The sequence below is a fragment of the Eucalyptus grandis genome, chromosome 11, assembly GCF_016545825.1.
Source record: "Eucalyptus grandis isolate ANBG69807.140 chromosome 11, ASM1654582v1, whole genome shotgun sequence".
Lineage (NCBI taxonomy): Eukaryota > Viridiplantae > Streptophyta > Magnoliopsida > Myrtales > Myrtaceae > Eucalyptus > Eucalyptus grandis.
Window position 1 is genome coordinate 30132012 of NC_052622.1, and position 72089 is coordinate 30204100.

At 40.0% G+C, this 72089-nt stretch overlaps 2 protein-coding genes across 3 annotated transcripts; one reads left to right on the plus strand and one right to left on the minus strand.

The window, feature by feature from the left end:
- Positions 1 to 41370: 41370 nt before the first annotated feature.
- On the plus strand, positions 41371 to 46580 carry LOC120289572 (kinetochore protein SPC24 homolog). Its single transcript, XM_039304668.1, has 4 exons — positions 41371 to 41670; positions 43462 to 43603; positions 43707 to 43808; positions 45953 to 46580. The coding sequence occupies exons 1-4, from the start codon at positions 41493 to 41495 to the stop codon at positions 46047 to 46049; spliced, it is 519 nt and encodes a 172-aa protein (XP_039160602.1). The 5' UTR covers positions 41371 to 41492; the 3' UTR covers positions 46050 to 46580.
- A 10554-nt stretch (positions 46581 to 57134) lies between these two features.
- Positions 57135 to 60227, minus strand: LOC120289569. 2 transcript variants are annotated; one of them, XM_039304659.1, is made up of 4 exons: positions 59724 to 60227; positions 58869 to 59105; positions 58146 to 58239; positions 57135 to 57648 (listed from the first exon to the last, which is right to left on the minus strand). In XM_039304659.1, exons 2-4 carry the CDS (start codon positions 59007 to 59009, stop codon positions 57515 to 57517), a joined length of 369 nt encoding a protein of 122 aa, XP_039160593.1. In that variant the 5' UTR covers positions 59010 to 59105; positions 59724 to 60227; the 3' UTR covers positions 57135 to 57514. The 2 variants fall into 2 exon arrangements, with proteins under 2 accessions (XP_039160593.1, XP_039160592.1); XM_039304658.1 differs by lacking the exon at positions 59724 to 60227 and having other exon boundaries at positions 58869 to 59318.
- Positions 60228 to 72089: the final 11862 nt, after the last annotated feature.

The window sequence follows — 72089 nt, forward strand, 5'->3', positions numbered from 1 at the left end:
TGGAATTTCAATTCTGTTTTTAATTATATAAATCAGGCATTTCATTGATGCGCCTATAGTGCTATTCTTAGAGTTGATCGCTCTTGGGATAACTAGACTATCTTGGATATCCATTAAGGATTTTTATGCAATAGGCTTGGGAATTCGACCAAGAATCAACTATGCAACCGTGCTCATCTGCAGAGATCATTACGGCATAGTTAAAAGGCAATTAGAGATCAGAGATAGGTCAGTTCGACAGAGATGTGTGACTAAACGTGGGTGATTCCATCAAATTACAAAATTCTCATCAACCGATACTAGACTGATTTTTCTGTCGTTTTAGTACCCTGTGTCTGTATTTAAAATATCGAGATTTTCACGACAATTGAAAGTCGCCAATGTGCGAAGAGGTTCATTGTGGCTCAAAAAAAAAATCGACCACGAGTCATTTGCAGTAAAAAATTTTGAAAGCTACCCGGTAAACTAAGTCACGCTAAAATCGCACCAGATTGAAATTAACCAAGAATTTGAATCCGATTTCAGAAATTGAAAGTTTTGTCATATCACGAGTCATTTTAGGAACGTCGACTCATCTTCCGAAGATTTTTCTGCAAACCGAGATTTTTGGCGAAAAGTCAATATAGGGTCGTTTTCAATCGGAAATTTTAAAGGACCGTTTTTTGTTGCACAATTGGGATGTGAGTTGGTTCTATTGGCATGGAAAAATGTCAATTTGATCGTGAGTACCTTGGTTGAATTTGTGGAAGCCAAATTGAGTTAATTCAAGTAAGGATTGAATCTAATTTGAGGGAAATACCTTCAAATTCGTAGCCCCCTCTTGCCTTCAACTTTAGACCATCTCAATGGCTTCCTAGGGAAGCTTTGTGGGCTGCAAGTGTGCTGAGGAAGCCAGGACCAAGTGGGACCTCTTCTAGGGGACAAAAGGATGAGGATGAGGCTTGGAATGACCCTTCAAAGGCAGCCGGTCCCCTTCTTCCTTCCCCTTGGTTGACTCCCCCATTTCCAGAGCGAAGGAAGCTTCAAAATTTGCAGAGAAAGCCTCAGCATCCTCCCCCTGGCCGTTGAGCAGCCCACCAAGTCGCCTGGAGCCACCGCATCGGAAATTTATCTAGACAAGCTGTAGTGCTGTAGTATTTATCTAGACAGGTTCGGAAATTTTACAAGCCCGTTTCGGTATTTAATTAGGCTTTTCCAGCCTAAGTTGCATTTTTGGTATTTATTTAATTAATTTTTCGTAATTATTTAATTAATTATTATTTTCCGAAAATTAGACCGGGATAGCTAATGACCGAAATTTTGTGCTAATCGCAATGGTATGATTGGTTTATTTAATTGAGTGCTAATTTGTGCTGATTGAGTGAGATTTGTAATTTTGGGAATTTATCCCAAAATTGAGTATTCTTTGTTTTCAATTAGAAAATACCAAGCGTCGGTTCACAACGCCAAAAATATGTTTGTGGAGTATTGAAATTAGTGGGATCTTCAAAAGGGAAAATATTGTATTTTAGCTAAGACCGACTGTGTACCCACACACGATTATTTATATCGGGTATGATAAAAATGGTGAAATTATTGATTAGTTAGGATGGTATACTATATCAGCCTGCGGGCTTTGATATATCAGCTTAGAGTGAGCAGTATACCGATATACTATATCAACTTGCGGGTTTTAATATATCAGCTTAGCTGGAGCAATATATCTTAGCAACTTCTGGTGAGCATTGTCAGTATACTATATCAATCTGAGGGCCTTGATATATCAGCTTAGCGCAAGCAGTATACTATTTATCAGCTTAGAGTGAGCTATACTATTTATATTCAGCTTAGGGTGAGCAGTCCTTGATGTAATCGAACTTTATAAATAGTATTGAATGGATTGACCGAGAAATGATCTTAATGACATGGAATCGACTAGGTCGATTGATCAATGACTCGATCTGATTGATGAATTGATTTGTTGAAATGATTGATTGAGTGATTGAATCGTGCTGACTTGCAGGAAGGGACTGAGGCAAAGATAAGTTCTCTGACTTGTGCTTGTGCTTAGGCAGCCCTTGGGGCATAGTTTCTTCCTAGGTCGATTGATCAATGACTCGATCTGATTGATGAATTGATTTGTTGAAATGATTGATTGAGTGATTGAATCGTGCTGACTTGCAGGAAGGGACTGAGGCAAAGATAAGTTCTCTGACTTGTGCTTGTGCTTAGGCAGCCCTTGGGGCATAGTTTCTTCCTAGTCGGGACTTAGGGGGTGAACTTGCTGAAACGTCGTCTCACCCCGTTGTGGGATAACAATTTCAGGTCCTTAGATGGCCGCTCCTCCCGAACATTTTAGACAGCCGAAGAAGGTCACCAAGCAGAAGTGCTTTATTCCGCTTCATGGAAACTCAAGGGGATGGGTCTATGAACTCGTGAAGTCCGTGGTTTGGGTTGACGCGGGTCTACCCCATAAGGTACCCTATCAATACCGATCATGGTATCGTCGGGAGCGGAATGGACAGAGAAAGGGTCCCATACCGGAGTCTGAGGTCCCTATGTATGTGCTGGAGGTTGCTTTTGGGAAAGGCACGGCCAACCCACCAAGTGGTTCAATGGTGGACCCGTGTTTGTCGGAGCCAGGGACCCCAAAGTATTTAGTCGAAGACTCGACTGATTAAAGGATCTGTAGCCTCTACCCCCCCCCCTTTTGCAGACCATGTATATAGTCTGCTAGTATTGTATATGACATAGTTTGTTATGTGTATAAATGTGTGATGTGGTTTGGTTTTCAAAAGGAAAAATTGTGGCCCTGCTTTTCTATCTCATCTCTATGTTGTCTGGGAATTTATTTATTTACTTCCGCATTCGCATTAAAATGAATGGGTCGGCGATGCATCCTGGGACATCGCTATTTAATGGACCGCCGAGGGATGGGCACGTGCTTGGAGGATCGGGGCATGACAGCCGATCAGGCCATGTCAGCCTGCCGGCGTCCAGTCAGCGAAATTGGCCGAAAATGACTGAATTGGCACAACGTAAAAATGTTTAAGACTAAATTAACACCAAAAAAAGATTTATGACTAAATTGGTACAAATACAAAATGTTTAAATCTTTTTTTTAACACTTTTCCCCTTGTTTGCTAGTTTTATATAAATGAAAGAATGGTGTGAGAAAAAGAAAAAGAAATTCCCAGCATCGCAATATGTTTATGACATTCTCTCATAGCCCAACTTGCAATTCGACTATAACGAGCTTAGTTGAGCCCAACATCATCTTCGTCCGTCAAACTATTAATCAAAGTTAGCAAAACGCCCTCTCGACTCCGCATCGTTGGGCTTTTGGTGGACTTGGATTTATCGAACCGAAAACATATACACCACATTCACATGTATCATTATGAGCTAGAGCGTATAAGTTAATGTCGATAACACTTGACACGTAATCGAGAGTGACCCTCACACCTTACATGATTCACCCAGCTCGATCCTCATTTGTTTTTTATTAGCGTTAGTCGTAACCCAAATCCATCTTTGTCCCCCTCTAAGTGGGTTTCATTTGAATTGGTCAAGGGAATTTGTTTTTTTTAATATATTTTATCTTTTTCAGCCTTCCTGACACTTTCTTTTTAAAATGAAATGCTATACAATTCACATTTCTTACCTACATACATTTGATGCTAATACTAAAGTTATTTGCACAGGTGTAAAAGCATTTGGAATTTGTTAGAAAGATTTTTTTAAATATAATTTACATTTTAAAGTTGGACAAGACAATTATTTTCGGGGACAATGTTGTTTTCCGCTCTGCCAAGTCATTTACCCTTTTAACCACTGAGGTTTGCCCCAATGACCACCCTTCCAACATGGAAGGGAGAGGTAGGGAGTTCAAATCTCGACCTTCTCAGGAAGGTTGGGGTGGGGACGATTTAATTTCAGGAGTGGGTTTTGACTCCCAAGCCCTGCAATGAGGCAAGACAAAAGTCTGAGAGTAAGAATAGAGTAGGAATAGTATAGGACCAACAAAAAAAAAAAGTCATTTACCCTTTCGTCTTCTCCTTAAGTTTCCATTTCACATGTAATTTAAGAAAAAGTTGATAAATTTAACTACATTAATACCCATGGTTATACAAAGCCATACCTTTTAAGATCTCTTAAAATAATCTTGCCAACATAGACGCTTGTGCATATAAACATAGATTTAGATTAATGTGTTGAGAGAGATAAAATTCAAGGAAGTGAATAAATTTACGAAAGAATCAAACTAATTGTCAGATGAGGGAGATTTGAATTCAATTTTGCAAAATAAAACATTGATGGGATAAGTCGGTAAGGTTCGATCAATTTGGTTACAACACATTATCATAAAATTAAAAAAAAAATGCTAACAACAATAATGCGCTTTTCAAAGAATTCTACGGAAGTTTGTTGAAACAAAACATGCTACAGGATCGATTTATCATCATTCTCATATATATTTTAAAATATTATAATCCTTAATATTCTTACATGAATTATCAATTATCTCATATTATGATGAGAATGCTGTATTTTAATATTTATAAGTGAAATATCTTGTTTCCATGATCACCCAAGGAAAAGCCCCAAACCACCCCTAGTTGACACTGATTGTGGGGTTATGAGATTGCCTCGATTAGCCTTTACTTCTTTCTTAATTCATCAAAAAGCTACTGAAAATGATCAGTCCAACCAAATCTTTTAGCCTATTGGGATTTCCAAACATTTGCAGAGAAGGCTAATGATTCGACATATTTCGATGTCACATGGAATTGCACTTTGTCTTGTTAAATTTTTCAACCTTTCACTGTTGGGAGAACATCTCACGATACTTGTTTGTTCTGATATAGTTGGCTGACTTCATTCCACATTTACAGGTTTTAAAATATAATTTTTAATTATTATTTTTCCTTTTTCTCTTTTCTCTCTTCTTCTTCGACTGGTTGCCGGCCGTCGTCACCTTCCACAAGCGAGACTCGAGCTCGCCGGCGTCGAGTGAGGCTCGACCTCGCCGATCTGGTGAGGCCAAGGCCTCACCCGACGTCGGCGAGATCGAGCCTCGTCGGATCCGGGAGGCCGAGGCCTCACCCGACATCGGCGAGCTCAAGTCTTGCCAGATCTGGTGAGGCTCGAGCCTCACCAGTCGTCCGCGAGGCTCGATCTCGCCTATCTGGCGAGGCCGAGGCCCTGCCTGATGCCGGCGAGCTCGAGTCTTGCCAGTCATCGGTGAGGCCAAGCCTCGTCGGATTTGCGGTCTCGCTAGATCTAGCAAGACGCAAGGGATCCAGCGAGACTCGGCCTCGCCGACGTCAAGCGGGGCTCAATCTTGCCTATCTAGCGAGGCCGAGGCCCTGCCCAACGTCGGCGAGCTCTAGTCTCACCAAATCCGGCAAGGCTTGAGCCTCGCCAATTGTCAGCGAGGCAGAGCCTCGCCGAATCTAGCAAGACTAGAGGGTCCAACTAGGCTCAGCCTCATCGACGTCTGGCGAGGCTCAATATCACAGATCTAGGGAGGCCGAGGCCCCGCCCAACGTCGGCGAGGTTGAGCCTTGCCAGTCGTTGGCGACCATGAGCTCGCTTCCTGGCGAGCTGTCGCCATGCCGGCCACCGACAAAGGAAGGAGGAAAAATAAAGAAAAAATAAAAATAAAACAAGAAAAATAAAAGAAAATTGAAATATGAAACATAATTATAATTTCGATTTTTTATTAAAAATTGTTAAAGAGGGAAAGATTGTGTGGAGCTTGGGTTGGAAATTTAGAAATGAGTCTTGAGGTTCCAACCCACTTGATATTTTAAATGGGTCGAAAATGGATCACAAGTTCTGACCCATTTAAACCCATTTAAATCAAACTCATTTTTTTGACCCATTTTTAGTTGAGTTGTTAAAAGCTACTGACCCATATACAACCCATATAAATAAAATATGAGTCCAAAAATGAGTCAACGACCCATTTTGACACCTCTACACGAGAGTTGAGAAGACTACATTGTATTATCAGGGTAGTTTGACTCTTGAAATCTATTCATACTGGAGGCAGTGGCGAAAAGTGAAGAGACCTCATCAAAGCCAAATAATGATTTCGTCCATGACTATCGTTCTTACAATTACCTTTCAAGTCCTTACTCTTAAAGAATTAAAGTAGATACATAGTACTTCTTTTCTGAATTAATTTCCTGTTGCATCCTCGAAAGTGTACTAGAAAAACATACTTCAGTACTAGAAAAACATACTTCATCTCACAAGGTTGGAAATCAGTTCCCTTATATTGATATCATATTTTGCCAAAAATATAAATCTCCAACCCCTTTAATTATGGAGCTTAGAAAGGATTGTTGTTCAATCACAATTGAGATTTTGAATAATGAGAGATCATTGAGCAACACATAAATGTCAATTCAAGAGAATTCTTGTTACCAATGACATTTTCTCTAAGTGACACTAAATGTAATTGCGTCATCTTTCTTCTTCTTTTTTCAATAATTTTGAAAGTGTTGCCTCTAGTAATATTATTGAAGAGATCCAGCACTTCAATATTAGACAAAGCATTGGGTTGTCAATTGCGAATTTCATCTGTAATACTTGCATATGACATGTCTAATGTTGAAATAGTTCTCTACGTTTGGAACCAGTTTGGAAATTCTAGTCCCACTTTACAACTGGACATGAGACTCTCTCGAACGTGGAAAGGAGAAGCGCAAGACGCACTAACATTTACAACAACTTCATTCAGGAACTGATAGCTTTGGTCAAAATCTTGAGATTTGTAAATTGGACTTCGATTTCAACGCCATTCAAAACTCAATGTCCATCGCCTCCGGATTGGGTAGTCGGCCAATATTTTTTTAAAACGTTCCTACTTAATTCATTACCTTCAAGATGCCACTCTCTCAGAGATGTAGCTCCCCCACTGTAGCGGGAATAGGACTAGAAATTGAGTCCCATGACAGATCAAAAGATCATTTTGAAATTTCCAAATTGAATCGGTAGGTGACCACCGCAATTGTTATTAGAAACATCTGCATTCTTCAAGTTACTTCATCCACAAACCAACGCACCGTCTTGGCGTCGGAAATCCACCTACTTGAATAACAAAAAGTAACATAAGAGCATAAGATCTTAGAATCTCAAAGCCAGTTTAGGACGACCTAGCTCTTCGCAATTTCCCAACTTGGCTTAGATGAACATTTTCCCCACTTGATGGCGCGATTACTAGTCACGAACTAACATCGATGAAGGGTTCTGGATGTGTCTCTGGTGAGTATTGACGCTGGCAAAGGAGCTTCCACCAATTACTCGACTAAAAGTAAAACAAGTGTATAGCAGAGCACAACCGGTCCAACTTTGAAAACAGAGACCGGTGGCGATGAGTGGTGCCGGACGACTTTTGGAGGCAGCGGCGAGGACTTGAAGACCAGAAAATTCTTAAATTTAGAGGAACTTTCAACCATCGTGTGAGTGGTGACGAGTGCTCTGCTCTCTGTTCTCTGATTCTGTTGTGGCCTAGCGTATGGTGGCCGGCGATGGAGGCTCGACAGAGGCTTTTGTCTGGACTGGAGTTGACTTGAGGCCAGCTATGGTGATACAAGAGAGGTACTGAGAATCAGCGCTATTGATTGAATCGTAGTCTGGCACCAGAGAAAGACAGAGAACTTTCACTTTCATTTTTGTCCATCAAAGAAATGAAGGATCGATCTCCATCGAGCTTCAATCATGGCCGTTCTTCTCGAATCAATTCTTGAGGCTAAAGTCTGCACTCTTGAGGATGTTCGTGCCAGTGAAATTATCCAAACTAGGGCTTAGATCGTGATTTTCAATTAATAAATAGATTATTAGTTGTACGTTGTGCACATAAGTTTAATGAAAGGGAGCCGAGAACGTCATGTGAAAGTGCGATGTGTGTCAGGGATTTCATTAAACAACCGGAAATGTTAACGTGATAATCAATTTTTTGAAAACGTAGGATTTCATTCAAGTAGGTAAAATAGGACGACCCTTAGTCAGGGCTTCAGTACATAGAAGATCCAAGAGAAGTTGGGGAGGTGAAAAAGCCCAGTTCGGGGAGAGGGTTCCACGGCCATGGGCCTTGGCGGCCCAATCAGCAATAGAATTGGCTTCCCGTTTGCAATGCCATATGCGGAGATTGGAAAAGCAGGGGATCAGCGACGCGCTTTCCTCAAACAACACCCGACACTCCCATGGCGGCAAACGGAGATGGTTCATAGTCTCCACAAGGACCAGACAGTCAGATTCCACCAGCAGGTGATCTTTCGCCTTTCCTTTCTGCATCAAATATTTGAGGGTGAGTATTAGGGCTTGAATCTCTGTTTGTAGCGCAGAGGATGCTTGGACACTGCTGGTAAAACCATCGATCAAGGTGCCGGAGTGATCACGGCAAACACACGCTATGGCGCCCTTGTTACACTCGGTTGGAAAAACCCAGTCAATATTGATTTTGACGATGCCAGGCTTTGGAGGAATCCACAACCGATTAGGGTTTAGCAAGGGTGTCCATGTTTCCGCGGCTGACTGCAGAGTGTTAAGGGTAATCTTCGCGTTTGTGAGGGCCACTTCCACGAGCTGTTCTAGGTGTGTGCGTTGTTGTCGAAAGACGAAGTGGTTGCGCGCCTTCCAGATCTGCCAAAGAAGGGATGCGATAGTCTCTAGATCAGGTAAATTGGCCCTATTCTCAAGTAGATCTGCTAGCCAAGCATCCATTCGATGTGTTATGTGTGCTGAGATGTCGATATGGACTCGGGGATGTGACCACATACGCTGTGTCCATGGGCATAATAGAAATAGATGTTCTATTGTTTCTGGGATTTGAGATTGGCATAACTGACATATCGGATCTAGGATAATGCGTCGTCGGAATAGGTTGTCCTTTGTCGATAGCTCGTTGTGGCATAAGGACCACATAAAGATGCGAATTTTAGGGGCAGTCTTCACTTTCCAAATCTGTCTCCATAATTTTCGTGGGGTTTGGTAGGATGAGGATGCGCGAGTGCTAGCTTTGCTGTGATCTATATGTCTAAGATAATTGTAGCCACTCTTCACGATATATAGACCTGTTTGCATCCCTATCTAGAGGAGTTGGTCTGTAGTGGAGGTTGGGTGTAACTGTAGGGCGAGAATGTCCTCTACAGTCTAGCATCAAAGCTATTGTGGATTAGGGGAACATTCCAAGTGTTATGTTCAGGAATTATGAAACTAGCCACCTTCTCAGGTTCTCCTCTAGGTGTTGTCCCGCCGAGGATTCCTTTTGATAGCCATTTATCCTCTCGGACTCGTATCCTTTGCCCATTGCCAACTGACCACTGAAGCTGATTCAAAATGGATTCTCTGCCTAACAGTAGACTTTGCCAACCTAGGAGGGTCTAGGTCCTTTTTTTGCATGCTAGAATTCCTTAGCGTGAAAATACAGTCCTTTGAAAACTCTGCACCACAAGGATGATGGATTTTGGAGAAGTTGCCATGCTTGTTTGCCCAATAGCGCTTTGTTGAAGGTGAGTAAATCTCGAAAGCCAAGCCCCCTATTATCCTTTTGATCTTTAAGTAGGTCCCAATGCTTCCAATGTATTCCCGACCTGCTACAATTATTTTGCCACAAGAACCTGGCTATTTTCTGCTCAATGGATTTATATATAGAGACAAGAAATTCAAATATCGACATAGCATACTGCGGGAGCGCCTGTACCACTGCCTTTATAAGGATTTCCTTCCCCCCTTTAGAAATAAGGTTCTCTTTCCACCCTTCCAACTTTGCGTTAACTCAACCCAAAATCCAGGCAAACATCTCCTTTTTGGAACCCCCCAATCAGACGGTATACCCAGGTATTTGCCAGTCTTTTCAAGCACAGGTACTCTCAGTTCTCTAGCCAGGTTTTGCTTTAAGCTAATAAGGCAAGCATAATTAGGAAGATTCTTGATTTATTTCTATTCACAGCTTGTTCCGTTGCTAAACAGTATTGATTCAATATATTTGCTAAATTTTGGCATTCTTGGAGCCATCCATCTAAGAAAAATATAGGATCATCCGCTAAAAATAGATAAGATAGGGTAGGACACCACCTATTTAATTTGATCCCCTTGAGATTTTCCATGTCGACGGCTTGCTTGATAAGGATGGATAAGACATTGATCAAAAGGATGAACAGGTACGGAGAGAGGGGATCTCCCTGTCTGAGCCCCCTTGTTGGATGGAAATAGCATAAGGGTTCGCCATTGAATTTAACGTTGAGGTAACCATAATGCATTGCATCACCCACTGTACCCATTTACCATGGAATCCCATTTGGTGAAGATAGGCCTCCAGAAAATCCCACTCAACCCGATCATATGCTTTATGCATATCCAGCTTTAGGACTGCCTAAAAAATTTTCTTCCTTTCCCTAATCTTGAGCTGATGAAGTACCTTTTGAACAACCAAAATGTTATCTTGTATTTGTCTGCCAGTCACAAAAGCACTATGTTCCTTTGAAATCAACTCAGGTAACCGTGGTTTCAGATGATTCGTTAGCACTTTGGATATGATTTTATAGATAAAATTACAGAAACTAATTGGTCGATATTGATCCAACCTCTCTAGGTGCAGTATCTTTGGAATCAGGAAAATGAATGTTCTGTTTAAAGCTGGGGGCAGCACACCTGAGATGAACAAATATTGCACTAAGATAAATATATCTTCCTGTAGTATATCCTAGTTATTTTGGTAGAAAAGTCCATTTAAACCATCGGGCCTTGGGGCTTTAGTAGCCTCTAATTGGAAAGTTGCTTGTTTGATTTCCTCTCGAGTAACTGCAGCTGTTAAAATTGTATTCATTTCTGCTATAACAACCTGTGGACACTGTGTCAGAATAGGTCCATAATCACGGTATCCAATAGAGATATATAGGTTTTGAAAGAAATTCAGCGCCATATTCTTCAATTGATTGGAATCTCAAATCCACCCTTGATGTTCATCCTGCAACATACTGATTCGGTTTCTTTGCCTCCGTTGGATAGTGGTCGCATGGAAAATTTTGGTGTTCTTGTCCCCCTTTCTCAGCCAGTTGATCCGTGATCGCATCACCCAATATTGTTTTTCATGTTGCCATAAATGTTGTACTTTATCTTTCAAACGATTTACCTATGCTTTATCATAGTTTCCACTGGGTTGATTGATATAACTCTGAATTTGTTGTTTTAAAAGGCTAATTTGATGATGGCCTTTAGAGAACTTCGATTTACTCTATCTGGCGAGCGCCAAAGAGGCAACTTGTAGCTTGCGGGATAGAGTGGAGTCCTTTAGCGGTAAAGAGGCCCAAGAATCTGCAATAACCGTACGACAGTCCTTATCCTGCAACCAAAAGGCTTTGAAAGTGAAAGCCTTCCTCCTTTTTGCTGGAGTTACTTCAGTTGGGAGTAAAATCGGGCTATGATCAGAACCTAGAGCAGGTAAGGCAAAAACTTCAGTTTCCGGATAAGTCAGTCGCCATTCCATAGTACACAGCACTCGATCAAGTCTTTCTTTTACAACATCCTCTCCATCTCTATTATTCACCCATGTAAAGGCACAACCCCTGCTCCCTATATCCATCAGCGAACAATCATTTAAAAATTCCATGAGAGAGTGCAATCGATATGGCTCAGCTAATCTCTTGCCCACTTTCTCCTAGTGATATATGATCTCATTGAAATCGCCAATGCACACCCACGGTAAGGTATTTGAAGAACTGATTTGTCGCAAATATGCCCATAAGTGATGTCTTTGTTGATATACCACTGGCCCATGAAGACAGGTAAGACGCATTGGAGTTCCACTCGGTACATTGGTGCATGTCATATCATAAAATGTGTAGTATGTCTATCCATACACAAGGAGACCTGGTCATTCCAGAAAACCACCATCCCACCAACCAGACCAATAGGATTTACCACAAAACAACTTGGGTATTTCAACCTCCTCTGAATTCTCTGGATCACTAGTTCTTGATTTTTTGTTTCCATCAAAATGACTATGTCGGGTCATTCTTGGGCCACTAGGGCCCTTAGAGCTTGAACTGTCAAGGGATTTGCCTAGTCCCTGATAATTCTAGCTAATGAGTTTCACTTGTCACTTGGTGGCTTATTAGGGCTAGCCACCACAGCCCAACTACCGGCCCCTTCGGCCTCAAATATCGGGGTAGCTAGAAGATGAGTTTCATCAAGCCCTTCTTGCAGATAAGAACGCGACCCATAAGGGGCATACCTTTTAGCTTTCTTGAGGGGACTCACTTTGGTGTGCATTCTAGTGCACTTTAGTTTCTTAGCTTTGGATGAGCCTACAGCTGAATCTCTGATCACTTCATGTTGTTCCATTGCAAGGGACTATAACTTAGTCGCTGCAACTCCTACTGGTGATTCATCGTGTGTAGTATGCTGCAAGATGTTTGTTGTAGGATGATCAACAGGTTGTTCTATGATGACCTCCATAATTGCCGTTTGCTAGCTGGTGCTGTGAGGAGCGAGGTTGCAATAAAGTCGAAGGGTTGGGGGGTTTTTGGTATAGTCTCTTCTACTTCAGCTTGTTTAGCTTGTGTCTCATAGAAGGCTCGCCAAAACGGGCTATGTTCCCCGATTTCAGCCCGTAGCCATTGACCATAATACAACTTGTCTTTCCCTTCCATTTTTGCCTCATCAAAGAGGATATCTTTACAATACATCGCATAATGGCCTAGAATACCACATGAATAGCACTAGTGTGATGAGCGTTCGTATCGAAAGTCTAGCCATATGTTCTTCCCTTCCAATCTAATCAGTTTACCAAGCTTAAGTGATTCCTGCAAGTTGATTTCCATTCTAGCCCTCCCCACTCTTACTGTCGTGCCTTCTTTAGTTTTAATCTTAACATCCAGCACCTTTCCAACATGTCTCACAGCTTTACTAACCATACTCTATGTACATCTTTCCAAGGGAAGCCCAAAAACTTGAACCCAAAAGGCGCAAGTTGTAAAGTCATAGCAATGTAGAGGAGTGTTCGGTATCCAAGACTTTACAATAACAAGGTGGCTTGAGAATAGCCAAGGACCATTGTCTAATACCCTCTATTTTTCCCCTTCCGAGTTGAATTTAAACACATATAGCCTCGCTTCACATTGAGAAATTTCTACGTGGTCTGTGCACCATGCTCTTTTCAATGTATTCTGAAATGCTTGGAAGTTAATAGAAGGGTTAGAAAGAAGTTTACCCACCAATATTAGTTTACATTCCTCTAATTTCTCTGCTGGGGCCGCTTCATCCCACACGTCAACTTCATGTTCTGACCATAGACGACCTAATCTATGTTTTTGTAAAGATTCTTTTTTCTATATAACTATATAATGGTCAAAGAAGGGAAGTATGAGATATTTATGAAATGTTTGACAATTTCAAATTTAGAATGTAAGATATTTATTTGATAATTTTAAAGAAATCGATGGCCATTTTTAGACATGAGGGCACATCTGGAATTATAGTGAAAGTTGTGATTTTTTTTAGACAGAAAAAAGTTCAGGGTAAAATTGGAATTTGACTTAAATTTAAGGAGTTCTTTTTTAATAGAATTAAGCCAAGAAAAAGACAAGTATGATCAATTTGTTTTTGGAGTTTTTTTTTTTTTTAAAAACGAAGACCTATAAATAATAAGTTTTTTGGTTGACCAGATCTATACGAAATTTGAGTGGATTGGATTCACTTCACGATTGTTCATCTTCATAAATGAGAACAACAGATCTCGCTATCTACCACTACTAAGCTCAACTACCCCAATTTATGATGGAAATTGAATGGGAAGGTGCAAGGGCACAGACAAAGTCGATTGCCTTTGTTCTAGTTTGCGGATGGGAGAATCTTGCCAACTATGTCTACGGGAAAATGATGACGTGATAGGAGATAGTAGGATGAAGAAAAATCGGATTACGGGTTTGTATTTTTCACCATTCCCAGCTGGAAACGAATGAAGGTTTTCTATAGCCCGGCCCGTTGATTGGTAGGTTATGAATACGGATATTATTCGCTTTAAATTTTAGTCGAATTTGCATTTAGACGGTGTTTATAATTTATTGTTCATCAATTAGAGACATGTCGGCCACAACTTTTAGTATAGTGACAAGCTACAGAGTTGGTACAATGACTACAGTTAGTGGTTATGCATGATTGATTCAAAAGAAAAGGAGAGGTTGGAGGAAGGAGCTGAGATTTCTCTCAATTTGGTGATTATTAGGTGTGTGCTGCACTTCCATATAATCTAACCAAGTATCTACATACAATTTTTTATTAATTTTTTTAAGCATAAGCCTCAAAAATATCGATAAGACTAAGCTCACAAATTGAGGGACACATATGATGTGTATATAATGATCAAAGACACGTTCATTATCTAGGTATAATTTTATATGAAATAAGATATTTGCAAAATGCTTGAGTCTTCCATGTCTCTATCTCCCTCCGAACCCTAATATCAACCACTTGCCACTCAGGCAGGAAAATATACAGTTAGAAGTGGGTATAACCACGTAAAGGAGGATATAAAGCAATGTCAGATAAACCAAGCCACAACGTCGTTTCAGCCTCCCCCTCACTCTGGAAAGATATTTGGAAATTGCACACTCCACCCAAGGTTAAAATTTTTATGTGGAACTTATGCCAAAACGCTCTACCGACGAAGGATAATCTGTTTCGAAGGAAAATATTACCTGACCCCATATGTCCATTATGCAATCATGACGGGGAAACGATGGAACATCTCTTCTTGCTGTGTGTGTGGACAAGACAAATATGGGTCAATCCTGCAATGAACATTAAAATTTCAAGTCTAGGCTTGACGAGGATAGAAGAATGGTTCTGTAAGCTTAAAGAGAATGCAATTAACCCTCCAAACTTGCACTTAGTAGCTGTAACGTTATGGTCGATTTGGAAGGCCCGAAATCAGGCCATCTTTCGAGGTAGAGAACTAGAGGCGTCGGCCATCATAGATTCAGCACAAGTGGCTTTGAAGAGCTATAAAAGATGGAATCCAAGGGTGGGTGGATATAGAGATAGACAAGGCGCCGGATCTGAGAACAAAGCAGCCCAAACAGGGAGTAACGAGCAAATCAGAGAGTTGCGACAGGGAAATAGAGAGCCGGGTGGGGAGCTGCGACCTACTAACATAAAGCTGGGAGTTAGAACAGATAATGGGCCGGGAACCAGAGTAGATGAGTCGAGCGTAGACCTGCAAGTTGAGCTGAGCAGTGGACGGAGTCTGGGTAACAGAACGCCTGGAGCAGAGGAGGACGCCGGATCTTGTAATAGAGCAGGAACTGGTGAAAAGCCACCTCGGCTGAGAACCTCGAATAAGCTAAATACTGGGGGAGCTGAAAGCAGAGCAGGCGGATCTGGAACCAGGAGGCCGACTGGTGAACTGCAATCTCTTACCCGAGTGGAAGGAACCAACGAGGATGTTAGATCGGGAAGGAGACCAGGAGAGATGCGCCTAGGATTGAGCGGTGAGCGAAGACAGGGGTATTGTGCGCTGGATGGAGGAGGCTATGCCGGTTCAAGGAGCAGAGCAGGAAGAGGAAAGCTGCGATCTCGGCCCAGCGAAGTGAACCATCGAAGCAGTGCCGGAGGGAGGACCCACGAAAACACTAGATCTGAAACCCACGAAGCTGAACCACCTCAGACATGGATTCCACCACAGGAAGGAGCTTTGAAGATTAACATAGATGGGACGTACGAACCTGGTTTGTTGAGGAACTCCATAGCCTGTGTCTGCCGAGACTCAGGGGGAAGGATGGTGGGTGGTGTGGCTGAAGCGATTAGAGCCTCTTCTCCCTTGATGGCTGAAACCCTAGCTTTATGGGAAGCCCTTAACTTTTTCTTCTCCAAAAGACACGAAGTACTTATCTTTGAGTAAGACAGTTCGCAACTAATCCAAGCCATGAATAGTTCAGATAAGTTAAGTTGGGAAATCCAATCTATTGTCAGTAAGTGCAAGGAAAAACTACGGGCCTTCCCAAATGTTTGAATAATCCAGTGCTCTAGAGAGGCCAATCTTGTTGCAGACTTGATTGCTAAAACCCACAAGAAAAGTTACTTATCTCTGAATTGAGTCTTGTCCCATTCTCAAACTTTGTTGGACCTCCTATGTAATGATGCCCATTTACCGGGCCTCTCATCTTTGCTTACTTAATGAAATGTTTCCATTCCTGACCAAAAAAAAGGAAACGACTACACCAAAATCACTGCAATCAACCACCACGGCTATTTTCATCGTCTGCAAACGCACACTAGCCACCACGAGCACATCGGCCCTCGCTCATGGCCCATCGCTTTCATCCCCGTGTGGACCACCTGGGGCAACATGTTCAAGGGCAGAGCTCGGAGAGAGAATGGAGAGTCGTAGGACGTCTTGGCAATTCACGTCTCTCTTTTAATTTCAGTGTTTCACACAAAAGAAGAGTTAATTTACTTATTAAACTAAAGAAAGTAATACTTGCTATCGCCCTTTTGCATTGCAGTCGAACATCAATTACATCATAGTTTCATTCTTGTTGCTATAAACAGCTGGTAAGTACTGACTTTGTCAAAAGATGGACAAAAAGCTGGGAAATCTATTTTTTCACGCATTCATTTGTTTAAATAAAGGAAGCATCATCTTATTGCCTTGCTGGTATGAAAAGGATTTGTTTTTTGGTCAACCGTAATACATTAATTATTCCTTCATTTGCAGTTTCTGCATGATTTCCGATTTTACTATTATATCTCCGAAGAGATGATCCGTCAATCACTCCAGTTGAAGCTTCGAGCACTATAACTGTGGGACATGTGATCGTTGCCTATTCGAAATTGTTTAAGTAAAAATAAAGAACGTGGCCGTGGCAGGAAAGCCAGTCGAAGTTTTGAAGTTTTATATGCAGGTCAAGAAAACCTGAAATGGTAAATAAAGGGCCAAGAACTGAAAAGTCTTAGAAGTGACATTCAAATAACTCTGATATTAAATAGGGATGATCGGCTCTTGAATGGGTCAATTCCCAATTTAAAAAATGGAAACCGACCTGTGATTATTGGTTCCAAAAAATTGATAGCATGAACCGGTCCAATTTTTGTTTTGTCCAAAAAAATAGGTTTTATATAATCGTTGCACCATTTTATTATAAAAACATATATAGGTCAAGTGATTATATTGTTTGTTCATGTTGAAGGTCATGGGACGATTCTCCATATGTGCAAAGTATTTTCTTTATAATATGTTATCCATATTTAATACAAATAAAATCCTTTTACCATATTTGGGTCATTTATACCACAGAAATGAATTTTTTTAGCATAATCCAACACACATTTACTATGTGATTAGTCTTTTTTTATATATTTATCACGTGTTTTAACCGTGTGTGATGCATTTTTAAATCGGTGAATGTTGAGGCATCGATCCTCTGGGAGGTTCTAGATTTGTCGGTAGAATTGAACCCAATACTCACCTCTAATATTGGGTATGGACATGCGCATGAAATTGACTATTATGAATGGGTTTAGGAGCATATTTTGAAATTTCAAAGAACAAATGCATTCAGTCAAATATCAATATTTGTCGCATTTCACAGCTAATTGGATGCCACAAAAGAAAAAACCTAAAAAGAAATAGAAAAGGAAAAATTAGTTGGATGTCCACACATCATAAGGTGCACAACTATAATATTGCATTTGCGCGAAATTACTTTACATCTAGTTGGTTGCGTAATTAGTTTAGATATAGTTAGACACTTTGATTTTTAGTTGAGCCTAATGAGGAGGCAAAAAGATTGATCCTCCGTTTGGAGAAAACATTGAATCAACTATTCATACGTCATAACAAGCCCATAGGTATTCACCGAAAATGAAAAATTTAGAAAATATTTTTCAAAAAATGATCGTTTGTATCACTTACAAAAATTAATAAAAAATAAATTTTCATAATTTAGGAAAAAATTTAGATATAAATTGTTATTGATAATGAAAATATTTTTTAATAACTATTTATTTCGATGACATAAGAAATTATTCTTTAAAAAGTATTTTTCAAATTCTTCGTTTTCTGCTAAACAAACGCACCCTAAATAGTCATCAATTGACCCCAATATAAAATTGAAATTATATGAATAAGTTTGTTAATTTTGTGTTAAATTAACCCAATTGCTTTGTCAAGTTAAAAAGCTTAAGTAACACGAGAGAATTTGATGTTCTATTTGGCTTCCATTGATAGATGTTGAGGAGGTTTTCTTTCAAAAGTCCCCTAGCCCTGAATCAGTAGTGACATTAAAAGCAGGATGAAATTAAAAGGTTTTGAAAGGAGGAGTGAGCGATTCTTGTAAACTTGAATGCTAGGTGGCAGGCGAAAAATATCGAGTTGGAGTCACTAGAAATCATGAGAAATAAACAGTGATCAATTGTGAAGAATCATCTCCATTGTCATAAATTATTGAGTATATGCGTGCGTTTTTTTTTTTTTTTTTTTTAAATATGGCTGGAGGGACTATTGGATTTGCCTAACTAAAAGTATAGATGACTAATGTGCGGTGTCTGTATATCCCATATATTAAGGCTCTGTTCGTTTCGCGGAAAATAACTTCCAGGAAAATATTTTCCGAATTTTCCGGTGTTCGGGTGGGCGGAAAATCACGGTCAATGGAAAACATTTTCCATTGACCGGAAAATTCCTTCTTTGCAGCTTGGAAAATGTTTTCCTCTTTTCAAAAGAGGAAAACATTTTCCAAGCCTCGCCTCTTCTCTTCCTTCGGTTCTTGTTCTCTCTCTCTCTTGCTCTCCTTGCTGCGAAGTCGGCCGACGACGTCCTTCTCCGAGACCCGCCTCCGCCCTCCCCGGCCGCTCCGCCCACCTCCGCTCCGGCCGGGCGCCGCCGCCACCGCCGCGCTCCGCTTCCCCGGCGGCTCGAAGCCGCTGGAGGATCCGACTCAAGAGGGAGCTCCGCGGCGCGCCGGAGGCTCGCGGGGAGATTTGTCACTGATCCAGCGAGCTCGGGTGAGATCGGCCGAGCCTCGAGCTCACCGGATCTGGCGGCGGAGCTCGTGGCTCGCCGGATCTGGTGGCGGAGCTCGCGGCTCGCCGGATCCAGGCGAGCTCGAGCTCTGTCGCCCAGATCCGACGAGCTCGGGTGAGATCGGCCGAGCCTCGAGCTCGCCGGATCGCGGCGGAGCTCGCGGCTCGCCGGATCCGGGCGAGCTCGAGCTCTGTCGCCGATCCGACGAGCTCGGGTGAGATCGGCCAAGCCTCGAGCTCGCCGGAGTGGCCACCGGGTCTTGGTCGGTCACACGGGGCGCCGGCCATCGTCGGGCGGAAGGAGGCGGCGGCGGCGGCGGCGGGCGAGGAGGAAGAAGGAGGAGGAAGGAGGCGACGGCGGACGAAGCCGCTCGGGAGGAATCGGGAGGAAGAAGGAGGAGGAAGGAGGAAGGAAAAAAATAATAAAAATTTCTATTTTAAAAATATAAATAATTAAAAAAATCATTTTAAAAAATATAAATAAATAAAATAAATTTTTTGGTCAATTAAAAATATTAAAATTCAATTTTTGATAATTTTTTTCAGGAAAATGTTTGAGCTAACGAACAAAGTGGAAAATATTTTCCACTCAAATTTTAGATTTTGGCCGAACACCGAAAAATAGAGTCATTTTCCTGGAAAATAACTTCCAGGAAAATGTTTTCCGGAAACATGATATTTTCCGTGAAACGAACAGAGCCTAAATTCAAGTTCTTACTTTGGTGCGACATGTGTCAACTTCTTGTGCTCAGTGGGAAAAAGATATAGGGCTTGTTTCGCTTGCGACACTTGCCACACTTAGGTCAGGAAATTTTAAGAAAAGGACTGATCTTTAGGAAATTTGAGAGGACTGGATTCACTTGAACGACTGTTCCCCCTTTAAATGAAAAACGACAAGTTGCACTAGCCACCAAGCTCAACCACCCCAATTTATGATGAAATTGATGAAAGGTGCACGAGTACTGAGAAAGTCGATTGCCCTTATTTAGTCCACCCATGGAAAATCTTGGCAACCAAGTCTAGGGCCATATATATAACAGGAGATATTATTATAAAGAAAAATTATATTACGGATCATATTTTTTGCTGTCCCTACCTCGAAATGGAGGAAGTTTTCCATGACTAACCCACCGGGTTATAATTATGGACATTATTTGCTTTCAATTTTAGTTAGAGTTGCATTTGGATGATATCTATAATTTAAGAACCTATCAAGAGAGACACAAATGATGTCCACATCTTTTACTTTAGCTTGTCGACTGTCGCGACCAATTTTTCGGAGTGAGCCACCTAAAATTTGACTAATGGATTACTAAATTTTTAAACTTAGCTTAGGCTCTCCCAAGCCTATACCAATTCACGACTTAAATGTTAAAGTCCTTAACATGCAAAAGATTATTAATTAGGAGTCGCCACTAATCTATTTTTTGGTGGGTCAATTAGAAACCCAAGTAAAGTAACGGGAGTTTCACTTTACTCCTACGAACCAGAAACTATGGGCACAGGGACTTAGTTACACTAGATTTCTCTAATGCCCATTCGGTACAATTTCTTTTTAATTTTCAAAAATGTTTTTGCAGGCAGCTTAAATTAATTTTAAATCTAATTCCCTAACATGTGAAATGATCATGCGGATGCGCAATCCACCAATTTAACACCTAGATAAACAATAAATAAATTGCAAAAACTTACCTCAAAGCAACGAAAGCATCTGCAATGTTAAATTAAAATCAACATCAACAACCCTATATATGGTTTTTAATTAACACGCAATTTCTTTTTGTTTTTACTTAATTAATGAAAATCATGCAATATGCAATGCAATATTAACTAAATGACCTAATTCTAATGACATGTAATTTCTAATTAAATGGGCCTAGCAAAAATACTAAATGACATGCATTTTAATGAATCTAACCCTAATGACGTGCATATGACATTTTTTCTTTTCCTAAAAGAATGCATTTTATCCTAAATAATAAAACTAATTTAACCTATGACATTTTTTGTATTTTTTCATGAAATTCGAAATTTGGTGAAATGTGAAGATTACCTAATTAGATTAAGATCCTATTTAATTTATATTAGGAATTAGGTTGAGCCAAATCCTAATTTAAACTAAAACATTGTCTTAACCTAAATAATCCTAAAATGCAATATATCTAAAAAAATACCTAAACTTATAACAAATTAAGAAAAATTATTATATAAAATTAAACTAAGTGCAATTTAACCCTAATGTAATGACGTAAAATATGCCCTAATTATACATGACATATGCATGATGATTTTTTTGTTTTTGTTTACTTTCGAAATTAATAATTGCCAAATAATTAAACATGCAATCCAAATTAAAAATCTAGCAACCTAAATTGATTGATTTGATTTTTTTTTTATTTTTGATTTTAAAATTCGAAATAAAATTCCTATTCTAAATATGTAAACCCTAAAACATGCAATATTATAACTCAAACACATTTCAAGATAAATAAAGCAATCAAGACCATTCAAAATTACCAAAAAATATCACACATCGTATAGATCAAGAGATGGTATTTCGCTAGTAAAATCGATAAATTGATTTTAAGCCTTAAAGATCAAAATATCAATTTTATTCCCGCTTGATTAATTATTTCATCTAAAGTCTTATAGATGAAATAAAAAACCCAGATGCGATTACGACTCAAATGATATGTTGAATTTCCAATCATATACTAAAGACTAATTATACTAAAAACCAAGATAAAAGTAAAATAAAATAAATAAAATAAACTAAAGAAAACTAGCTAACATGTTTTCTTTCTTTTTTTTTCCTTTTTTCAAAATTGGGGTTGGCAGCCGTGGGGGCTGCTCCTGAGGGGGAGTCACCGACGAGGGGGTGTCGTCGGGGAAACAACGGCGTCGGAGCGAGGCGGAGCGGACGTCGAGCGCTAGTGCGCGCCGATGAGGGGGATTACGCGCGGTGGCGCAGCGTCGGGTGGAGCTCGCGCACGACGACGACAGGGCGCAGCAGGCGGGCGAGGGCGTCGGGGCGTCGGGCTAGTGGAGCGGCTTGGCAAGAACGACGGCCGCGAGCGGAGCGAGAGGTGTGGAGCGACGGTGCGAGATCTCGCAGGTTGCGGGCGGGTCGTCCGTCTCGGGTCAAGCGTCGTGGGAGCAGCTAGGGTTGCTGTGATGCGGTCGCTCGGAGGAGGCTGGTGCTCGGACAACGGGCGGAGGGGCAAGCCGCAGGTTGAGTAGGCGCTTCGCCGGCGAAGGGGAAGCTCCGGTGACAATGGGCGGCGGGCGTTCTAGCGTCGGGTTGCAGGTGGGGGCGCAGACGTGAAGCCGCAGACGTCGGCTCGGTGCAACGATGGGTGAGCGGGGCGCGGCGGGGGCTAGTGACGCGGTGGGCGCAACGAACGGCGTGCGGCTTCGCGGAGAAGGAACCCACGAAGAAGAAGCACGTGCACGTCCTTTTCTTTTCTCTTTTTTATCTATCCACTCTCTCACATCCCTCTCTCTCTCTCTTTGCTGTACTTTCTGCTGTGTTGACCTCCTGCTGACCTTTTTTGGCTTTTCTCTACGGCTTGCCACAGAGAGGAAGAGACAAGATTGCTCTCGGACGAAAAAGAGGGGAGGAGGCTTTCCTCTCGTTTTTTCTTTCACGAATTTTCTTTTCCGCACGAATTTTCTTTCTCAATTCGCCCCCAACCCTATGCAGGTCAACTCCTTTTTATAGTGGTTCCGATCAGCCGCTTTCTATGGAAAATTTTAAACTTCCATCTTCTGTTGCATTAAATCATGGATGCAAATCGAAGCATGATTTCGCAATCAGCTTGATTTTGCTCCGATTTAGTCCATTTTGTGAAAATTCTTACCCCTTATTCACTTAATTTTTAAATTGCTTCTGCATTTAACAAAATCTGAATATCCATCAGAATTCTAATTTTCCATGCATAATCAATCAAATCAATTTCCCCCATTTTTTTCATTTTTTTCTTTTTATTTGTTCGAATGCAATTTTTATTTTCTTTATTTTCCTAGACTTGCTAAAATTAGGTGTCAACAGCTGCCCCTCTTTGAAGGTGAACTCGTAGAGATTGCCTTCAAAGACAAGTTGAGACCTAAATGTTAATCATGCACATGTACTGAGTGACTTTTTTTTTTTTTTTTTTTGAAAAATGAATCCCATTTGGAAATGAAATATATATGATGCACGGAAATGTTAATGCAAATGATAAAGGAACTTACTTGGAATTATTTACCTGCGGGGATGGTAGAGTAACTCAAAATAGATTTGTGTTACATGTCCAGGACCCGTACCATTCTACGGTCGCCCAGAATAGTAACATGACTTCACAAAGTGACTGCTTTCTTAGGACTCGTACCATTCTACGATCGCCTAGTATGGCATTGTTTGGTTGTGTCTAGGACCCGTACCATTCTACGGTCGCCTGAATGAAAAAAAGATTTTCCATGACCCGTACCATTCTACAATCGCCTGAGTTGAGGTTGTCTAGGACTCGTACCATTCTACGGTTGCCTAAACGGGGATTTATTTTCCAGGACCCGTACCATTCTACGGTCGCCTAAACGATGATTTGTTTTCCAGGACCTATACCATTCTACGGTCGCCTGAACTGAGGTTGTCTAGGACTCGTACCATTCTACGGTCGCCTAAACTGTGATTCATTTTCAGGACCCGTACCATTCTACGGTCGCCTGATGTATATGGGAAAAATCTTTAGGGGGCAACTCCATCGAGCGCCAGTGCTTGAAAAGGAATACCTGTACAATGACAAGTATTTAAGGTATGGATAGAGATAGACTTACCTGGTGACATCTCTGTTCCTTGGGGATACGTTTCCTGCAAAACAAAGTTGTAGGAAAAGCAATATGCATTCACAGACATGCATTAATTCAAATAAGGCTCATGCGTGATGATTTATATCAATCTTGCATCACCTAATTTCCATTGGGAAATATCTCAAAAGAATATTCCAATCTGAACACATGAGTGTCATGGATGTGTTAAATGAGGGATCTTTTGGTCTGAAAGGACTTTTCTCTCATCCTTATCAAAAGGGTTGTTTCATCCTAACCTTTGACGCAGGATTTTGGCAATCACTCTATCTCACTGTCGTCATGTCAAATAAGGTTTTGTGCAATCTCGCAAGTGATACGACCTTACCAATCTGAGAGGTCTTTAACAAGGACCGTAATGTGGGCCTGGTCAACGGCTTAACAAAAGGGACTCTTTGAGTCAAGGCTTTTGAAAGAATGAGTGATATTCTATAATCATCTCTGGGTTTACAAGTCAAGAACCCTACAAAATGAGAAAGAAATAATCTTGCTCGCACTTCTTCGAGTGATGCTTAAAACATGTGAACCCCTAGGTTAATTCAAGTGCCCTAATCTAAAGAGACTTTGCAGGGGACATAACATAGGCTTGGTTCATGGGTTGAGAAATGAAAGGATTATTAGGCTCAAAAAAGTGTTTAAGGGGGTTAAAGTTGGTGATCATCTTGACATTTCCACCACTTTCCTTCTCCACCGTCGAAGATTTTTTTATCACAACTCCATTGATTGCAACAGCATTTAAGAGTTTTTTTTTTTTTTGGGTACCACCTTGTAGGGGATATGACACAAGTGTTTGATTTTTCTTTTTGGGCATTGGCCTTGCTTTTACCAGGCACACTGCTTTTTCATGCCTCTAATTTGCACTTCTTCTCTTTGGACTTACACAGTTTTCTTTTATGAGCATTTTAGACCATGCTACTTGAATGATTGTCTTTCATCTTGCCCCAGTGTGGGGGATGATCACCAACTGGTTTTGACATGAAATGAATTTATAGGCTCAAGTGGGCTATGCAATAGTCAAAAGTGTGTAGGATAAAGAAAGAAATGCTCTTCATCATCCTAAGGCACTTGAATTACCGCGTAAGTTGCACTGCAAAAGCGATGCTCGAAGATTGATGCAAGTGTGAGCAAAAAGATTCCTACCATTCATTTTAAATTTGCCCCAGTATGGGATAATCCTTGATAGGGGTAATTTTAAAAGAATCTCCATAAGTGTATGGGGCTCAAAGGAGTTGAGCAATGGATCACCTGTAGTGTTTGGAATAGAGAAAAGAATGTCTCTCATCACCTTAGTTGACGTATCCTTTACGAGATAGCCCTTTTCCTTGCGGGCATGGAATTTTTCACACGACTCACTGGGGGTTAGTGTATGAAACAGTGTATGGAACAAGGCTTGCCTTTCGTCATCCCAAAGTATCCCACTTGACACATTCAATTTATCTCACGCAATCCATCAGGGAAAACATGCAAGAATTGCAACCAATTTGAACAATTCAACTCATTGAGGCAATTATTCATCATAGAAATGCTTGCAGTTTGAAACATGACATGGCAAATTCTATCATGGATAATACTTCTTGATAGCATTAGAGTTAATAGAATTAGAAAACTCACGACCATCCATTTCCGCCAGAATCAAGACACCTCCAGGGAGCACTTTCTTCACCACATATGGGTCACTGTAATTTGGTGCGAACTTGCGCCCAGGATCTTTGGGGAGATTTGCCCCAATTTCAACTTGCCCCCAGGATCGTTGGGGAGATTTGCCCCAATTTTCATTTCCTTGGCTTCTTTAGTGTCACTTAAATTAATAGTGACGATCTGCTCGGATGTAAAAGCCTTGGCTTTTTATGTTGTTCCCAGCTATACCGCACCTCAATGGAGTCTTCGATCGAGTCTTCGGGATCATCATTATCATCACTTGTTGCATTGGATTGGATCATTTTCACACCTTTGCCTGTTACAAGATTGTCTCTGAAACATGAAATAGATGAATCAAAAAGACAAACAGGGTAAACCGTATTTTTTTTTTGAAAGACTTTTTAAAAAAAAAAAAAGATCTTTGAAAAGTCTTTGCAAAAGCATTTTTTAAACATTTGGACATAAGAAAACATGATGAAGCCCAGGCCTCAGAGTTCTCCTTGGATTTTTCTTTTGTTTTATCAGCTGGATATCATCATCGGGCTGGTTTGATGTACCTCATCATGCCCTCAAAATAAAATTTGTAATTTCATTGAAATTCATCAATCAATTACATTTATTGAATGGGAAAAAATGCAACACTCAATTACTAAAAGAAAGAAGAAACTGAAAACATCATTCAGAAAATAATAAAAATTCCCACGCAGGGGAAATGTGCAAAAGCTGTAAAAGAGTTACTCTTGTGGGCCAAGGCCCATCTCTTCAGGGGGTCCTTCATCAATGACTTCTATGATGAGGTCGTCGAATAAGCTTGCAACTCCTTACAACCCATCATCAGGGTTCTCTGTCTCCGGGGGTGTCTGATCATCCATGCCACCCCATCCATCTGGGACTATCTCGCGAGGATCAATAAAAAAGCTTGGAGGGGCCGAATACTTCACCAAGTAATCGAACTTCCCACTAGGCTGCCCCAAAGTGTCTATCACTTCCGCTTCATCCTGCATTATTCTTGGAGGACCGGGGAATATCTCATGAATGCTTGGGGGTAGTGGGTTTTGCCTCCCTCGCCCTTGGTCAGGTGACAAGTTCCGCATTTCCTGTCTTTGTCCTCCAGAATTTTCTTCACCTCTTCCATGATGTCTTGATCCAGCAGAATGGGACCTCTAAGGGGCTTCAGTGGGATTTTGAATGCCTTGACCCATTCTTCCGAGACCATATGGCATCATCTTAAACCTCAAAAGTGAACAGTACGCCAGTTTTCCCTAAGGAATAAAACAAGACTAATGCGAAACCTTGTTAGGGACTGACAAAAATTGCGATGAAGTAAGTAAATCGTGAAGTAAAAATTCGGACAACTTACTTTTACCGAGAAGGGATGACAATCACATAGACACACGCATGAAGTGTGAGGCTCGATTTCTATTTAGACGGCTTAGCAAAATGGAGTTAAAAGGGTGGGATGACTTAGTTGCAGCCTCGCATGCTAAGTCAAGTCCTCCTAACTCCGACTCAGTCAAGAATGATACCCCAATGCAACGCAGCCTCACGGGCAGAGGTAAAAATTCTTGACACCAAGAAAAAATTTCGGGATTGAGTTGGGCAACCTCTACTACGCGGCCTCGCGATCGAAGTGGTATCCAACTCAATACCATCCTAAGTGTCCTAGTGCGGCCCAAGTTCAGCGGCAGGTTGTGTGTGCAAAAGTGTAGTGCAAAATGCAAAGCATGCACAACAGTTTATATCAAGCAACACTTCAACATGAAAATAATCCATACATTCCTTCACCTCCCTACAAAACAGAGGTTAACAAACACTTCCCCTTATACCTCCCAATCTGCAAAAACATTTAACACCTTAAATGTTAGTTACGTACCTGGGATCCTCGCTGCCAAACAAAAACATTTTTCAAAAAATAAAATTGGCTTAAGTCCACTAAGAGTTTCAACTCAAGTCCCCAGTGGAGTCGCCAAGTTGTCGCGATCAATTTTTCGGGGTGAACAACCTAAAATTTGGCTAATGGATTACTAAATCTTTAAACTTAGCTTAGGCTCTCCCAAGCCTATACCAATTCGCGACTTAAATGTTAAAGTCCTTAACATGCAAAATATTATTAATTAGGAGTCGCCACTAATCTATTTTTTAGTGGGTCGATTAGAAACCCAAGTAAAGTAACGGGAGTTTCACTTTACTCCTACGAACTAGAGACTATGGGCACGGGGACTTAATTACACTAGATTTCTCTAATGCCCATTCGGTACCATTTTTTTTTAATTTTCAAAAATGTTTTTGCAGGCAGCTTAAATTGATTTTAAATCTAATTCCCTAACATGTGAAATGATCATGCGAATGCGCAATTCACCAATTTAACAACTAGATAAACAATAAATAAATTGCAAAAACTTACCTCAAAGCAACGAAAGCATCTGCAATGTTAAATTAAAATCAACATCAACAACCCTATATATGATTTCTAATTAACACGCAATTTCTTTTTGTTTTTACTTAATTAATGAAAATCATGCAATATACAATGCAATATTAACTAAATGACCTAATTCTAATGACATGTAATTTCTAATTAAATGGGCCTAGCAAAAATACTAAATGACATGCATTTTAATGAATCTAACCCTAATGACGTGCATATGACATTTTTTCTTTTTCCTAAAAGAATGCATTTTATCCTAAATAATAAAACTAATTTAACCTATGACATTTTTTGTATTTTTTCATGAAATTCGAAATTTGGTGAAATGTGAAGATTACCTAATTAGATTAAGATCCTATTTAATTTATATTAGGAATTAGGTTGAGCCAAATCCTAATTTAAACTAAAACATTGTCTTAACCTAAATAATCCTAAAATGCAATATATCTAAAAAAATACCTAAACTTATAACAAATTAAGAAAAATTATTATATAAAATTAAACTAAGTGCAATTTAACCCTAATGTAATGACGTAAAATATGCCCTAATTATACATGACATATGCATGATGATTTTTTTGTTTTTGTTTACTTTCGAAATTAATAATTGCCAAATAATAAAACATGTAATCCAAATTAAAAATCTAGCAACCTAAATTGATTGATTTGATTTTTTTTTATTTTTGATTTTAAAATTCGAAATAAAATTCCTATTCTAAATATGTAAACCCTAAAACATGCAATATTATAACTCAAACACATTTCAAGATAAATAAAGCAATCAAGACCATTCAAAATTACCAAAAATATCACACATCGTATAGATCAAGAGATGGTATTTCGCTAGTAAAATCGATAAATTGATTTTAAGCCTTAAAGATCAAAATATCAATTTTATTCTCGCTTGATTAATTATTTCATCTAAAGCCTTATAGATGAAATAAAAAATCCAGATGCGGTTGCGACTCAAGTGATATGTTGAATTTCCAATCATATACTAAAGACTAATTATACTAAAAAACAAGATAAAAGTAAAATAAAATAAATAAAATAAACTAAAGAAAACTACCTAATGTGTTTTCTTTCTTTTTTTTTCCTTTTTTCAAAATTGGGGTTGGCAGCCGTGGGGGGCTGCTCCGGTGAGGGGAGTCACCGGCGAGGGGGTGTCGCGGGGGAAACAGCGGCGTCAGAGCAGAGGCGGAGCGGACGTCGAGCGCTAGTGCAGTCGCCGGTGAGGGGGATTCCGGCGCGATGGCACAGCGTCGGGTGGAGCTCGCGGACGACGACGACAGGGCACAGCAGGCGGGCGAGGGCGTCGGGGCGTCGGGCTAGTGGAGCGGCTCGGCAGCAACGGCGGCTTCGCGAGCGGAGCAGAGGTGTGGAGCGACGGTGCGAGATCTCTCAGGTTGCAGGCGGGTCGTCCGTCGCGGGTCAGGCGTCGTGGGAGAAGCTAGGGTTGCTGTGATGCGGTCACTCGGAGGAGGCTGGTGCTCGGACAACGGGCGAAGGGGCAAGCCGCGGGTTGAGTGGGCGCTTCGCCAGCGAAGGGGAAGCTCCGGTGACAATGGGCGGCGGGCGTTCTGGCGTCGGGTTGCAGGTGGGGGCGCAGCCGTGAAGCTGCAGACGTCGGCTCGGTGCAACGATGGGTGAGCGGGGCGCGGCAGGGGCCGGTGACGCGGTGGGCAGCAGCAGAATGGCGTGCGGCTTCGCGGAGAAGGAACCCACGAAGAAGAAGCACAGTGCACGTCCTTTTCTTTTCTCTTTTTTTATCTGTCCACTCTCTCACATCCCTCTCTCTCTCTCTTTGCTGTACTTTTCTGCTGTGTTGACCTCCTGCTGACCTTTTTCGGCTTTTCTCTGCGGCTTTCCCAGAGAGGAAGAGACAAGATTGCTCTCGGACGAAAAAGAGGGGAGGAGGCTTTCCTCTCTTTTCTTCTTTCACGAATTTTCTTTTCCGCACGAATTTCTTTCTCAATTCGTCCCCGACCCTGTGTAGGTTAACTCCTTTTTATAGTGGTTCCGATCAGCCGCTTTCTATGGAAAATTTTAAACTTTCATCTTCTGTTACATTAAATCATGAATGCAAATCGAAGCATGATTTCGCAATCAGCTTGATTTTGCTCCGATTTATTTCATTTTGTGAAAATTCTTGCCTCTTATTCACTTGATTTTTAAATTATTTCTGCATTTAACAAAATCTGAATATCCATTAGAATTCTAATTTTCCATGCATAATCAATCTAATCAATCAAATCAATTTCCCCCATTTTTTTCATTTTTTTCCTTTTATTTGTTCCAATGCAATTTTTATTTTCTTTATTTTCCTAGACTTGCTTAAATTAGGTGTCAACATCGACCCATATATATCGCCATCTCTAGCTGAGCCAACCCTACCGCTAGCTTTCATCATGCCTATCACCTCTCTCCCTCTCTCATACACACTTGGATTGAGCCTCGCATTTTATGGATTGTCCCTAGCTTGTTGATAACCGACGAGCTTGTTGCGAAGATGAGAGAAGGATAGAGAGAAGCTTGTCACTAGGTTGTTAACAATGGTAGAGAAGAGAGAGAGAGGCTTGATGTCGCGAGGGGCCATCAAGCACGATGTTTGATGTTGGTATGACTTGGAACTTGATCCAATAACCAAGTATCTACATATTTTATTATCGACAAATTTCTAGGCAAAAATTCCATAGATATTGGAGAGAGCAAACTCACAAATTCGAGGGATGGAGGTGATGTATTTATAGAGATCCAAGGCATGTCAAGTATCTACGTGTCATTTTTAAATGAAATAGGACACTTGCAAAACGCTCGGCTCTTCTATCTCACCCAACAAGGGATGAGGTTGGCAATAGCAACAATCTGATGTTTGCCAAGATCCACCATCAACGACTGCACCATTAATCACTGCAATTAGCCACCACTGCCATTTCGTTGTTTGTAAAACCCTACACGCGACTACTAGCACATCGTCCCTCACTCGCGACCCATCGCTACTGGCCCCATGCGGACCACCGACGGCAAGGAGGGCGGCACCTGGAGAGAGAATACAGAGTGGCAAGGCATTGTGGCATCTTATGCCTATCTTTTGATTTTCAGTGTTAAACCATACAAAAGAAGAGTTAATCCTCGTGCTACACTACTGAAACTAACGATGCCGAACCCTAATTACATTATAATTTCATTTTGTTGCTAGACAACATAGATAATGATGAGACAAGATGGAGCCCGTGGTTGGAGAGAGAGGGGCGGGGCTTCACCACCTACAGGGGCTGTCCTCGGTAGTCTCTATTATGTGGAGCGTCAGCAGAACTGCGTTCCTTATTGTAACGTGATGGTGCTCATATGCCCTGCACCCCCTAATTGTATGTGTATATTTTTCTTCTCTATAATACATGGAATATCGACGATTTTACACTAAAGAAGGGCTTTATATTGGCAACCTTTCATTTCAAATTATTCTCCCACCAGAGTTTCCTGGAGGGTCATTGAATGTGTGACAATTGTTAAGTATGACTTTGTCAAAAGAAAGAAAGAAAGAAAGAAAGATCAAAAACTGTCAAATCTATTTCCTCACGCATTCATTTGTTTACATGAAGAAAGCATATATCATTGCCTTGCTGGTATGAAAAGGTCGCTTCAGTCAACCATAATCCATTTTTTTTCCAATTTGTAATTTCTGCATTATTTCAAATATTACTATTATATCACCGAAGAGATGACCAGACTCGTGGCTCTGAAGTTTTATATGCAGGTCAAGAAAATCATATATTATAAAATTAAGGCCAAGAACTTAAAAAGTCCGTAAAGTGACATCAAAATCGTCCTAGACACCATAATATTGACTATTATGTATGGATTTAGGAGCATGTTTTAAAATTTCAAAGAATAAATGTGATCGGTCAGATGTCAATATTTGTGGCATTTTCTTAACTAGCTGGATGCACGCACGCAGAAAAAACACTACAAAGAAACGAGAAGGCAAAAATAGTCAGAAGCCCAAGTGATGTGCACCATTATAATATTGTATGTGGGCGCAAAATTATTTCTATGTATAGTCGGTTGCCTAATTAGTTTGATGTAATTTCGGTTATCTAATCTAGACACTTCGATTCTTAGTTGAGCTGGATGAGGAGGCAGAAAGATTGATAACATCGAATCAATTATTCATGCTTAATGACACTGCCTTACGTTAAGTACATAAAGTTGAAATTACATGTAAAAGTTTCATAATTTTGTTTTAAATTAAACCTATTACTTTGTGGAGTTAAAGGCTTAAATAACGACAGGAGAATTGAATGCTTTGTATAGCTTTATTGATATCTGATGAGGAGGTTTCTTTCAAATTCTCCGAGCCTAGAAGAAGGGTCAGGTTCATGCAGCGGTAACACCGGAAAAAGGATGAAGTAGAGAGGACATGAAAGGAGGAGCAGACAATTCTAGTAAAATTGAATTCCAAGCGACAATTGAAAAATCTCAAGTTAAAGTCACTGAAAAATAAGAAAAATACGTAGTGATCAATTGTGGAGAATCATCTTGATTGTGGTAAATTATAACAGGTATTTTCATTATACAAGTGTTTTTTCATGGAATTTGTCTGTAAAAGATTGATGTTTGAATGGTCGTTTGGTTTATCTAATTGATAATACAAATAGATCAATTTAGTGAATTATTGTGTATAAGCACAGAAGAAAATATCATATGAGAATAAGGGAAAGAAAAAAACAAATACAATCAAGTTCTTACTTTTGTGTGACACATGTCAACTTCTTGTACTTAATGGAAAAAGACTGGGTGATGAGCTTTTCCGTTGACGGGATGTATGTGAAATTCGAATGGATTGGATTCACTAAAAACGATGGTTCACTCCTCAAAAATGAAAACGACAAGTTGCACTAGCTGCCAAGCTCAGCCGCCCCTAATTTATGATGTAATCGATCGAAGGTGTAAAAGGACTGAGAAAGTCGATTGCCTTTATTAGCATAAAGATGGAAAATCTTGGCAACTAAGTTTGGGGCCACGATGTGATAGAAGATAATGGTGGGAAATTGTCCAAATAAGTCTAAATTTATTATATGAATGAAAATTCAATTTTAAACTTTTCAATTTTATTAATTTTATCATTAACTTTAGAAAGAAATGTCAAAGTAATCTTTCAAACAAATTTTCGCCAAAGCTTGTTAACGTGGCAATGTGCCGCATAGGACGACTAGCGATTGCTAAACCACCATGTCAATGTTTTCTACCGAAATAATTTCATAGGAATATTGCTTAAAGTTTAGGACTACATTAATAAGATTGAAAAATTTAAACTGAATTGGTATTAGTACACAATGTTTAGGATTGATTTGATGCTTATTCTATGATATTAGCATAAGGGTAGAATGAATTATAGGTTATATTTTTCATGTCCCTAAATAAAAACGAAGATAGGTTTCTTCAACCAATCTATTGATTGGTGGGTCATACATACGAACACCATCCACTTTCAATTTTAGTAAAAATTCGCATTTGGATAATGTTTAAATTTATAGCTCGCCAATCAAAGACATGTTGCCCACAACTTTTAGTTATGTTCATCGCCCCATGCCACCATCTCTAGTCAAAAGCCAACACTACCCCTTAGCTTTCATCGTGCCCACCACCTCTCTCTCTCTCTCTCATTTGCAAAGCTTGCCATCACTAGTGGTCATCGAGCACGCATAGCAGCTAAGGTCGGTATGGCTGAAGGCTAGTAAAGCAATGATATGGCGACAAAGGTGGTGGAAATACTACGGCCGGCAGTTGTGGGGCATTGATGCATAGAAAAGGAGGTGAGATTTTTTTTCAATCTAGTGATTGTTAGGCATGGTGCACAACCAACCCTTCAACAGATGAAATGAGATGAGTTCGGAGGTGGTTGGTTCTGTTAATCAACATTACTTAGAACTTGATATAATACCCAAGGATCTACCATCTTTTATTTATTTATTATTATTAGTGATAAATCTTGTAAGGACAATTGTCACGGGTTAATAGTTTTCTTGGTCGCAGATTAACCTATGCAACGCCTGGTCAAGCCAGCCTTCCTTCTATAATTATTCCAATGAATAATACGGTAAATAGCTCTTTTATACGAGATCGTATCATGCCTAACTTTGCTTGGGCGTCTAATCCATCGAGTGAGACAACAGATCTCCTTAAGCTCAATAACTAATTTCAACCTGACGTGGCCTCATCAGGAGAGCAACATCACCCCTCGATCAGTTTGTATATGGGAGGCCAGCCCCACTTTTGAGAGCTCCTAAGTGATATAATCCTTCTATGATATAACTCCTAGCATCAATCATCCTAACGTTACTCCCACAGACCAATTATATTCATCATTTTTGCGTCTTTAATCTTCACTCGATAACCCCAAGCTTCACTCCTAAGGGTTCACGAGTATAGGAGAATTACGGACCATAACACAAAGCTCGTAAAACTTGGTAAGACTAAGCTCCCGAACTTGGGAGATAGAGGTGATGGCGTAAGGACAAAGATCATAGAACTTAGTAAGACTAAGCTCCCAGACTTGGGACATATGCGAAATACTCAACCCTTCACTTTGCTCTCTCTCTCTCTCTCTCTCTCTCTAGTAAGACTAAGCATTAGGGGTGAGCATGGTCTGGGTTGGGCCGGTCCACCCCCTAACCCTAGGACCAACTCACACAGTGCTGGTCCTCAATTTTTGGGACCAAGGACTGACCCTATTGAGCTTGGGACCAAGGACTGAACCGACCTAATGGGTTTGGTCCGGTTCTAAGGTCAACCTAGGACCAACCGATTATTTTTTATTTCATTTTTTGTACTCCTTAAAAAAGTAATTGATGACCGAACTAACCCAATGGATTTGGTCCGATTTCAAGGTTAACCCAAGACCAACCAATAACTTTTTATTTCATTTTTGTATTTCTTGAAAGGGCAATTGAGGACCTTACCGACCCAATGGGTTCGATAATAAGCGAGGTCAACTAAGAAAGGCAAGCGGTGAGGGTCAAGTGGAGTGAGTGTCGAACATAATGAGTATCAAATGTCGAGCGGGGAGCAATAAACCAAGCGAGCATCGAGTGGCGAGCGGCACAAGTGACCTAAAGCGAGCAAGGCGGGTGTCAAGTGGCAAGCAAAGAAGTTGTTTCTTTTGATTTTGGCAAATTGAAAACTAAGAGGACAAATAAAACATAATAGAACGAATACTAGAGGACAATGCCATAAGTAGCTGTTTATGCCTTTTTGGATATCGTGAGGACTCCTCACAAAAACATTTTCCTCATTCGTAAATTGTAACTATTGATGCCGTAAAAGATATTAAAAATCTAAGTTATTAAAGAGCAATGTAAAATTACTTGAACTCATCACTAAAGATCTATTTAATGTTATTGACGTTGTTTACTTTAATATTTTCTCTATATAAAAAAAATTATAAATAATATTATATATTGTCAGGGTTGGACCGACCCGAAATTTTTAGAACCGAGGACCAACCCACACAGTGCTGGTATACAAATTATAGGATTAAGGACCGACCTAGTCTTCTTAGGAACCGAACCAAGACCGACAGGGTTGGGCCGGTCTAGGGTCGGTCCAGGGTTGACCCTGGACCGATGCTCACCCCTACTAAGCATCACCCTAGTGTTGACTGTTTGCGAAAATCCCCACCATCAACGACTGCACCCCTTATTGCATAAATTGATCATCCCTGCTATTTCATGGTCTATGAAAACCCTACATGCGAAAATGAGCATGTCGTCCCTCACCCATGACCCAAGGTTATTGGCCCCGTGCGAACAATCGAATGAAGAGTTTAGATAGATAATAGAAAGTTGTAAGGCATTTTGGCATTGTACTTCTATCCTTTTCATTTCAACATTAAACCATATAAAAAGGGAATTAAATTCACTTAATGTTCACCCTTTCTACATAGAAAAGAGAAGTAGAGGGTTCAAATCCCTACATTCTTAGAATGAATTAAGGTATGGATGATTTAGTTTCAAGTGTGTAGGGGTAAGAATCTAAGAATGAGAATTAGAGTAGTGATAGAATATGATCAAAAAAAAAAAACTAAGCAATTAAATAATCATTCTCGCTCTATTGGATAATTGCCCCTAATGAAATTATAATTTCCTCTTGTCGCTATAGACAACACGCATACGTACCGTGCGAGCTGCATCGGCCACCAGTGGAGAAACAGAAAAAGACAATAGACAAGGACGAGACGTGACCCTTGGTAAGTACTGACTTTGTGAAAAAAATTGGACATAAAGAGCTGTCAAATCTATTTCCTCACGCATTCATTTGCTTACGTTGAGGAAGCATACATCGTAGCGCCTTGCTAGTATGAAGAGGAATTTTTGGTCAACCATATTCCATTAGATTTAGATTTTTTTCTATATGCGATCTCTGCATGATATAAAATGTTAATATTATATATCATTGAGGAGATCAAAGTCGTAGTTTTGAAGTTTAATGTGCATGCAAGTCAAGAAAACCCTAATTGATAAATTAAAGGGACGGGAACTTAAAAAGTCTGTAAAGTGACATTCAAATCATTTTCACGTTGGGCTTAAATATTAAGAAATTGACTATTAAAAATGTATTTAAGACCATGTTTTGGAATTTTTCAAAGGATCAATGCATTTGGTCAAATGTTATGTCATTACTAGGTGGATGCACACAACCAGAAAACACTAAAAAGAAACAAAAAGGATGAATCAAACCGATGTTCGCATGATGCATGCAATTATAACGTGCGCAAAATTATTTCTACACATAGTTCATTGCCTAATTGGATTTGATGTGTTTTTGGTCATATAATCTAGACATTTTGATTCTTAGTTGAGCCTCGGGATGAGGCCGGCCCTATAAAGTTGAAAAATATATGTATAAGTTCCTTCATTTGGTGTTAAATTAACCCAATTACTTTGTCAAGTTGAAAACTTAAGTTTCGACATGAGAATTCAATGCTCTATATGGCTTTTCACCATTATCTATTGAGGAGGTTTTCTCCCACGGTCCTTGAACCGTGAGGAAGGGTTAGTGTCGCGCGGCAGTAACACTAAAAGCGGGATGAAGAAGAAAGGACATGAGAGGAGGAATGAACGATCCTAGTAAACTCGAATGTCAGGTGGCAGGAGGAAAAAATCGAGTTGCTTTGAGTGGCTGGAAATCAAGAGAGGTAGTAGTAATCACCGTGGAGAGTTCCCATTCGTTTGACTGCCGGAATCCTAAGTCTTCAAATACCGAACTTGAGGAGCCCATATGTAATGATTACTAACGGCCAGAAGTCCAAAAATTTCTCCAAAATTAGGTGAAATGATGGGTTTTTGCAGCGAAAGGATAAAAAAAATTGGTTTACAAAATCATGCAAATCTAGGTATAGGAAATCTACGGTTTATCCAACAGGGGCTACTACAAATTCGGAGGACACAAGCTGGCACCAAAGCTACCTGAAAGGGTTAAGGATAGGGTGAGTCATCCCCAATGAATAATCTTGCTCTAAGCCCATCAAGCCAAAACTCTCCAATTAAGGATCTCGTTTTCTACCCAAGTCATCCTTTGCATTGAGCAATGCTCACAAAGTAAACATGCAACAAATCGCTGATGATGGCATTTGTTATTAAAGCCCAGGGAATTGTGCCTTTGAGGTTGGAGGTGCTAATGCAACTCAAATTGAATTCATTCACTAGCATGATTTGCGAGCTAATTGAACCACTCAATACTTTGTTAAATCTGAGTAGAGTAATAGGAGTCCGATGAGGACTTATTTTAGGAAAATTAAGACTATTTTTGTGAAGTCGCTTTGCAGAATAAACGTACCCCACTATAAGCGGATCTTAGGGAAAGTTCAATAAAGAATCTGTCCCCTCATTTGCTGAATGAACCTTATAAGTAACTGATAAACATAATATTATTCTTCAAAGAGTAGGTGGAAATTACTTAGGTCAAGAAAAAGAACGTGGCAATGGAAGTTACATGATTCTACCTTATCGAACTTCGATGTAGTTTTGAAGTTCTATATGTCGGTCAAGAAAACCCTAAATGATAAAATAAAGGGTGAAGAACTTTAAAAAATTTGTAAAGTGACGTTCAAATCGTTCTCATATTGGGCATGGACACCATGAAATTAACTATTATGAATGGTTTTAAGAACATGTTAGAAATTTTTCAAGGATATATGCATTCGGTCTATTGTCAATGTTTGCGGCATTTCATAATTAGGTGGATGCCCCCGAGCAAGCAGAAAAAAGTCAAAAGGAAACGAAAAGGAAAAACTAGGCAGATGCACTCGCAGTGTGTGCAATTTATCATAGTGTATATGCACCAAAATTAGTTACACATATAGTCGGTTGCCTAATTAGTTTTGATGTGGTTTTGGTTATGTAATATAGACACTTCGATTATTAGTTGAGAGGCAGGAGGAATGATAACATTGTGTCAAGTGTTCACGCTTAATGACAGTGCCATGCATTAAGTAGTGGGGTCAATTAACCAAATTATGAAGTTGACATTAGGAAAACATTTTCCAACATTTTGAATCACTTAGGAAAATGAGTTAATGGAAAATGTTTTCCTACTCAATAGAATACCTATACTTAAATCCAAGAAAATGATTTCCTCTTGAAAAAATTAGAAATCATTTTTAAAATATGGCTAGATATTAGCGATTGGACCAGAAACTCTAGCTTTGCACAGAAACTTTAACACTCATTTCTAGGTCCTCGCTGCCTAAGCTCGTGTACATCAATGCCTTCCTCGGGTCAAAGCAACTAGGGGTCCCAAGCGCGACCTTGATGAACCTAAACTCAATCACTAAGGTTCTTGGCTTGGTCGAGGACTTAGGCATAGGTACTAGTGTCCCTGGGCCATCCTCGATGGACCATGACTTGAGTGTTGGGGACCAAGCCCAAGCGCCAAGGACCTAGGTCACCAAGGTCCTACGCTCCGCCTTTATGGATGCCCATGTGCTAAGAATCCAAGCATCGGGACCTCAAGGCCCGACCTCTATGAAACCAACTCAAGGCGCCCAAAAATCTTGCACGTGTATTGAGTTCTCAATTTGGGTTTCTATGGACGTGGGATTGGTGCCTACTCTCTTGCTCAAGACTCAAGTGGCCTTGCCTAGGTCCTTGGTACCATGGTTGGGGTTCATCAAGGTTAGACCAGGGATCCTGGTGTCCATGCCTGGTTCCTTGATTACTTGTGCGCAAAATACTAGCGCCTGAATGGTGTGTATGTATTTAAGAAAATCAAATCAAAATTTTCTTTTCAAATTACAAATTTAGATTTCAGCTAAATATAAAAAATATTGCTATTTTCTTGGAAAATAGTTTCTCCAAAAATGTAACATTTTTTGTGAAACAAACAAAATCTATATTTACAAGTTTCTTAATTTTGTGTTAAATTGGCCCAATTACTTTTTCAAGTTTAGCTTAAGTTACAACACGAAAACTCATTGCCTTACAAGACTTTCATTCATATCTATCGAGGAGGTTTTCTTTTAAGGTCCCTAAGCCTTGAAGAAGGATTAATGCCGTACAACAGTTAACACTAAAAACGGGACGAATTAAAGAGGATAAGAGAGGAGAAGCGGGTTATTTCAATAGACTCGAATGCCAGGCAATAGGTGAAGAATGTCGAGTGCTTTAGAGTCGCTTGATTCAAGCGATGTCCATAGTGAACAGTTGTGGAGAGGCCCCATTAGTTTTACGGGCCATGGAATCATCATTCCTTTCCAAGGCTAGAGAGCCATTTGGGCCCATTAAAAGCAGATTAGACTGTAAGATAATTCTAGTTAATTAGTGATATTATTAGACATCTATAGCAAATTATTAATCAGTATCGGTAAATATATGTTAGATAGTGATGCCACGACTAGAATCAATGTGTATTATAAATTTTTTCACGGCAACTCCTTTAAGCAATATTTTAGGAATTATAACTTTGTTGCAATAATTTGTTTTAGCTACTCTGGTAAATTTAGAGAATGGCATTTTTACAAATATGTTCATAAATTTTTATAAATTTTAATTAAAACACGAGTGCACATAAATTAAATTGATTGTAACTCTCATTCCGTTTCTCATATTATTTTGCTCACCACCAAACAAAAGAAATCTCGTTCTACTCCCTTGGCCGACTAACCACAAAGAAAATGACATCTTTAATCATTGCCTTTTCATTTTTCATTCAATTTCTTCATTCATTCTATTCCGTTGTGCCAAACTGAATCTAAAGTGATTTGCAAGAACACAATAATTAAAGTAAATTACAATCGGTTCCTAAAGTTAAAATGTGGTGAATTAATTATCAAATATTAAAGACGGCGTACTTTTTTAAACGTCTGGGGTACATTTGTTTATACAAAGAATCAATTATTTGACACATATTTTCTTAAAAATGATTATTTATCCTATTTATAAAAATGTTAATCATCAATAATAATTTATGTCTAAACAATTTGATGGAGAGCCAAAAAATTTCGTCGGTTAATTTTGGAAAAATTTCAAATAAAAATTTGAAATGTTCTCGTTTTCTCAAATAATGGCTTGAAATAGTCATATTAGTTTCAAAAGTGGCTTGAAGTGGTTATGACTGTTTCAAATAGAGGCCTAGTTTGTCGACAAAAATTTTTAGGAGTACTTTCATCCAAATACAAATTAAATTTAAATTTAATTAGATTAAAAAAATTAAAAAAACAAAGGCAAGAGGGACACCTTCGCCTGTGGCCACTACCCCATCGCCAGTGGAGTAACGTCAATAGTCGACAAGGTCGCCAATGCCTAGGCAAGGACCAACAACCCTCTTTGGAGATGAGATAAGATGACAACATACGAAGGCGGGCAATCTTTGCCCAATGCCCTCCACCCATGTCAAGGGGCGCTAGGCAATGGCTGCCCGCCCTACACAAGGGCAAGCAACCCTTACCCAGATCTAGGAGAGGGCCGCCGCCCTCTCTCATCTTTGGCAAGGGCCTACTGGCCTTCGCGCAAGCGTCGACAACCCCACCAACCATCGCAACTGCCCCATTAGTGATGGGACAGCAGTCATAGATGGGAGAGAGCCCTTCCTCCTAAGTGTGTTTCTTTTCTAATTTAGAAAAGAAAGAAAGAAAGAAAGAAATTAAATAGACGAAATTACCCTTCACAAAATAATAAGATTAGGCCCTTTGAGCCAAGAAAATAAGAGTACTTCAGGCATTTATTCGAAATCATATCCTGTCCTTATTTGAGAAAATGAGTACTTCAAATTCTTATTTAGAATTTTCCCGTCGATTTTTGTAAACGATGAAATTGATTATTTTCTTTAAAATATTTTAAATTGTTATTTTTTTCGTGAAATTAGTGTGCTTATTTACATAATTTACTTCTCGAAGAAAAAGTGGGAGGGGGAAAGTGAGAAGGATTTTGAACGTGCTTTAGGGGCGCCCTTCTTCCAGTTTTCCCTCTCCAGTCCACATCGTCTTCTTCTTCGATCTTCCCTCTTCTCTGGCACGAACCCAAGCTCGAAGCTCTCGCCCATCGAGTGGAAGCGAAGGCGGGGGAAAGGGATGGGGGATTCCTCTCGGAGCATCGATCTGGAGAAGCTCGTCTCCTACAGCGACGACCTCGCCCAGGTCCTCAGGGACGACAAGGACGTCGCCGCCCTCGCCCAGTGCCTCCGCCACTCCGACGCCCTCCGCTACTCCTACGACGCCGACCTCGCCGGACTTCGGTCCTCGATCCTGGGTCAGGAATCTTTTCCCCTTTTCGCGGCTACCTTTTTGCTTAGGCGTTGCGATTTGGTGGTGGGTTGGTGGGTTCGGGTCGGAGATGCCGCGAGTCTGCGTTTCTGGGGAGGCCTCGACTCGTGATTGCGTTTGATGGGTGCGACCGTTTCTTGTCGATGGCTTGATTTGAGCTGAAAAGGATTCAATTTGAAGTTTTTGATGAGTTCCCAGTTCTTGTCTGAATTTGATTGACATGGTGTCGTTTGAACTGTGGTTGCTGTTCTGTTGTGGGTTTTCCGAGTATCTTTCAAAAATTTCTTCGTTTATCGAGAAGGATGACAGGATAGAAGTGCAGGTAGTTCAGGGGTCAGGGCCTTTTGAAATGCTATCTTGTGTGCGATTGATATATCTGGCCAAGTTTGCTTATGGGTTATTTGATAACGAAATGAAGATGCAGGCAATTTGTTTTGGCACATCCTTTTACTCTGTTTATCCACAGTACTTCTCTTCCCTACTAATTCTTTAGAATCTTCTATTACTGATGAAGAGATACCCAATTGTCTGTCTTTACCATCACAACGTGTAATGCAGTGTGTATAGTTCTGCTACAGTTTTCATTGCTCATATTCTTGGAGTCCCTATACTAAATATGGACATCCTAATACTAGGATGTTAGCCGTCCAATTTGTGCAACCCACAAGTTAAGTTATATACATGTAAGTTCTGAGTTTGATTTTGTCTTGCACGAGTAATTGCAGACCGGACACCAAACTGCTTAGAGATATTGGTACCCATGTTAAATTAGTTAAAGGATGCTTTATCTTGTCTGATATAAGGCTAAATGGGTTTCTTATTTCATGAGGTCATGAGATCTGATATGGAGACTCCTCAGGAACGTAAAGCCATTTTGCAGATGTGCTCGATCGATCTGTTTATCATGATGTTAGTACAAAAATATTTGAAAGCCCTTTGTGATGGCTGCACTTCATTCAAGTAAACTATATATTAAGAGTGTAGTTTCTAACCCATTGAATCACATAGCGGATGATAAAGGAATATGCTGGCTCCAAGCCTATTTGATTCTATTCTCTTGCTTTTTCCCTACTTAATTATGCAATTCCTTCATCTTAAACAGAATTTATTGTTTGATTCTTTCTTGCTGTCTTTGATTTGGTAGCCTACTCTGTTATGTAGATCAGAATATGGTTTTTTCCTCTCTTTGCTTTTTCATAGTTACAATTTCAAGGTAGGTTCTTTGTCTAGTAGAAATTACGATTACTTCTGTGTGTGACAATTCATCTCCTATCAACCTTATAGGTTGAATGGCTTTTGGGATTGGGGGTGTTTCTGAGACTAATTGAACATTGTGACTTGTGATTCTCTTTACCAGATGCAAGTATTTCACTGTGACAGCTTCATGGACTAACATTAGAGACATTTCTTGAATCGCTATACTAGTGATGATATCCACGAAACCCTCAAGTTCACATTGTGTCATTTTAATTAAAAAATATTTGAATAAATGCTATTGTGTCAAAATTAGATCTTGCCAGTTTGCTTTTTGGTTATTTGGTAATGAAATGAGAACATGCTCTATTTCCTTTGGACCCCCTTTCTCTTTTTATCTGCAGTACAGAGCTTTCCCACTAATTCTGTAGAATTTGATAATGGTCAGGAAGAAATGCAAAGTTATGTCTATTCACAATCACGATGACCTTAAAATCTAGACCAACTTATCAACAAGATGGTTTGCTTTGATCTTACACCTCTTTGATGCTCTCTCTTTATTCTAAATTTTGTGGTTGAGCAGAGTATGAGGAAAAGATTGATGCTTGCAAGAAGAAAACTGAAGCAGTGAGATCTGAAGTTGCTGGAGATGTTGATATTGACCAACTCCAGAAAGAACTGCAAGAGGAACTTGAGAAGGAACGACTGCTTATGGAGGATTTGAGATAAATATCTAAACAATCCTTTTCGTGATAGCGTTGATGATTCTTTTACACGTTCATTGACAAACAATTGATTTTCAATTTTGTCTTTTATGTGTACCAACACAATTGTTGCCAATGAAATTAATGAGCTAGATCTCCAAAGGATTTCCATTGAGGAGAGGAACCAAGTTTTGAAGAAACTTGAGCAAAATGAGCGGAAAGAACAGTAAGTTCATATGCAGAAGCTATTTTATTCTTCAAATTAATAACTCAACAGATTGGATATTTTGAATGTGCATATCTTTTCTGAATGTTGAAAAAAAATTGCATGAAATTGAAAATAACATAACATTAAATTGTGTCTGGTATTATAAGTTTGCATCTGCATTTCCTTATATTCTTGCTATTGCGAAAAAAAGCAAGGCTCTGTATGCCTCTCTAACTGTCCATAACAGTGTCTGTTGCTAGCTAATCATTTCTGAAGAACGATTAGTTTGCATCATCACTTTATTGGATGACTTATGTTGTTGAGTAGACATACATTGGAATGGTCACTGTAATCTCTTCTCCACCTATACAATTTGTGAAATTACATTTCATGTGATTAACACAAGAAGTTTAAAATGCTAGACGGCCCAATCATATTTGTGCTACTTAAGTTGATCTCTGGAGGATGAGGTTAGTAGCATCGGTTGAATCCTACATTTTTGTGCAATAGAAGGATCTAGTTGGCAGCTTGTGTGTGTTCTCTTGTTCATGATCTAATATTTGTGCTAACGGGATAATTGTCTCCTGTGTCCTTTTGCTATAACTCTATTACCACTGAAGAGGGATGTAAGGGGCTGCAGGTTCGTATACAATCGTCAATGAGAACTGTAACCTGGTCTTCAGCATTTATTCACACATAGAGAAGTCTAATTAAAATTCCACTCTTATAGTAAATCTCCTATTCCTTCCCCTCCATATAATCCCAATTTATAATCCATGATATTTATCTACTGGTGCTTTTTAGAATCAGATCATCTTCTGGTAACTACTGCTTCCCCAAGATCAGCAAACTAGCTGGCATTAGTTTTAAGTAGTCGAACTTGGGGGTATGTCCTCGCAGAGTAAGATTGCTTGTATGGATGTTGCAGCATGTTTTCTTATTTCGGAACAGCCCGCTCATTTGCTTTAGGAGTTGTGTACATCTGATCCTCCAAGCACTGGAGCCCAAATACTATCCTTTCAACGACCAACCTGGTCTTCAGCATTTATTCACACATAGAGAAGTCTAATTAAAATTCCACTCTTATAGTAAATCTCCTATTCCTTCCCCTCCATATAATCCCAATTTATAATCCATGATATTTATCTACTGGTGCTTTTTAGAATCAGATCATCTTCTGGTAACTACTGCTTCCCAAGATCAGCAAACTAGCTGGCATTAGTTTTAAGTAGTCGAACTTGGGGGTATGTCCTCGCAGAGTAAGATTGCTTGTATGGATGTTGCAGCATGTTTTCTTATTTCGGAACAGCCCGCTCATTTGCTTTAGGAGTTGTGTACATCTGATCCTCCAAGCACTGGAGCCCAAATACTATCCTTTCAACGACCAACCCCCTAAATGCACAAAAGAATGAAAAGCGTAGTGAATAGTAGCTAAGAAGTAAGAACATTGCCATCAAAGTCGTATAGGTCCAGAAATAATCTCTTTTTAAGCTGCTATTTTATCATAATGTGAAGGACACTGTCAAAGTTCTGCAATTGTTAGCCCAAATGTGTTTTATAACCCTAAAGTGTAGCTTAAGCACCAGCCAGAATGTATATGACCCACTTTTGTGGCCAATTCGTAGAGTTCATTTGATTTCTTGCTTCCTAGTATTTATGTATTATCTGATCATATCCTTAAATTCTTTGTTCTTATGCACTTTTTGGATGTGTGTGCTGTGTGCATGCTTGCTTAGGTTGATTTTTGCTTGTCTTTATGCATTTTTTTGCAGGAATAGGCAATGAAATTTGCATAACGTGATGCTCAAAGTTATTTTGTTTTCTTATCAATTGGTCTTATAGCATGACTGTTTCAATGTAGCCTTTTCCCCCTTTGTGCTCCTGTGGTCTCATGCACAATGTGCACACACAATAAGGTTCTCTCATGTTTTTTCACAATTAATATCCTTTTGTTCTGCCTAATTTCGCAGTATGAGTCTTTTGATGTATGCTTCTGTGACGAAGATCATCCCAAACTTGGATGATAGCTCCAAAATTGCAGGGTGTATCCTTTCAATTGTTCTTGTTCATGTACTCTAATGTGGTGGCCACTGACTAGAGTTCACCGTTCTCCCCAGATCAGTCGGTCCTTGAATCTCAATAACCAAAGATATTGTTGACAGGGAGAAAAGGGTGGTGGATGAGTTTGAGTTCGACTCAACAAAGATGACCACCTTTGACACGTGCACCAATATCTGGAGGATGATTAGTAACTCATAGATATTAGACGGCAATACAGCACGTCTACTCACTCTACATTTATCTGGCTGCCGGAGATTCTGCTTGAGCTCCCCTTCATGCATCGTCTCTTCTTTTCATTCACCATGTAAAGGGTAAGGTGAATGGGCTCCTTCAGAAGAACCCGATTGGATTGTCCCGATCTTGGGGGATCTGTTGATTCCTCTCTTTATCAGTGAAAGTACTCACAGGAATGAAGTGTGATCAGCGCGTTTTTCTGTATCATATGTGTTCTCGACCAATCAGTGGTTGAGGTGGGGGATGGGACTCCATTGACTGCTTCACCGTATTTCTGGGTATTCCATTCTAACAAAACTGTGTCAAGATTGGGGAAGAACTTGTACGTGCAATCATTCTTCTGTTTCATAAGTGATTCGTATCAGTAGCTTTAGAAATTTGTAGGCCTATAGAAATTTTGAACTGGTTGTAAATGCAGGTTTTGGTGTGTATTCTTGTAAATCATACCGTGCTACCATCTCTTGAGATAATCCATGTTTTTTACTTTATTTTTTATGATCAACTTCTAATTTTTTTTTAAAGAAAGGGGTAAAAAAAAAAAAAAAAATCAAATTGTGCCTATTGTATTGTCAAAATCCCGAAACTTGTCCATTGTAATATAAATATTCTCTATCTTTCTGTGTCACGAAAAAGTTTAATTTTGTCCATTATTTCATATGATGTATACTAATAGTATACCACCTTGATATAAGTTTAGGATATTTGTATTATAATGAGTAAGTTTAGGGTTATAGCACCAAAAAAAAGGTTTTGGATATTTATATTATTGATGGTATAATTTGAGATTTTTTTTAGGATTAATACTCTGAAAAACTCTAAATTGGTATACATCTGACAAATTTACCTCAAATTATTTTTTTGATTACAAAAAACCCAAAACTTGTATACTTTTGACAAATTTACCATAAACTGGTACACTTGTGACAAATTTATCATCTATTAGTTTTCGTTAAATTTTACTGTCAAATTATTAAGTTAAATGACACATGACAGTTGACTGATATTTACCAATTTGGGATTTTTTGTTCCGTTTGTCACAATTTACAATTTTTGTGATTTTTTTGTGGTATTAATTCAATTTAGCGGATGGTATATTTGTTACAAATTTAGCAGGTTGGGGTTTTTTGCGGTCGAATAAATTAGTTTGGGGTAAATTTGTTATAAATGTATAAGTTTATGGTTTTTTATGGTCATGGGTAAATTTGTCACAGGTCTATTAATTTGGGGTTTTTCATGGTCAAAAAATAGTTTAGGGTAAATTTGTCACAAATATACCAGTTTGGGGTTTTTCAGGATATTAATCTTTTTTTTTTATGGCATTAACAAAGAGTAAAAAATCTCATTGCTTCTAAATTTTTTGACTAGTTCAACTCGCTAGTAAAGTAAGGGGTTATAATAACAAAGAGACAAGAAAATAAAAATCTATCTTTGTAGCATTTCTTTATTCCAATAACGCAAATAAATTTAAACGCGTTTTGATTTGACACTCTAGGAATCCATCTATGTTTTTGCTTTAGGAAGATGATACATCATGGGCATTTCAGGTAACATGCAAGTGTTACTCCTTATTTTGGCATTTTTAATATTTCAGTTTTGGCCTTGATTAGCAAAGTGCCACAGGCTCACAGATACTCTCGAGTTATGAATTAGTTGTAGAAACCAAAGAGGGATGCTTAGGTTACAATTTTGAATCTATTATTATATGTTTGCTTGAGCCCCTGAAAGGTTAACGCAAAATAAGCAAACCTTTGCTCAATGTCTCCAAGCTATATTATCTCGGTCTAATTCTAGTCACCGGATAAATGTAACTTTCATGAACGAAAACTTTAGACTGATGGTTCAAATTGTAATTCTGCTCCATGTACTTGTTGATATAGGAATCACGCCTAGATTGGTCGGATGGAATGACTTGAATTATTGTTGGAGAATTGGAGAATTGGAGAATGGTGTACACATTAAAGATGTGAGAAAAACACAACTCAGATTCTTGCTATTTTGCAAAATATAAATGATCTAGAAAAAAATTCTTAAAAATAATTATTTATATCACTTACAAAATGCTTTTGAGTCTCTAATCACTTAATCTTGCTTGCTATTCCTATGAATATATAATTAATCGCCTTATTTTTCCTCATAAGTTAGATGGATTGTAATTAAATGGCAACATCTTCAACCGAAAAATAAATAAATAAGTAAAATAAAAAAGCAACATCTAACACCATGTCATTTTGGCAAGTTATATTTTATGTTTGAATATTTCTCTTCATTATAGATAATTACTTCTTTATTTTGTTAATTAAAGTAATATCAAGAAATCATGGGAAAACATTCGTTTAAGAGCGAAAAGTGTACCAAATCAAGATTTTCCTTTTTCTGGCTCGGGCATTAACTATTTGAAAAAAATCATACAATTGGTGCATAAATTTTGGCTCAATATATAATATGACCCTTAAAATTTTAACTTGTCTAATGTAGTTCTTGAAATTTAGCTCGATATATAATGTGATTCCTAAATTTTTAATTTGTTCAATGTGGTCCATTAATTTTTAATTTATTCAATTTAGTCCCTAAACTATATTAAAATTAATGGAGGGACTAGCGTGAACATATTTTTATATAATTCCGGAATTGTATTAAACATGTATTAAAGGTTTAGGGACATATTGAACAAATTAAAAGTTCGGTGATTATATTCACACATTACTCGTTAGGCTAGAGTTTAGAGACCATTTGTATATTTATCCATAACTCTTAGTAGCACAAACCATTTGATCATCACTCTTGTTTGCTACTCCTACTGACATATCACAAATCGACCCTTTTATTTCTTAGCAATCAGAAAAGCGAAGTCCTCACCATTTTATTTTGGTAAAGTATATTCTACCTTTGATGTTATTATTGAGAGCATTCAGAAAAGCGAAAAATTAGACCAAATTGCAATTTTTTTTTTTTCTGATCACGAGGCATTTTGTTAATTTTTAAAAATACATCGACAATGTGTATTTGTTTAGGCGAGCAAGAATCGCAAATAATAGATAAACAACCGAACATCCATTCACCAAGAAACTAAATACACAAATATTTTTAGCGATAAATAATAATAATCTCTAGATAAACAATATCATCAATCGTCTGTAATGATCTGTTCGATAAGCATTTCTCTGTATACATAAAAAGTGTTAAAATTCCCCCCAAAAAAAAAAAGAATTTTGAGTATTATGAAACAATTTCTTTTTTTTTAAAAAGAAATAAATCGTGGTAGTCTTAGACAAGGAGCAAGAATCCGACGGATCGCTTGCTTATATGAACAGACCAATGACAAGGAGCCGATCACTGCCGACTCGGCGAAGCCAACTTTGTTGCTGATGGCGCCACTGTCCCTAGAAGCAAGCGTCGTGGCCGGCAGTGTTGCGATCGACGGCGCAGGAGCCTCGGGAAGGGAGATGACGGGGCAGCCGCCCGAGGGGGGTGATGGGGGAGAGGTGACGGGGCCGAGGGAGGAGACAGGGTAGAAGCCGGCGGTGGGGTCGTCGGCGTCATCGCCAGAGAAGATGACGACGAGGGGGACTTGGAGGGGGTGAGGGCCAACGATGAGGCGGGGCTCTATGCCACCGCCAGGCTGGCAAGGAGGACCGCTAGTGCCACCAAAGGGAGCAATGCGCTTGAGCCAGCCATGGAAGAAGAGCTTCTTAGAGAGAGAAAGAGAATTGAAACTTAGAGTCCATTCATTTTGTGGAAAGTAGGCCATTTCCGGAAAATATTTTTTCAGAAGTCATTTTTCAGGAAAATGACAATATTTTCTGGTGTTTGGTTAAAACCTGAAAATGTTTCGGAAAATATTTTTCGATATTCGGTAAGGAAAATATTTTTTAAGACTTCACTACTTAAGCATGCATCACTTACCGACTTATAAATCTATCAAATATGAACCTGCCTTTAAATCCAGGCAAACTTACTTCATATCTTTATTCCCTCATTGATGCCAAGCGCTCGATTTACTCTAAAAAAAATTTTCGTATGAATTCTAAAAAGAAGCAAAGCATGTACAACCCTCATGAGAATTTTCCAGTTGAGTAGCCTATTCTCCCCGATTTACTCTAAAAAAAATTTTCGTATGAATTCTAAAAAGAAGCAAAGCATGTACAACCCTCATGAGAATTTTCCAGTTGAGTAGCCTATTCTCCCCTTGCGTCTTTTGTGTTCTAATAAATAAAAGAAAAAAGAAGCAAAGCATGTAGAGTCATTTACTTGAGCAATGTATTACTATATGGTAGAATAAATAAGAAAATGATAAGCAAGAGTGCAGAGCGCAAGCTTGAGATCAACGAGCTTGAGGTTCGTTTGGCAATGGCCGACGACTAGCCAAGAAAGAACAAGATGGGAAACAAAGAAAAGAAAAAAAAGAAAAGAAAAGGAAAAGGAAAAGGAAAAGGAAATTAAAAATAATTCGAATTAAAAAAGAAAAAGAAAATTAAAAAATAATTCAAACAAAAAAAAGAAAAGAAGAAAAAGAAGGGGAGGAGGAAGTGAGGATTTATAGAGGTGTGAGATAAGAGATATCAAGTGAGGAAAATGTTTTCCACTTTTCAAAAGTGGAAACATTTTTCCTTAATTTAAAAGACTTTTTTCCTTTCATGGAGAACATTTTCCCCAAGGAATTCATTTTCCGTGAAACGAACGTCGGACATTTTCCCGAAAATTATTTTTCGCAAAACGAACAGAGCCTTAGTGAGAGAAGATCTACTGATTGGAGCGAGCATCTTCGGGTGTGATTGACGACGAGGAGAGTGACGGTATTTATAGAAGGTTTCGCGCTTCAAGTCGGTGTTGGTGAGTTCCGTGCTGGGGTGGAGTTCATCAGAGTCGACCGTTGGATCCGCATTATAATCGGAAACCCTCGAATCCAACGGCTGAGATTTATTTGTATTTTCTGACCGCATGGCCAATCAACGATGCATTTCTTCGTCCTGCAAGGTGATGCCAGCCGGTAGCTGGGGTTTAGTGGCGACAGTTGTAAAGGGTTATGTCTCTTTAGCACATTCTAACAGCCCAAAGATAAATTCACAGCACATCGACATCTAAGTGGGTGCATCTTTCGCGATTAGGGTATTTTCAATAAGTATTAATATCATAAAAAATCTTAAATTGATATATATAATACTTTAAATTGATTTTTTTTATTATAAAAAATTCTAAATTGATATTCTTGTGATAAATTTACCATCCGAAGGTACAACACTAGGTAGTCGGTTATGCAGATTGTGCTATTAGGTGTGCTAGTGTTGTAGTAAGCATTTCATCTATCCTTACTCGTGGAAGATTATTATATCTGCCTACCCAACGATAGTTAGGATCGAAATCCTAATGTGATGTCTACCTTCACCATCATAGGGTCGACTAATTCCCTATCTATCTTTGTCTTCCCAACAGAGAGGGAATATGGGGGTAACATTACGAGGTCTCCCACCCCAGGCAGATTTCCCACTTATTTCTTCTCCTCTTGAGTCTTTTAAGGACTTGCTCAAGTCTTATTTTCAATAAGTATTTAATATCATGAAAAATCTTAAATTGATACATATATAATTTTTTATCATAAAAAAATTATAAATTGATATTCTTGTGATAAATTTATCATTCATTATTTTCAGTTAAATTAGATTAAATCATGAAAAATCACATCCGTTATTAACAATTAAACAAAATTTTTTTTAATGAAAATAATTGAAGTTAAACTTGTCACTGATATATAAATTTGAGATTTTTTGTGGTATTAACCTTTGTAATAATATCGAGTATTATCTCTTATGTCAGCAATTTCTAATTTTTGAAACAAAAAAACTTTCGAGTTAAGAATTGATTGTAGAACTAAAGGGATGATGCTTGGTTAGAAATCGATGAATTGATTATGTGTCCACAAGTTATGTATCCAAGTATAGTTTCTAGTCATTGAAACTAATTACACTTGAAAGTTATAAAACTTGTCACAAAAAGTTCTACTATTTGAGTTTCGAAACTTTTAAAAAGTGTAATTAAGTCCCAAAAACTATTAAATTGATGCAATCAAGGTCCTCCATTATCTCCATTTAATTTTAAAATAGAAAATACCAATGTGACTTTTCTCAAGACACGTGACGTCGATGTGGCGTTTATGGAACATTGAATCAAGGAAAAAATATTTGAAAATTTGAAAAGGTAATATTCAAAAATAACGTATTAGTAGACTGGTTGTTTCCCCATCAATTACCGACGATCTAACTGGTTTGATCAGCCTTCAAACTGATTGGGCTCCAACTTTATATCCACCATCCTTGAATAAGATATCATCATCTGCACGCTTTTTCTCTGCCATAATGAGTTTGCATTTCTTCCGGGAATTTCTTTCTTTGTACTATGTCGATTTCACCACTCAAGTGACCAATACGGTCCATGCAATGTGATTCTTTAACTTTTACTTTATTTTACATCATTTTCGTACTTTTACCGTAACATGCAAATGCCATTTTAGAAACTTTAATTCGTATAATGTGGTCCCGAAACAATCATATTTCCATATGCGAGCCAGAAAAATTAAAACTTAAATAAGAAACGATGGCCTTTTCTTGTATTATTCAAAGGAGAGCATAGTATTTTAGTGGTCGCTCTTAACTCGCTATTTCTACTAACATATCACTAATTGACTTTTTATTCCTTAGAAATTATAGAATGGTAATTAAATTGCAAAGTCCTCACCATTTTTTTATCTATAAAGTACATAGAAATCTTTGAAATTTTTCGCTCCGTTTTAGATAAGTACCTTTATTTTGTTATTTTGATGTAAAATTGTCAAATAACTGTTTATTGGGACTATAGTAGCATTGGGAAAAGCGAATAATTAGATCAACTGGCAATTTTTTTTTCTTGATTGTGATGTGTTGTGCTATTTTCGAAAATTGATCTTTAAGAGCACGTTTGATAACGATTCTGTTCCCCGAAATGCATTCTAATAAAAATGATTCTTTTTTATTCTATTCTTGGAAATAATTTCTAAGCATTTTAAGTCGTTTGATAACTGTCCAAAATTGTACCTGTACTCATTGATTCTGTTCCAAATCAATTTCTTTTAATTTTTAAATATTTGTTTACTTTTTTACTTTTTTATTTTTTTTTTCCTTTTCCGTTTTTTCCTTCTTTTTTTTTTCCTTTTTCTCCTATTCTTCTTCTTCTTCTTCTTCTTCTTGTGGCCGGCGACCTTACCGAAGCATCGCCAGCCCTCGTCGGCCGAGCCTCGCCGGCAGTTGGGCGAGGCTCGCCCAGCCCCGTTGAGCCTTGTCGGTGGCTGGGCTTGCCTTTGGAGAGCTCACCGGACGTTGCCTTGGCTTGGCGAGCTCGCCGGATTGGTTGTTGGCGACCGGCGGTGGCGGTGGACAGCAACCATGGGATGGTTCGCTGAAGAAGAAGAAAAGTTGGTTTTGATTCTTTCTTTTTTTTTGTTCCCGAACAAGAATCAATTTGTTTTTTATTCTTGATTCTACTCCAAATCTATTTCCGGGAACAAAATTTTACCAAACACGATTTTGTTTCCAAACTGATCCCGGGAACAAAAAATCAAAATCAGGCACTGTTTGGATGGTTACCAAACATGCCCTAAGTAAACAAGAATCGCAAAAAATGGATAAAAAAATGAATATCCATCACGAGAAAATAAATAAATGAATATTATTAATAATAAATAATAATATGATCTCCAAATAAACAATATGTAATCAATCCTCATGATCTATCCAATGTCCATATCTCTCTACGCATGAAAACATCGAAGAAAGAATATTGAGTATTATAAAAATTAAATAAAAAAGAAAAAGAAATAAAAAGTACCAAGAGAGCAACAAGAATTCGGCCACCGTCGGCAAAGCCAACTCAGTTGCTCACAGCCCTGCTATCAGCAAGAGCGGGCGCCGCGGCTGAAGGCGTCGTGATTGACGGTGTAGATCCTGGTACAAGGCCCCCGGGGACGGAAGGCGACGGCGGGGGCAAGGAGGGGGAGGTGACGACGCTAGTGGGAGATGGGGCGGAAGCCGATAGCGGAGTCTTCGTCGCCATTGGAGAAGGCAACGGCGAGGGCAAGGCTGAGGGGGACTTGGAGTGGGTGTGGGCAAGCGACGAGGCACGGCTCTGCGCCATCGCCAAGCCGACGAGGAGGACCTCCATTGCGGCCAAAGGGAGCAACACGCTTGAGCCAGCCATGGAAGAAGAGCTTCCTAGAGAGAGAACTGAAACTTAGTGAGAGAAAATATGCTGACTGGAGCAATGGTCTTCGGGTGCGTTATGCGACGGAGGAGGGCGGCGAGTATTTATAGAAGGTTTGTACTCAGAGTTCCGTACCGGGGTAGTGTTCATCGGAGTCGATCGTTGGATCTGTATCACAACTCGTGTCAATCTAACGGCAATGATTTTGTTGCGTGTTTGCTAACCGGGTGTGTCCGATCAATCACGCGGTTTTGGGGCCTTCGTGGGGGCTTTTAGTGGGGACAATTGTAAAGGGTCTAATCATCGTAGCATGTTCTGATAGCCCCAAAATAAATTTCAAAACAACTGGAAAATTTAACAAAAATGAAAAAGTCTGGAATGACATCTTTTTATCAAAGAATGACTTTTTTTTTTAGCAGATCAAAGAATGACTTTAAAGGCGCGTTTGGTAACGTTTTCGTTCAAAACCGTTCTAGGGAACGTAAATAGAAAAAAGTGTTTCTTCCTAAACAATTTTTGAACAAAAAGATGCGTTTGGTAAACTTGTTCCGGGAATAAAAATGAATAGAAACACGTTTGGTAAATTTTTGTTCTTTTTTGTTTCTTTTAATTTTTAAATATTTTTATTTTATTTTTCATTTTTTCCTTTCTTTTTATTTTTCTTCTTTCGGCCGGTCGTTGGCCTTCGGCGACCGGCCGACGGGGCCGGCAGCCTCGCCCAGCCACGTCGACGTCAAGTCCCTCCACTACTCCACCGCGGCCTCCTTCTCAGCTCCCTCGACCGTGTTGCCGATTGGGGAGGCCGTCTTCTTGAACACCAACTTCGGGGGGTTCGAGTTCTCGAACGGAACGGCAACGCGGGGCGGGGGGAAGATCAAAGGAGGGAGAGCGGGAGCGAGGGAGAGGCCGAGAGTGACGGTGAAGATGGAGGTGAGGTCGAGCGAGCTTGTGGCAGACGTCGATGGGAGTAGGAACTTGGCCAGCGACGTCGGCTCAAATATAGCATGAACACGAGCGTCGGAGAGAGCAAGCGTCGGAGAGAGCGAAGACGAGGGAGAGAGAGGGAGCGAGTGGCTCCTGGCGGTGACGGCGGAGGTGGCTGAGCTCGGAGGCGACGGGCGGGCTTTTGGGAGGGAGAGATTTTTGAAAAAGAGAGAGGGCGGGCGTTGTGCAGCTTTGATGGAGAAAAATATAGAGATAAAATTTTGAAAGAGAGAGGGGCGTGCGAGCGGGAGAAGAAGGATGCAGAGAAGGATAAAGCATTTAATGAAGAGAGAGATGGGGTGGGGGGACGCGAAACGTTCTCTGAAAAGTGATGGTGGGCCCAGTAAAACAACGAAGCATTTAATGAAGAGAGGGAAGGAGGGCACAAATTTGACCGAAAATAATGGTGGGCCCGACTCCACGTGGAGCCATGTGTCGTCTCTTCATTGGCAGGGCGCACGGTGACGTGGTGGTCCGGGACTACCTAATATTTTCTCAGGAGAAGAGAGGGCATCGGCAAGCTAGGAAGAGGAGAGAGAGGGGAAGAGGGTAGAAGACACTAAGTGGGCCCACCATCCACATGGCAGCTCATGAGTGGCCGGGGATCACGCTGACGTGGAGGTCCCGGACCACCCAATATTTTCTGGAGCTTTTTCCTTTTTCTACCAAGATTCTCCACAAAAAATCTCAAAAAATTCCTCCTTTCTCCTCTTTTCAATATCAAAACTGATGCAACGAGAAAATCTGAGCACACCCAGATGGAAAAAAAGCCCAAAAAAAAAAAAAACACTCCCGGCAATCACTCACCTGCCTCGTCTAAAATTATATCCCCACCCGCCCAAACGCGAACGCACAGACGCGCACCTCAAGAACACTGCTCGAGAACCGCGCGCAGCTCCCGCCTCGCCTCCGTGGGCGCCTACATTCCTTCTCTCAGTGATGATCGCGCATTTCGAGACGGGAGCTGGGAAAATTAATAGAGAATCACGAATTGAATATTCACATTCCAATTCAAATTAATGACATTATGCGAAAGTAAAGAACCACATTGTACGGCCAAACATGTATGAAATTAGGATCACAATATATACTAATTCAACCGGTTGTGTGGAAAGTAAATAAAATTTCTGACATGAACATCAATCATTCTATATAGCATGGTTAATATTAACGTAAATAATTTATAAATTTTTTTTAATTTTTTTTCTTTAATTTTTTTCTTTTTTCCCCTCCATTGGGACTCGTCAATGGTCGTTTGAGGCCCACAAAAAGAAAAAAGGAAAAAGAAAAAAAAAGTGATAAATAAATAAATAAATATTAAAATACTATTAAAAGCAACAACCATGCCATGAATGGTCCGTGTTTATTTCAGGGATTTCCAATCAAAATTGGCTAAATACACTTAATAGGTAAAATATGAAAATGTTTAAGATTTAATTGATATAATTAAAAGGTTTATGATTATATTAACAAAAGTGGCATAGGTTTAGAATGCCTTGCCTGGTCGCCGCATATATATGACCTTGCTCAATTTTCCAAGTAGGATTCTTGGTTCTTCAGCTTGTAAAGGGGTAGTTGCAGTTCGGAAGTTTAAATCCCGGTAGGAACTTCGTAGCATTTTTCATGTAAAGGCAAGGTAAGTCCTTAGCTACGAATTAATCTGTAAGGATAAAAGCTCGAACATGCTTTGCTACTTTGATCTTTGACTATCTATAGACTGCTTTCGTGCAAATCCTTGCGACTTGTCTATGACTGAAACAAAAGGACTGAAGTAAGAGGACGTATGCAGCCCATAAGCGACCGAGCAATTTGTGCAATAGCTGCAGAGTCCGTCAACCATAAAGCATGAAAAGCAAATCACCTAATTCCCAAGGCAAGTTCGAAGAAAATGTAAAATGAACCCCGCATCATTGCTTTACAAGTAAAAGCATGCGGAGATATGATCTTACTGTACAGAACCATGGTAGTTTCTCAAGTGAACATAAAACCCCACAAACATCTCACCATACTGGAAGTAGTCATTACTTTCATACAGAGTCATGTTGGCAAATGATGATCAGCCCCTGCGGTCTCGAGCAATGTCCACAATGACCAGGACCACGATCGAGAGGAAAAATGATGTTCTCAGCTTATCTCCAAAGAGAATTACTGGTCTTGCTTTTGTCGCTAGGTTACCAGCAGGCGGCTTGAAGAAACTTCCAGCTAGGTTTGCCATACCCTCAAATCATTTCCATGAGCTTTACCCTTGTACTATCAAACAACCAACCCACCGCATTCAAGACAGGGTTTGAATTATCGGGACTTTTTTCTGGAGTCTCGTCTGGACTTTCCTCTGGATGGCCATCACTTTCAGCTGCATATACCATAAGATTCCTTCAAAACTACACAACTTTACATGGGTGGTCAAAATAATAACTCAAGCCTTCTTAAGCACAAAATTAAGCAATCTAATTCCTACGATCTAATTACATGGCAAAGACACCCTACAAGCTGGAAAAAAATGTCATGAGGGCATCCACTGTCAAACTTTTCAAATGCGGAGGCTGTTCAATCAGAATACTCCCTGGTCTCCCCTTCAGATGTTTTCAGGCCTAAATGCTTGAAACTGATATTGTCCCAACAAGAGCAGAGCTCTATTTAAGGAAAAATAAAAGAAAAGGAAGCAAACTGCCAAGTTTTCCGCTTCAAAAATTGATTTCATTCTACTTCTCCTTATATTATGTACCTAGTGATATTGCAATGAAGAATATATTCTGCTTCCTGACATCAACAGGATGGTGTTAGACATTAGGATGCAATGCACAGAGAAGACCAATCTAATAAACCATAACTATGAAATTTCAAACAAACCTGCATGATATGACTCCATGAGCTCTTTTACCACCTCATTGTTCAACACAGCATCCCAAACAGCTTTATCTGAGGATAATGAAACGACCATTCTCTAAAAGCAAAGGAGGGAACATCAATTATATTGCAGATAATGTAAAAGGGTATATAGATACCTATTTTGGTTTAAGAAAGATGCACAGCTAACAGAAAAAGTCACAAGTGGTAAAAAAAATAAAAAATTACATGGCAATGATAAGTAACATCTGGACCTAAGAACTGATGGCATTATTTCTAGAATCTGCTTATACTGATATACACCGTGTAATTTCAACTCTAGATTTAGATCAAATGCTTCTCATTATAAAACAGATAAATCACATTCTTTTCACAAATGCATAAGAAGGCACATTTGGATGAAGTTCTCAAAAAGGGAGAGGGTAAAGACACCAGAACTTTCACTGGTTCAACAAAACTATAATGGTACGCATTCCATAATCTTTGTTTAAATGTCCCATATAATTCAATAGGAACTGATTAAACATATGATCCAGAGATTCCAGAAGCATGAGTATATACATAAATTGCATCCAATTGCAAATATCTAATTCGTGATCAGAAGATCTTCCAATTCCACACTTTGTGACCAATTCAAGAAATGTTCATTTTTAGCATAGAATATTGCTATGATATCCTTACAATCAAATTATTTGTCTGTTATGTGTAAAAGAGAGTAACGATCACCTGAACAGCTGGCTCAGTCTGTAACATATTAAAAGCATCATAGACTCTCTCAGGCCCATAAGGACGCAGTGTTCTCATATCAGACGTATTAGCAGTGTCAACTTGGTCAATTCTGAGCCAACAAGAGAACACTGGTCCCATAAACCTGATTGGCCTTCAGATTCATTTGCTATTTCCTCTTCCATTGGAAGACCAAATCGATCCCTAATCCAGGGATAGGGAGTGGAGTAAAAAACCCTGTGACATCAAAACCATTTCATCACCACAGTTAGCATTTGGATCAAGCCAAAGCCAAGCAGGAGAGAGTAGAAGGTCTCGACTTCATATGAACGAATTACAAGCCAACACCGGAAGAAGAACTAACACTAATGAGATCAATCATAGAAAGGTCTAGAGGTATAATAGTAAAAGCCGTGTAAATTTAGCGCTAAATTAACATCTTTCCTCGTGAAGACCTTCTGAGCTCAGTAAAACTCGATTCACAGAACTCAAGTGTCCGAATAAACAGGTTTGCAGAAAAAGCCCAGCCTGGAAGCTGAACTTGCGATGAAGTCACTAGCAACTTGACGACGGAACATTACAAATGGGAAAATTGCGTGCTGAGGTAGCAATGGATTACAATGCAACGCCTGAAGATTAAACCTTTACGAGGAATTAATCTCCTGGAAGTAGTCATGAGCGCGTGGTGTTAGTCCATTATGCTGTCCAGACAACGAAATGAATTGACGATGAGAATCCTGCTTTCTTTCTGTCGACGGCCAGAAAGGAGGCTCCCTTTCCACTAAATTACAAGGAACAGTAACCAGAACCTACGGCAACAAATCATACGGAAGCTAGCAACAAGTGGGGGCTCACCGTTGAAGAGCAGAGACGGCATTTTCGACCTCCCACTTGGAAGGAACAGGGCCGAGGACGACGTCGTCGTGGTACCCAATCGCGATTTCACCGTCTCCTCTCCCGTCCACGTACACCCACTCGCTATCGTCCTGCTCGGGTGAAGAAGGATACGACGGCCAAGTGGGCATTACGACACCGGCTGTGGCAGCAGCAGCAGCAGGCCGCGGGAGACCGTTGAAGGCGGAGGAAGGAGGAGGAGAGGGAGAAGCGGCGGCGAGAGCGATCGAGCTTGCGGGGCTTTTTCTTCTTGGCAGAAAAAGGAGAAGAAGCGGCGGATTTTGCGGACGCTGAATTCGGAGCGGCGGGGGCGGGATTGGGGCTAGCGGCGGCGGCGGAGAAGGGCTCGTGAAGCCCGGCGCCGCCGCTCCTGGTGGCTGCTCGGCCGCCGACGACGGCCCTCAGCATGTTCCCTCCTCCTCCTCCGCCTCCTATCTCTCCCGGCGATTTTGTCCGGCGAAAGGTCGAGGTTTGAAGCAGCGGAAGCAGAAGAAGAAAAGAGTGTACGCCGATAGGCGATCGATCTTATCCGTCTAATCTTGTTCCCGCGTGACTCGGGAGACCCGTCTAGTGGACTCAGCTTGGCGGGTCTCAACTCGGACCCCACTCACTCGCATTAGACAATCGGACCCACGCCAAAATATGGGGCTAATTCCCTAAAAAAGAATTGAGCTTCAGGACAGCAACTGGCACAGTTGCCGGCGAGGGTCGCGCTCGACCTCAGGCGACCCCATGAGCTAACTCTAATTAAATTCAATTTTCTAAAGGAAGTCATTTCCCTATATCTAAACTACAGAAAATCATGAATTTTCCTAATCCATGTGTATAATTTCTAACCAAACTAAACCAATTCCAATACTAAAATTTCTTTTTTTGGACAATTCTAACACTAAAATTTCACAAGCCTATTTTTCTAACCAATTGCTAAATTTTTATTTTTTATTTTTTATTTTTGAATATTACGACCCGGGCCAGGCCCATGACATGGTGCGAATATGGGCCGCGCACTGGTCTCGCTAATCTGGGCTAAATGAAGCACAATTTGGATTCTCCAATTACCTATGCTCAAGCCCATTAGCCATGATTATTCTAGCCCACTTTTTCTCTTCTTTTTATTTTTATTTTTATTTCTATTTTCTTTTTCCTTCGTGCTTTTTGCGAACCCGAGCTCTTTCGTTCCCTCTGCAATTCGAGAACATAGTTCTGGACCGATACACCGGATTTCCAGAACCTCGAAGACATCGGCGATGAATCACTACATCAAAAGCTTAAGTCATAAACCGATCTCTACTCCACCGTCAACCACCTCCGTCACCGGACCGCCACCGTCGTCGGCCATTAGCAAGCATCCATGCGTAAAAGGAGCCAAGAGTACGTAAAGCTAATGCGACGAAAACCTGGGCCGCGAACGTCGGCGGGAATAAGAACTTCGACTCGATTGGCTACACACCAGGTCTGATTACTGAGAAGAAACGAACCTTGCGATTGACCATGGAAATCGACTGCACGAACTTCGCTGATCGACTTCAAGAAAGATTAGCGTCACTGGAGCTTTGTAGAGGATTCGATCTCCTTGCAATTCTCAATTACAGGACGGAGGCAAATGGAGAACACCTGCACAATGGCGGATAAACCACAACGAGGAAGAGCTCTTACCTGCGGTAGATCTTGGAAATGCTTAGCCTGAAAAGGTTGACGACCGGCGAGGACGAGATTTCGAATGAGAATGGAGTAACTTGAGTCTTCGTGGTCAGGCGTAGAGAGAACAGAGCGCTTCTTCTAGCGGCCAGTTCGACACGAACGAGGAAACCGTTCTTCAATGGCGACCATCGACGATGAAGATGCAGCAAAGGATCCTCTTGAGGAAATCACCAAAACCGAAGAAATCTCTCAACTCTACTCGACAGGTGCCGTCCGTTCCAGCTCTCTTCCAGCATATACGCTCGTCGACGGCCGAATAGAACTATAGCACTGCTTCCTTGAGAACCAAGATACCAGCATATTTCCCAATAGTTAACAGGTACCGGATGTACTCTTTCTATCGACTTTACAACTAGCTAAATCAGCGTTAGAATATCCAAGTAGAGTAAAGTCTCATTCTTTTGGATACCATAGACCCAGCTTTAGACATGTTCATTGTGCCACAGGATGGGAACTCCTTAGTTCCGTCTACAGCCGGACCAACTCCCCTTGTGACTCAGACTGCTGGGCTCATGCAAAACTCACTTGCCATGACTCAGCAACCACTCCCCGTATTCCGTCCCCCCACTGGCATTCATATGGCTCCTTATCATCCAAATTACATTCATTATGGACCCTACTACCCTAAATTTTTTTGTTCCACCTCCAGCCATTCCCCAGTTCTTAGCAAACAAACCTAATCTTGCAACCCACCGCCAAACATGTTATAGCTAAATTACTGACAGCTTCTTTGGGAAAAATTGCAAAAATACCCCAAAAATTCTCAATTTGATACTATTTAACAGTAATTCAAATGTTTGTGTAGTTACTGACATCTTCAAAAACATGTATGAAGCTGGCACACTATTTGTATATTATTTAATTACAATATATATTCCATTAGACATATTTACCCACAAAAACATACATTTTACTAACATACATTTTTCTGAATATTTTGGGTAAAGATAAAATTGGAGTATCTACCTTTTGAGGTAATTATTGTCATTACCAAGAAAATCCTAAATCTATTGAATTTAAGTGAATTCAATTCTAAACATTCACTTGAAGTGACCTTGCTACTCTACTAATGCCCTGTCGAAGCGCCATTCAAGAACACTTCTATGTGAAAGATGCAATTCGCAGCCCGCTTTAGTTAGATGTACTGAAGAGAGGGTATCACTTTGTCAGAATTGTGATTGGACAAGTCATGGTGCTTCCACTGCGGCTTCTGGGCATAAAAGGCAAACGATAAATTGTTATTCTGGATGCCCGTCGCTTGTCTAGGGCAGATACCATGTGGAGTCGCGGTCGGTCCGGGAATTGTCAAGGGGCAATTGTCGTTTCTGTACCGAGATTGAGCAAGCAATGCGGAGCCACTTCTGGTCCGAGGAATATTAAAGAGGGCAGCCAAATGAGGTGGAGTTGGCAGAGATTGATAACATGTCTTTCCGGCGCCCTGAAAGCTTGCTCGACTAGAAGCATTGCCATTGGCCCGAGACAAGCTGCTACCTTCATACACGTCTTGTTGAGTCGATGGCACATCATCATGCTGGTTATTACCATCAGAAAGCACAATCATTAGGTATCAGAATTTTCTGTTTCCTTTTATGGCAAATCAGCTTAAAGGAAATGCTAGCACCATGCATCCCATAGAAGGGGAAAAAACAGAGCTAAAGACTACCATACCTCCTGACATTTTCCCTGGACGCTGAGTAAGACCATAGGTCTGAGCCAATTCTCGCGCCCCCAATATATGGTCCTATTCATTGAACTAATATTCTACAAGGTTGACATGATCATGCTGTGGACATCCTAAGTGGTTCCTACTAGCGAAAGAACCTCCGCAATGCGTGCTGTTTCAATCCTTTGAGCTCTAGACAGAACCTTACCTCATTTATTTCTGGATTTACAACAGCAACTTCAGCCATTTTCGTGGAATTAAGATGTTTAGCTTCACATACGGTTGTAAGCACGCATAAACATATAATCGCGTAATTGTCGCTTTATAAGACAAATTTATAAACTCATTAGTTGGCTGAAATAAGTCTCGATGCTCATTATTACTATGCATTGAGGAGGGGAATAAAATCTCAGAACATATGATAGAAATTAAATGGTAACTCAATTCTATATAAGGAACAAAATCTCAAAATTTAAGATCGTTCTAGGATTTCAATTCGACGTGAACTTTGACATATTAGTAGCTAAAGAGTAAATGTGAACCCTGGGCCGTTCTTTCAAGTGTTGTGTCAAGAATTGGCGAGTGAAGATGTTCAGGTTCTCTTAACGGATAAATGGAAGATGTAGCTAAATTACGTGGGGTATCTTCTGATGGATCACTCTGTGGAGAAGAACTAGCAATGAAAAAGGCAGTGGTTAAATGGACTAAGCCATTCAAAGGTTTGATCATGAGAAGGTAGAATTGATAAATCATTCTCTTTGCATTTAGAAAGCTTCAATGCTCGATGTTATGGGTTTCAAGACAGAACCGAATAATGAGACAAACGAAGGAGAGGCAGATTGACATCTAGTTAGGATTAGCGGCTTGCAAGATCGAAACAAGTTAATGGATGCGTACATCAGGACATGAGGCAAGAACAGACCCCTCGATTGTTCATTAGGTTCAAAAGTGGAAATCATTACTATCGCATTCCCAATTACAGTGTCAACATTCTTCAGAGACTGTAGGTCACACCTCGACATGAGAAGTCTAAGCACCAGAGCCTCCGATTGAAGGTGGAGCAGAAGTCAGATAGAAGCAGCATTGGAGCGACAAAGGAAAACGACAGGAAAAAATGGAAGTACTTTAGAATATCTGGTGGCTAGGCCTTATAACATAAGCTAGCATAGAAATTTGGAAGCAAAAGGACAGTCTGGTCTAAATTACATGGATGATAGTCTCCACGAAAGGGTGCCTTTCGAGATGCACCATTTGAAGCTTATAATAAGAACTCAGATTTAGAGGGAGTTGGAGATTTGACATTGTTAGTCTTCTGATTACCATATAGTTCTAGAGAGGCATTACCTTCACTTGCCAGAGGAGGAGATAAGGAAGAGGGTCAGGATTGGTCTCTCTCTCTCTCTCTCTCTCTCTCTCTCTCTTAGCAAGTCAAAAGAAGCGTCGGCTCAAGGGCTAACCTAAACTCATGCGTACTGTCGTCATGATACTCAGGAATCATTGCTCTCGGGTGGTTCGCAAGAAATAGAATAATTTTCTAGTCTCTTTCGAGATTTGCAGTAAGCAAGTGCACTCGGCTAAGTTCCTTCGTTCAGGATCTTGCTGGATCAGCTAAAGACTTGTTTCCAAGCTCGCAAGCTAAATTCTAGCACTCACCAAGTTCATTAACGTTTGAAATCACGCTACCATCCATCGGTTTAGAATTCTAATTTGGTTGATCTTTGATTTTTTTATGGGTACTTGTCCTGCTAGGCATCACATTCTGTAACATCACATTTAAGAAAAAGTGCCCCTCGTATAGAGATAACCTCGTAGCCCTAGCAACATGCCAATGCCACATTGAAGAATAAATGCACCGCCCTCGATAACTTTCGATTTGGCAGGCTGATGCTATCAAGAGTAGGACCTGCGTGAAAGGATGTCCATGAAGGTTTCGGGCCATGACTATTGTCAATTGCAAGGGACAAGCACATTCTAGGAAGCTATAAAATAAGCTCTCAGTAACTTACCGAAACATTTTGAAGTTCATCCAATGTAGAATAGGGTAGTGCAACTGTGGTGATTATTTGTCGAAGCATCGGAAAAGGTCTGGAACCTAGGAAGATATATACAGTCGAACTAACATCCCTGAACGAGAATTATCTATGCAATGTTGAAACCCCCTACTTGCAGAAGAAAATCTTTGCGTGAAAAATTTGTCCAGACACCAATTAAGAAACATAAGGCAACGTTAAGCCAGTGAAGTGTATGCACAGTTGGATTCTGGCTCCGAAAAACAGAGTATGTACAAATGGACAAACAAGAACCTATACTTTCTTTCCAATCAAAGAAGGCAGTGAAGTGTGTAATAATGGGTAAGCAAGGACCTAACATGTCATCCCGACGAAACTGCCTCGCCCTAATGCTCCTACATCAAATTCTGGGCAAAAGGCCCTCCTAGTAAATGCAGAGCAACCACCTATGATCAGCGTTAGGGTCCCGAATCTTGAGGTGGTTGCATGCTTGATGGGTCTTGCAAATTGCCTATGGTCCTATTATACGGGCTTTGTTGCTAATGGTTTGGCCTGACCCTTGTTCCAGGATGCTGCCAACTCTGGCCGCCTTGATTGTCATATTGCAGAGATGACCCTTCGCCATTGCGCCAATTAGTAGCATTAGCAGGCAGAAGCGGCTGTCTGTACCGATACTGAGCATGCAATGCGGAGCCACTCCAGGTCTGAGGAATATTAAAGGGGGCTGGTGAATAAGGTGGAATTGGCGGAGATTGTCCTTCCGGCACCCTGAAAGCTTCCCCGACCTGAAGCATTGCCATTGGCCTGAGACAAGCTGCTACCTTCATACATGTCTTGTTGAGTCGATGGCACATTATCATGCTGGTTATTACCATCAGAAGGCGCAATCATTAGGTATCTGTTTCCTTCTGAATGGAAAGGCCAGCACCATGCATCCCATAGAAGGAGAAAAAATAGAGCTAAAGACTACCATACCTCGACATTTTCCCTAGACGTTGAGTAGGACCATAGGTCTAAGCCAATTCTTGCACCCCCAATATATGGTCCTATTCATTGAACTAATATTCTACAAGGTTGACATGATCATGCTGTGGACATCCTAAGTGGTTCCTACTAGCGAAAGAACCTCCACAATGCGTGCTGTTTCAATCCTTTGAGCTCTAGACAGAACCTTACCTCATTTACTTCTGGATTTACAACAGCAACTTCAGCCATTTTTGTGGAATTAAGATGTTTAGCTTCACATATGGTTGTAAGCACACCTAAACATATAATTGCGTAAAGGTTGGGTTGGCATTGAAACAATGGATCGCGTACTTGTTATTAGAAAACCTCAAAGGAAAAGTTAAAAAGAATTAAAGCTATGAGAAGTGAAGTGGCATCAATGTAGTGTACCAAGTGTCTACCCTCCCTAAACTCACCATGGAACACCAAAATACTTTGAAGAGGTAAGTCTTGTGTGACGCCTGTTTAGGCTGCCTTTGAGTGAATTTGCTTCCTAATCGGGGTTTAGGGTTTTGACTCGCTAAAATTTTATCTCACCCCGTCGTGGTTAACATTTTTCAGGGCTGTAGCATGGAGAATCCGAAACCCGAGACGGAAGGGTCCAAAGCATAGGTAGCCTAGTGGTTTCTTTTGAATCAAACTTAAGTGTATAACTTTGTAGGGCTAACTTGATTTGTTTATAAACCGTTGTTTGTGATATTTGGCTATCCTGCTTTTACTATTCCTATGTTTGAGTGCTTGATTGGGTGATTATTAGTTCGCTTCCGCATGTGCATAAAATGAATGGGTCGGCGACGCGTCCTAGGAACGTCGCATTTTTAGTCGACCGTCGAGGGGTGTGCGCGTACCCAGGGTTCAGAGCATGACACCGAGCCACTGGCAATAACACAATAATCCATAGCACGCTTAAAATGCATAATGATTACAAAGATAGCAGAAATTGCAAAACAGAATACCCGAAAGGAAATGAAAGAAGAATAGGAGATTCAATGATTGACATTATATGGCATTTCATTTTCAGGACACATTTTGCTGCAAATGCACTAGTTCTCCACAACTGATAAGTAACAGTGAAGAAACTAGAAATCAACACAATAGATGCACTCACTTATCCCAATACGACCCCCAAAAACAATGACCATCACTTGTAGTCTGCCCCTTAAATTCCACTCCATGTCTATTTTTCTAACCGTGAAGGTTCGATTTCTTTACTTATGTCGCCCCAATCCTAAATGTTCCAGACACCAAGAGTTCTGTCTTGGCCATCCTTCTGTTTTGGTGACAGACCTGCTGATTCAGCTAACCTTTTGATCCCACACTAAGAATTCAGACAGCTCTTAGTTGGAGGATAAGCATAATGCTGTCTTGTACCAGTTAAAAGTTCCTTTTGTGATAAAAATATACTAAAGCATCTTGGACTTTGTTTTGTCACCTAAAGAGTTACATAAATTGGGGGCCAATCCTGAATACACCTAATCCTGTCTTCTTAGATGTTTTAACATCAAGTTATTTTGTTGATAGATGTTCAATTTCACCTTTTTTTAATCTTATGGAAAATCGTAGGTGCGATTTTGTTGTTAAGTGATAATACATGACTTCTTATCTAGTTTAAACTATATGGAGGTACCTGTTCCAGCCCTTCTGCGAAATCCCTAATGTAGAACATTGTAAATCATTGCAGATTTTTCTAAAAGCTTCGTAAACCACTATATGACACTAGATGACACTAGATGAGATACGTCCTGAATTTGGAGCATGGAAAGTGAAGTTGAAATCGTAGGAAATGGGGAGCCTGGAGATTTGACTTCAAAATATCCTACTTGGACCATATAATTAGAAGTGAGAGAGACTTATAAGAATATAGGACCTGTTAACTCACACATTCTCAATTTATAATATATGTCGTGCCACTAGCAAGTCTTTAACAGATCTCTTTTCCAATTAAATCCTCATTGTGGAGTCTGATTTTCTCAGTCTGTTGACGTCATCTATGAGTTCTCCCTGGTTATTTCATTCGTCTCACATTCTTTTAAGAGAAACCATAAGTAGGTTGCAGCCACAATCATGAAATCTCAAAACAACAGAAATAAAGTAAGATGCCTTCTATTTTGATGTGAAGAAATGGGTTGAATCGTCGACAGTTCCGCCACTCCCTTCTTCCTTTTCTGATTGTTGATCAGATGATGTCTCATCCTGTTCATATCTTGATTAGCCATGTCAGAATGTTTGCAAGAAAAATAATTTGGCTCGAATCAAATCGAAATCTGAATAATTATGAAATTTATTTGCGACAAGAATGAATATATTGCATGCAGATGCATGAAAAGGTTGACACATGCACCGAATCCACGTTATGGCAACATATCTATTGCCTCTGTCGAACCCTCACGACAGAGGCAGCTTCAAAATCAAACGGTGTAGAGGCTGTCCTCCTCCTGCGCCTTCTCCGGTCCACACTGCTACAATGGGGGAGTCACTGGATGATTGGAGGGATTTCTTCAGAACGATGGATACGGAAATTTTTGAATTCATTGACACCGCGATCACAATAGCCGCCTTGGATCGCCCAAGATATTTTCGGCTACAAAGGGAACGCATCGCCAAGCGGCTGTTCTCGGCCCCGACGACTCAGAGTCGGCGCCCAGGGTGCGATGATCCGCCTGCGTCGCATGATGGTAGAGATGATTATATACGCGCAGGTAAAGGAAGCAAAACGATCATAATTTTTTTTATTATTATTAAATTGACTAGACAGAGCATATATGTGCCAACTCTCATTCTTATGAAAATAAATCATCTATATTCAAATTAGATGTCCTTTTTAACAATGAGGTTGACATATATAGTGTGCGCAAAATCATAGTTGATTATGATTTTGTCGGCATATTTGAATAAAAGGTATGTTTTTGTGCGCAAATTTTCTTATAAAATGGAAATATATATATTTAAACTGTATATTATGGCAATGGCGATGGGGCAAATTAACTTGTTAACAATGAGGTTGGCATATTTTAAAAAATTGGTTACTTATTCTGAATATTTCTTTTAAATATTTGACCATGGCGACTGATATCTATGATTCAATTTTTCTCTAGTCCAGCAATTATCTATATTTGACGGTATGGGAAAAATTGATTATATTTCATGCTTAGTCATCCGTTAGATATTTGTTTTAATACAACTCTATCTCCTCGATACCAATTCGAAAAATTCACATTGCAGCATCAGTCTGCTTTTCCAGCGCAGAATTCTGATCCATTCCTGTAGGGCGATAATCATTTCTCTGCTGATGCTCAGCCTGAATAGTGCAATATGGAGTCGTAGCCGGTCCTGGATATGTCAGAGGGTGCAGGTGAATAAGTCAGATATCCATGAGGCGTACTTCCTGCGCCCAGGAAGCTTCCCCAACCAGAAGCGTCAGCATTGGCCCGAGACAAGCTCCCACCGTGATGCGCCTCTTGTTGAGCAGACAGCTTATCGTATTTGAAGTTATGATGCATATCGTCACCCTTGTCCGTGGAACCATGTTGTTGCAGGGGCCACTGAGGCCCATAGGAGATCCGTACCCTCTCTGGGTCTTCTTCAGTGAAACGGGGCACCATCTCTTTTATGCACTCGAATTGGTCCTTTCCCTCCATCGGTGACCTCTCGCTGTTTTTCCCTGTCTCTATTGAGGAGTCAATCTAGAAGACCCGAATTTGATAATCACACCAGAATAAAAATGAAGAGCAAAATAAGAAACTAAATCAGCTGCACCCACTCAAAGGGTTTGCGTCTTTCTTTTTGGCTGGATACAAGGGGTTCACGTTAAATCCAAACACAACAAAAATGGGAGTCCCTTGCTTGATGGCATGGTAATGTTTCTCAATACTAAACCAAGAACAAGAACAGGTCGAAGGAGAGGGTAAAAACCTTGAGAAAGGAGTCTCTGAATGGCGAGGTTGGAGTCCATGTTGCATTGCTTGGGCATTTACCAAATAAGTTCTTCGCCAAAATGGGGCACCATCTTCTTTTCACTCTCGACTTTCTCCTATGGGTATCGCCTCTCTGTTTTTCTCTCTCTCCACCGAGGAGTCAATCAAGAAGACCCAAATTCGACAGTTTCATCAAGATGGGTAATCAAGAACTGAATGAGAAACCATATCAGCCGCACTGTATCAAAGGGTTTACGTTGAACCCAAAGAAATCAGAACAATGGGCATCTCTCGCTTGATGGCGAGGCAACAACTCTGAAGACTAGACCAAGAACAGGAAGAGATTGAAGGAGAGTGGAGAGAACCTTGAGAAAGGAGTCTGTGACGGCGTCGTTGGAATCCATCTTGCAGTCCTCGAACGCTTCGTAAATCTCTCTTTCGGTGCAATTGTGTGGTATCTCCTTCATACGCTCGACCTGCTCCTTTGACTCCACTGGTACCTCTCTGTTCTTTCCCTCCAATTTTTCTTCCTCCGCCAAAAAGAGTCCGATCATGAAGACCCATAGGCTTCTCTCTCTCTCTCTGCGAATTCAAATTATGAGAAAGAGAAAAGGGATAGTTCAGAGGCTGAGTGATTTTGCACCCCTCGCTGACAGAGGGTGGACTCTGTTTCTCACATGAGGAAGAATTAGGTGCTTCCAAACTCACTTCACCAACCGTTCTTTTAACTTCCACATCGGTCACGGTCTGCGAATCCCGCGAGTTACCAAATGGGCTGGGCCGTAAGAGCCGTAATCCGAATCTATATCGCAAAACCCAACTTACTTGGTCCTTCCCTTCAATTTTTTTTTTTTTAAAAAAAAGAAAAACTATCTTGGTTCTCAAAAAGAATTTCCTATTTAATCTCTAGCTACTAATTAAGTATAATGTCCAAAAAAATTCACATTGAATGGAAATCACCGTTGAACTTAAATGCACGGAAGATCTTTAGAGGATACTTTCGGACGGGTTTGGACAAGGCAATCTGGTTATAAAAGCACGGCCCAACCCCATTAGGCTCGTGTCGGCCCAACTTGGCCCAAGAATTTTATAGTCGAAATTGTTCTGGCGGTGAGCTTGGGCAGTAGATGTAAGGGCCCGACCAGGTTAGATCCCTCTCATTGTAATGTTAACTCGCTCTTTTCTCGAGTATTGCATATGGGGGTTTTTCCCTCGGACAATTCTAATGTACTATGTTAACTTTATATCCTCCCCAGAAGGCTATTTCCCCACTGTCATTTGCAACAATGAAGAGTACCATAAAACCGCTATCAGCCACGACCTACACTACATTGCATGGGATAACCCTCCAAAGCAGCATCCTCGCGTATTGTCTGTGAAGGATTTTGACAAAATGCTCAAAAGTAATGCCCCCTTTGCTCGGAAGTTTGAAAAGGATGATCCTGTCTTGGATAAGATTGACAAAGAGCTTCTTGGCCGAGCAGGCCATTTCGTACCTGGGGCATGGTGTATTGGGACCTCGGATGGTGGGCCCGATCCATGCTTTGTGAGGGGCAATGATTCTGTGTTTAGGCCAGGACCAGGCAGCTCTACCAGCTCCCTAATTTGAGCCATTTGCTTCCTAACACCACCAACATCATCATAACCAACCTCATCTAATCTATTCCCATCCTCCCTCCTCACAGGAAAGAAGCCGACCTCAATTAATTGAATGTTTTTGTGGAAAAGTTCCAGCTTAACAACATATTTTAAATTTTTACATATTTAAAACCAAGAAAAAGTATTCTCTTGTCCCGATTCTTGTTAGGGTTCCTATAAAGAATCAATAACAAAATCTACAAAATTTCGAATTGAACTTGTTCTTATCTTAAATCTCTATATAGGAAAAAATATAAATTCAAGCCCAAATTTATTATACTTCCCAAATTTGCTAACATATAATGTATCTTTTTGATCGATTGCAACTAGAAATTACTGATGCGGCGGTTTAATTATTGCCTATCGTCTTATATGGCACAATTGTGTATGACACGAA

Bases quoted from the DNA above. Each gene is read 5' to 3' on its own strand.
- LOC120289569 (XM_039304659.1), bottom strand. From the start codon at position 59,009: ATGGGACCAGTGTTCTCTTGTTGGCTCAGAATTGACCAAGTTGACACT. The intron at 58,240-58,868 runs GTGATCGTTACT...CTTTGCTTTTAG, and splicing joins AGACTGAGCCAGCTGTTCAG to AGAATGGTCGTTTCATTATC. The intron at 57,649-58,145 runs GTTTGTTTGAAA...TGGTATATGCAG, and splicing joins CATGGAGTCATATCATGCAG to CTGAAAGTGATGGCCATCCA.
- LOC120289572 (XM_039304668.1), top strand. From the start codon at position 41,493: ATGGGGGATTCCTCTCGGAGCATCGATCTGGAGAAGCTCGTCTCCTAC. The intron at 43,604-43,706 runs ATAAATATCTAA...GTGTACCAACAC, and splicing joins CTGCTTATGGAGGATTTGAG to AATTGTTGCCAATGAAATTA. The intron at 43,809-45,952 runs GTAAGTTCATAT...TATTGTTGACAG, and splicing joins CAAAATGAGCGGAAAGAACA to GGAGAAAAGGGTGGTGGATG.